Raw genomic sequence first — 61092 nt, forward strand, 5'->3', positions numbered from 1 at the left:
TACTGGCTCACTACACCTCCACCCTAGAAAAAACAAAAAACAAAAAACAAACTAGAAACAAACTAAAACCCATTCATAGAGATCAGTAATTTGCTAGTTAAAAAACCACTGGAAAAAGCCCTAATTTGTAGCTTTTGCATATTCCTATCACGTAAGTAATCCCACCTTGCCCAATCTCAAGCGGCCAGCCTAGTGTCACTGAACTCCAAACTGGGAAGAGATGTGAGCAATCAACTCAAGAAAGCTGAGGTCTCTAGCACAGCCGCACCTTGGATGAATTATCACAAAGCCACACCTATACTACTATGCAGCTATTAAAAATAACAAGATCATCCTATAGAGGTTTACTTGGTAGATTTCTAAGAGATATTGTTGAGGAAGAAAACCAAGGGAAAGAAAATTTTTCAAATGACATAATTAAATGTTTGTAAAACATCAATTGACAGACACAAAAAGACATGTATGTGTGTGTGTTCTAATATTAATATATGGTCATAAAAATATGGGGTTTCCCAGGTGGTGCTAGTGGTGAAGAACCTGCCTGCCAATGCAGGAGGCATAAGAGACTCAGATTCTATCGCTGAGTTGGGAAGATCCCCTGGAGGAGGGCATGGCAACCCACTCCAGTATTCTTGCCTGGAGAATCCCATGGACAGTAGAGCCTGGCGGGCTGCAGTCCATAGGGTTGGACACGACTGAATCAACTTAGCATGCACACATGCATGAGGCTATGAGAAGAGGGGGAGGGCAAAGACAAAGAAAAATTGTAAACGAAAAGGACACACTTATGCATTATATATCTGTATAAAAGGACTGCAAGGAGATCCAACCAGTCCATTCTGAAGGAGATCAGCCCTGGGATTTCTTTGGAAGGAATGATGCTAAAGCTGAAACTCCAGTACTTTGGCCACCTCATGCGAAGAGTTGACTCATTGGAAAAGACTCTGATGCTGGGAGGGATTAGGGGCAAGAGGAGAAGGGGATGACAGAGGATGAGATGGCTCGATGGCATACTGATTCGATGGACGTGAGTCTGGGTGAACTCTGGGAGTTGGTGATGGACAGGGAGGCCTGGTGTGCTGCGATTCATGGGGTCGCAAAGAGTCGGACACAACTGAGCAACTGATCTGATCTGATCTGATCTGATTTTTAATTCACAAAATGAATATATATATATATTGAGCCTCTGATACATGCTCAGTTCTATATAAGGCTCTTGATAAAATAGGAACACGTGAGACATGTTTTCATTCTAGCTAAGTGTATAAAAGCAAATAGTCACAGGGCAAGTTATTTCCTCCTATGAAGTGTGAAATAAGTGCCACAATAGAGGGATAAGTAAAATGGGGTAGAGGCAAGAAAATCCCACAGGGAAAGCCTTTTTTAAAAAAATTAAAGGCCTCCTTTGCACAAGCTTAATGTTAGGTCTGGGTTTTCTCCACCATCTTACAGTGGACCCAGGAGACCAGCAGGCTTTTGTCTCTTTGGGGTGGTACCTTTGCCAGCCTCCCCAGCTCCCCACATCCTTGCTGCCCCTAAAGACAAACCCACTTCATTTTAAAGCTTTTGCTGTTTTACTGCTACTGGTTTATAGCTCATCACCATAGAAACTGACATGGAAAAACATAAATACCACACTAGGGAAGTCACACAATAGTTAAGAATCATACAGGTGTTGGACTTCCCTGGTGGTTCGATGGTTAAGAATTCACCTTCCAGTACAGGGGATGTGGGTTCGATCTCTGGTCGCGGAACTAAGATCCCACCAAACCCCGGCAACTACTGAGCCTATGAGCTCCCGAGTTCGTACTCCAAAAGAAGAGAAGCCACCTCAACAAGAGACCCGCGCACTGCAGCTAGAGAAGGCCCATGCACCACAACAAAGACCGAGCACAGGCAGAATTTTTTTTTTTTTTTTAAATTAAAAGAAAGAATCATACAGGTGTCTCCAGGTTTGGTGTCTGGGCCTGGCTGTTGACTCCTTTCTAATACTGGAAGTGCTCACTGGCCTGCTTCTGTCCCCTTTCTTTCCTTCTCCAGTCTTTCTCAGAGCCTCTGTCTTTGTGTGGCTGGCTATCCATCAAGCAAGACCTACCTACTGTGACTTGCCATCTGCTTCACCTTGGAGAAGGACCCTTCCACCTCAAAGGAGTTCTACTCTCCCATCTCTTTTACTGGGTTTTGTTCTCTGTATGACACACCCAGAAATAGGCCAGACAGGTAATCTGTGTGTCTCCAAGCCCAGGATTAGCTAAAGCCCAGTAAATCCCAGGTGGCCGTAATAGCCTTTGTCTTCAGGAAGCTCAGACCCTGATGAATTCTCCACCCAGAGAAATCTCTCGTCTGTCAAAACCCCTCACCACCACTCAGTATCCTCACCTCCCCAAACTGTTCTCTCCTCACTGCCAACTAGCCACCTCTTGTCTTGCTCTTCTCTTGCAGTGGTTTATCCTTCATCCCTAGACTGTCAGGAAACTGGCAAGCATCCTCTGCCTGGTATCAACCATTTCACATTCAAGCGCAGCTTTAGGAACTTATTGTGCTCAATATCTTTAATGGATCACATCCACAATTTACATTCATCCAGCTTGCCTGAACATTTACATAAAGTTATGAATCATGCACAAAAATGGCCAGAAGGCCTATTTACCTAGGAAAAAGAAGTAAGGTTCCATTAGAAGGTCTGCAGTAATGTCAATCCCGGGGGATTGAGCCAAGCTGGAAAAGAGAAAAACAGATTGGGATTCTTAACAGTTAGATGAATTCCCACTGAGCCAAGCTAGACAGGGGGACAAGTAGAGTGTGGCCAGAGATCAGAGGTGGCAGCGGAAGGTCACAAAGATGTCACGGGAAACTGCAGTGCATAAGGGTGGGCTTTCAGGTTGTGCTTGTGGGAAAGATTCTGTGGCTGAACTTGGCGGCAATGTCTCCAGAGCTGAAACCGGGTAGTAAGACTACACAAGCACACAATTAATGAGTGATATTTCCAGACAAGCCCTAACTGCCTGCTGCCTAAAATGAATTTGTTTTATTTTGTTCTTTCAATTTTCATTATTTCCTGATTGCAAAAGAATTCCTACTCACTGTAAAAAATGTTAAAAGTTCCAGAAATCTGTAATGTGGAAATTAAAACTCTATCCTTCAGAGATAACCACTTTTAATTAGAGGTGTATTTAAGTGTATTTATCCAGATTGCTTTTTCTGCATAGATGAACATCTACTATATATGTAAATTTTTACAAAATCATATTATTAAATCATGGCCAGATTTATCAGTAGAACTTAGGCAACCCTAATCCTGAAAAGGGTTACTATGATGTCCCCTACCCCACCCACGTTTCATTCAAAATAAAAATACTAACCAGTAAAACAAGCATATGGAGATCAAAGCTGTTCTTTTCCCTTTAATGACTATTTCAGTACTTTAAATATATATTCTTTTGAAAATTTTTTTGCTTCCTTGGCACACCAGGCATACCCCTGGTTTCCACATTAGATCATCTAATACTACATATAATACACATTGTCTTATAACTGGTTTTTCTTTTTCACATAAGATATATCCTGGGCATCTGTCCATGTCAGTATCTAAAGTTTATTGTGACTGGCAGCTGTGGGCTTCTCTCCAGAGGAAAACAGGATCCTTCAACATGCCTGTCACCATGGGTTAGGATCTTGGAGGAATTTTATGGCTTTAATATATTAACATTACAACCAACGACAAGGAAAGTTCCTCCATATTCAGAATTGAGTTCAAGCAACTGAACCTCTTTCAAATTTTTATGGGACGAGATGAGATAGAAACAAATAAACTGACTTGTTCATTTAGTCACAGCATAGTTCAACTTAGGAGCAGTGAATATCATCATGATTAAGGGTGAGGGTAAAAACCAGAGAAAATTCATTAATAGAAGTTTTTCTTTTATGTTATCACTGTTAGAGAATTTAGAATGAGACTACATTTTGATTTGGTTATTTAACTATTGCTTAAATATGGTACTGTTGTAACTGATTTATAATTTTATTGCATTGTAGACAGCGAATGTTGTTTATATGCTATCATTTCCTTGGCATATTGTTGAATCCTGCTGTGACTTAGAACGTGGTCATAAATATTCCACATGTGCTTGAAAAGAATATATATTCAAACTGCAATTTGGGGACTTCCCTGGCAGGTCCAGTGGTTAAGATTCCACACTTCCAATGCAGGGGGTGTGGGTTTGATCATTGGTTGGGGAACTAAGATCCCACATGCCATGGGGCCACCAAAAAACAAACAAAAAAAACAACTGCAGCTTTGTCCACCATCCTGGGTGAAGGAACAAGAAATCAGGAAACTAAAGTCCACATTCCTATTTGAAATTAGAACTGAAGGACAGCTTTTCAAAAATTGTAAATCCTGAAATTATCCTGGCTGAAACCCTTAGAAGATTAAAAAAATTTTTTTTTAATTATAAATATTTTTTAAACTTTCAAACAGAATAAAAATTACAAAGTTGAAAGCAATAATTCCCCAATACCTCTCCTAAATTCTCAATCCCAGAGGTGGGAAGTGGCACAATTAACTTTTTAATTTCCTTCCAGACACTGTCTGTATACATACAAGAAAGTGCAGATACATATTATATGCCTCACCTTATAAGGAAACACCATATAGAAATGGGATTTTATGTATGTATACTGTTGCTGCTGGTAAGTCGCTTCAGTTGTGTCCGACTCTGTGTGACCCCATAGATGGCAGCCCACCAGACTCCCCCGTCCCTGGGATTCTCCAGGCAAGAACACTGGAGTGGGCTGCCATTTCCTTCTCCAATGCATGAAAGTGAAAAGTGAAAGTGAAGTCGCTTAGTCGTGTCCGACTCTTAGCGACCCCATAGTCTGCAGCGCACCAGGCTCCTCCGTCCATGGGATTTTCTAGGCAAGAGTAGTGGAGTTGGGTGCCATCTCCTTCTCCTATGTATACTGTTAGCGCTTTGCTTTTTTCACTTAACATATCTCAGGCATCTTTGTATATCAGCACGTTTGTCCTCTCCATTCTTTTTAATAGCTGAATCGTATTCCATGGTAAAGCTGCTCTATATTTAACAATCCCCTCTTGATGGACCCTTGGGTTATTTCCAGTTTTCTATTACAGACAGAGTTGCTATATGCAACTTTTGTTCACACATGAAATTGCTGCTGCTCAGCTCAGTTTTTTCTTGGGTGAAGTGTTCCCTCCCACCGTATGCGTGTGTAAGATCCCCTGGTGTAGGAAATGGCAAGCCATTCTAGTATTCTTGTCTGAAAATTCCATGGACAGAGGAGGCTAGCAGGTTACAGTCTGTGAGGTCACAAAGAGTTGGACATGACTGAGCAACTGAGCATGCTTGCACATTATCATACCAAGAGACAAACACAGAATAACCATAAGAACAGATGTGGAGTGGTACAAAGCTTATAAAGTTTTTACTTTAATAGTTTCTGGCTCTAGTTCCTGACTACCTTAAGACACAGTAAGTGGAATACCTGATTTACAAGGTTTACCAACCCTATATTTGATCCTCCAATTAGGGAAAGTCATATTGACTCTCTTTTTCCATCATATTCCTTCTTCCCCATCCTGCAGATGTCTTATTTCAAGACAACTCTTTAAGGCTCTGAGGACCCTAGATTGAGTTTCCAATTCAGCAAGTCTCTGTCCTGTGTGGTCACCCGTGAGCATTTGTTCCAACTATAGTTTTTAATTATTATGCAACCTCTGTAGGTAGGCTGCAACGTCCTCTGACTAATAAACAGCTTGAAAATGTCAGAACTTTGAGTCCTAAAGCCCGCTAATCCTGGGTGAGTCACACATAACCTCCTGGTACCTGTAACATAAGGCCAGCAGAATGCATAATTTCCAGAGCCCTGCAGAGGGTGATGGGGGTCAGACTGAGGGGGCAGATTTCAATGAGAGAATTCAATCTCAAGGCGAGCTTTGAGTATGAGTGCCTTGTGGGTCAGTACATCTGTGGACACCTGTTGTTTTGCCATTTGCTCTGCTGAATTGGAGCCACCCAGAATCCCCCAGGCTGAGTGCTTGACTTTTACACCTGTCTACATCTGAATTTTTCATTTGTGATCTAAGCCAGCAGCACTTCAAGGGCCTCTAGAAAATCAGGCTTCGCATTTCTAGGTTATGCTCTAAAAAAGAAAAACAAAGCTGCTTCAATCTACTCAGAAAAGTTTTGTTTCTGTTCTGGTCATAAGAACACAAAGTGAGAATTTTGTGCTTCAAAGAGTTCAGAGAAAGAACATTATGCTAAAGACTATTTGAGGCCCCAACATGGGAAACTGGATTTTGGAGGAATCTTGGAACGGATGCTTTGGGTTTACCACAGGTTAAGACCTCAGACTGAAGCTATTTCATGGGTGAAGAGAAGAGGGAAAGTATGGGTTTGGTGAGTGGCTTGGAGAGTACTAGAGCGGAATTAGCACAGGTTTTTAAAGTGCAAAGAATATTTTCAGATTCATTTAATGTGCTGTATTTTTCTAATGGGCTTCCCTGGTGGTTCAGTCAGTGAAGAATTCATCTGCAACACAGGAGACTTGGGTTCGATCCCTTGGTTGGGAAGATCCCCTGGAGGAGGGCATGACAACCCACTCCAGTATTCTTGCATGGAGAATCCCTATGGACAGAGGAGCCTGGTGGGCTGCAGCCCATGAAGTCACAAAGAGCTGGACACAACTGAGCAACTAAGCACAGCACAGCACATTTTTATAATGCCTCCAGTTATTTCTGGTATGGTAGCTAGACACGACTGAGTGACTTCATTTTCACTTTCATGCATTGGAGAAGGAAATGGCAACCCACTCCAGTGTTTTTGCCTAGAGAATCCTAGGGACGGGGGAGCCTAGTGGGCTGCCATCTATGGGGTCGCACAGAGTTGGACATGACTGAAGCTAACTTAGCAGCAGCAGCAGCAGCTAGGTGCCTGGGATAGATGAACTGGGAAAAGAAGGGAGGAAGCAGGGGTCACTACTGACCAAGACTCAAACCAGGATTAAGTACACAGTGGGTGTTACTCCTGAAATTTTAGTTGGGGGATACCCAAGTGTCACCTAGGCTAGCAAGGCTCCTACACCAAGTATATCCTCTTGCCCTAGAAATCTCCGTCTGAGAAACTGGCCTTGTGTCAGGAAATCAGAGGAAGTTAGGGTTGGACAGGAAACAGACGGGTAACTGACCCAGCTGCAGGAGCTAGCCCCACTTGAGGATACAATAGCTCAGGACAGTGAGAATAATGAATGATTATTAATAATGTGTTAACAAACGGAATCAGAATTAACCTTTACTGAGCCCCCACTATATACTGGACATCATTATAAGCACTTTTTTCATTTACTGTAACAAAGTATACATAACATAACATTTACCATTTTAATCTTCTTTTTTTTTTGGCTGTGAGGCATACAGGATCTTGGTTCATCAACCAAGGATCAAACTCAGACCCTCAGCAATGAAAGTATGGAGTCCTAACCACTACACCACCAAGAAATTCCCTAACCATTTTTAAGTGCACAGTTCTGTAGCATGAAGTATGTTCATCAGATCAGATCAGATCAGATCAGTCACTCAGTCGTGTCCACCTCTTTGCGACTCCATGAATCGCAGCACACCAGGCCTCCCTGTCCATCACCAACTCCCGGAGTTCACTCAAACTCACGTCCATCAAGTCAGTGATGCCATCCAACCATCTCATCCTCTGTCGTCCCCTTCTCCTCTTGCCCCCAATCCCTCCCAGCATCAGAGTCTTTTCCAATGAGTCAACTCTTCGCATGAGGTGGCCAAAGTACTGGAGTTTCAGCTTTAGCATCATTCCTTCCAAAGAAATCCCAGGGCTGATCTCCTTCAGAATGAAGTGGTTGGATCTCCTTGCAGTCCAAGGGACTCTCAGGAGTCTTCTCCAACACCACAGTTCAAAAGCATCAATTCTTCAGTGCTCAGCCTTCTTCACAGTCCAACTCTCACATCCATACATGACCACAGGAGTGCAATCGTCACCATCGTCCATCTCTAGACTTTTCATCTTCCCAAACTGAATCTATATCCATTAAACATGAACTCTTCATTCTCCCCTCTTGGTACCCCTTGGTAACCATCATTTTACTGTCTTTATGAATTTGACTATCACAGATACCTCATATAATTGGAATTATACAGTATTTGTTCTTTCATGACTGGTTTGTTTGAGCATAGTCTTCAAGGTTAATACAAGTTGTAGCACATGTCAGAAATTTCCTTCCTATTTAAGCCTGAAAAATATTCCATTGTATGTGTTTATATATATGTATATATATGTATATATGTATAAGTGTATGTGTATATATATATGTATATATATATATATATATATACATATATATATACACATTTTGTTTATTTATTTGGGTTTCCCTGGTGGCTCTGTGGTCAAGAATCTGCAATGCAGATACAGGAGACTCAGGTCAACACCTGACTTGCTTCCACCTTTTGGCTATTAATAAGTACTTTATTAACTGATTTAATGAAAGCAGATGAGATAGGTACTATTATTATCCCTACTTTACAAATGAGGAATCTGACACATGGAGAAGCTAAGCAATTTCCCAAACTGTAAAGAGCTAAGATTCAAACCCAGGCAGTTTAGCTTCAGAGCCCACACTCCTAACCACTCTGATACACTGCCTCTTGAGACCAAGAGACAGAGCCCTGTGCTATCAAAGCTTCCAGTCTAGAGAGAAGACATACATACAAAAATCATTTCAAAGTGAAGTCATAAAGAGGATTGTGGAGTTACTGTGACACGGAGCGCAGAGAAGCTGTGTTGAGCTGCTGAGAGTGAGATGCTGCTCGGTGCTTTGCTCTACACGCTCCCAGCTTACAGGTAAGTCTAAAGCAACTGGGGCCTGGAAAAAAATCACTCTTCTTTTGGGCTTCGGGTGGTGCTATTGGTAAGGAACCCACCTGCCCATGAGGAGATGTAAGAGACATGAGTTTGATCCCTGCATTGGGAAGGTCCCTGGAGGAGGGCACGGCAACCCACTCCAGTGTTCTTGCCTGGAGAATCCCATGGACAGAGGAGCCTGGGTCCCAAAGAGTTGGACATGACTGAAGCAAGGCAGCATGCATAGTGCACATAAGAGTTGAACAAAGAGCAACTAGGTCTTTTTAGGGATGTCAGAGAAGTTTTTTCTAGGGGGACAAGATTGCAGTACAGGTGGGTGCACAAAAGCCAAGAAGCATGAGTGAGGCTGATATGTTCAAAGAATGGCCAATTGTTCTGAATGGGTAAGATGTATGGGGAAGAACAGGGTGATGGCCTCTCACAGGTAGAGAGGAATCGGATCATGGAGTACCTATACAGTATACCAAAGAGTGTAAGCCTTTAAAATTGGTTTGTTTGGTGATTCTTTTGTGAATGGTGATGTTTTAGTTTTTGTTTCGTTTCCCCATCAGTAATGAATTTGGGAGTGACTTGCTCAGATGTGCTTGTTAGAAAGATGATTCAGGCTGCAGTGTGGAAGATGGAATGAAGAAGGGCAAATACAAGTCAGAAAGACCAATCTGGAAGCTGTTGCAACATACTTTGCAAAGGACAATTAGGGCCTGTATTGGGGTGCAGCAGGGGGGATAGAAAGGATTTTTTGAGTATTTAAAATATGTATTTTAAAATTTTATAAACAATAAGAAAAATAGATGAGTTTATAAAGTGGATGAAATATAGAAAAGGCAGCTAACAAAAGAATCTTAATGCCCCACTACCAGATTTATGAAGAGAAATCCAACCTAATAATTAAGAGAATGCAAAATAAAGCAGTGAGAAATCATTTTCACCCTTCAGATTAGCAAAAATAAAAAAGGGATGACAATATCAAATATTTGAGCAGACATGAGGAAAACAGTGCTTTCATATATTGCTAGTGGGACTGTAAATTAATTCAGCCATTTATGGAAAGCAATTTGGTAGCATACAATAAACTTGATAATGCAAATACCCTATGACCCAGCAATTTCCATTCTGATTATATAACCCATAGAAATTCTTGCATGTGGGTAAAAAGAAACATGTACAGAGATATCCATGAGACATTGTTTGTAATGGACAAATATGAACTGCAAACAAATAAAATGTACATATTTTTAAACATATACAAAAGAATCCTCTATATTTTTATGACTAGATATAAATACATGTATATCAATGACCTCAGATATGCAGATGATACCACCCTTATGGCAGAAAGTGAAGAAGAACTAAAGAGCCTCTTGATGAAAGTGAAAGAGGAGAGCGAAAAAGTAGGCTTAAAGCTCAACATTCCAAAAACTAAGATCATGGCATCCGGTCCCATCACTTCATGGGAAATAGAAGGGGAAACAGTGGCTGACTTTATTTATTTTTTTGGACTCCAAAATCACTGCAGATGGGGATTGCAGCCATGAAATTAAAAGACGCTTACTCCTTGGAAGGAAAGTTATGACCAACCTAGACAGTATATTAAAAAGCAGAGACGTTACTTTGCCAACAAAGGTCCATCTAGTCAAGGCTGTAGTTTTTCCAGTAGTCATGTATGGATGTGAGAGTTGAAGTATAAAGAAAGCTGAGCGCCAAAGAATTGATGCTTTTGAACTGTGGTGTTGGAGAAGACTCTTGAGAATCCCTTGGACTGCAAGGAGATCCAACCAGTCCATTCTAAAGGAGATCAGTCCTGGGTGTTCATTGGAAGGACTGATGTTGAAGCTGAAACTCCAGTATTTTGGCCACCTGATGCAAAGAGCTGACTCATTTGAAAAGACCCTGATCGGAGAAGGCAATGGCACCCCACTCCAGTACTCTTGCCTGGAAAATCCAATGGACGGAGGAGCCTGGTAGGCTGCAGTCCATGGGGTCCCTAAGAGTCGGACACAACTGAGCGACTTCACTTTCACTTTTCACTTTCACGTGTTGGAGAAGGAAATGGCAACCCACTCCAGTGTTCTTGCCTGGAGAATCCCAGGGACGGGGGAGCCTGGTGAGATGCCGTCTCTGGGGTCGCACAGAGTCGGACATGACTGAAGCGACTTAGCAGCAGCAGCATTTGCTTGGAAATCTGCCTTTCTTCAAGATTCATGTCAATCGATTTAAGGCCCAGGATGACTCACCTTGTGCCAATGTTATCTCAAGACACATGTTGTGGGTGACGGGCCTAGTGCCACTCTCTGAGAGTTGAGACATTTCCTTTGTCTAATTAGCAGGCTGCTAGTCGGTATGTAACTGCCTGCTAAAGACTAGCTGGGGCAGGGGGCGGGGGCAGTCTTTCTGCCCCCTTCTGATGTCTATGCCAGAATCTTTCTCTATCTCCTTTATACTTTAATAAAACTTGATTACATAAAAAAAAAAAGACCCTGATGTTGGGAAAGATTGAAGGCAGGAGGAGAAGGGGACGACAGAGGATGAGATGGTTAGATGGCATCACCAACTCAATGGACATGAGTCTGAGTAAACTCCGGGAGTTGGTGATGGACAGGGAGACCTGGCGTGCTGCGGTTCATGGGGTCGCAAAGAGTCGGACAAGACTCAACGACTGAACTGAACTGAACTGAACTGAAAACATGAGGAATATGAGGCTTGCAGACTTGAAAAGGAATAGGAGAGAAGAGAATTAAACTGGAGTCTCAATAAAAAAAGACTTACCTACTCCCATAAATAATGTTATATGTTTTTAAAACATACAATGTTTTATTATGAAATTAAAGAAAACCAGGAACTTGTTTGGCAGTCCAGTTGTCGGGACTCTCCACCTTCCAATCCAGGGAGTGTGGGTTCGATCACTGGTCGGGGAGCTAAGATCCCACATGACTTGTGGCCAAAAAGTCAGAACATACACAATGGAAGCAATGCGTAAGAAATTCAATAAAGACTTATAAAAAATAAAGGAAAACTAAGGAAAACCAGGAAAGAGAAGTAAAAGATTAAAATTGTTTAATAGTTGTGAGTTCAGAATGGTGAATATGTTGTAATATTATTCTTTGTATTTGCCTATATCTTTGTTCTAAAAAGAATCAGATATGTGTGTGGGGTGTGTGTGTGTGTGTGGTTATGGCGAAATTAATTTACAGTCCCACTAGCAATATATGAGAGCACTGTTTTCCTCATGTCTGCTCAAATATTTTACATTGTCATCCTTTTTATTTTTGCTAAGAAAGGACAAAGTGATATTTAGAGGGCAAAATCACTGATTTGATGACATAACAGGTGGCAGCTGAGGGTGACAGAGGGGAGAGATTAGTGGGACTCCCAGGTTTGTGGTTTCAGCGACAGGTGAGGGAAGATGATGAAACCATCCACTGAGATAAGAAATACAGGAGGAGAGAACCTTAAATCTGGAGGTCAGGGAGGGAAGATAATAGGTTCTACTGAAGACACCTTGAGTTTGAGAACCCAACCACAAATGTTTTTACTACCAAATCCCTGGTCAGAGAAGGTAACTTAATGGTCTCCACATTGCCCTCCAAAAGAGGCAGTAGGAACAAGGGTGTCAGTGGCAAGTGGAAGGGAAATGAAGGAGAAATGAACAGAAGCTAATAGAAATAGTGGAGGACATCTGGTGAAGTCTTCACGGAAAGCAATTAATGTAACAGTGTACCTTTTCATCCAAAACCATTGGTCCTTTTATTTTATGATAGATAGATGATAGATATAATAGATAAATAGATAGGCAGAGATAGGGATATGTGTTTCTTTGGGAAAGTAATATATACACTTGATAAAATAATTTTCACAAATAGGGGAAAACCTCTATCCAGAGGCAACTGCTGTTATGAGCTTCTTTACCTATGCTCAGGTTAGACACTCAAAAGTACCAATGACTGCTGTCTATCAAAATATAAAACATACATGTCCTTTGACCCAGCAATTCCCTTCCCAATGTATAGAGATATGCTTCTATGTTCACAAAGGTGAATAAAAGGTATAAAGGTATAAAGGTTCATTGCATCATGATCAGTAATATAAGGCTGTAAGGGAACTAACTTAACTAAGTTACCGGCCAGTGCATAGAGTAGAATACTATGTTGCATTAGGAAGTTACTTGGAAAGCACAGCATCCTTCCAGAGATAGTCTTGGCACATACATACAAATAACTCTTTTTATTTATACAAGCAATAGCACATGTATACACTGTAGCATACACTGTTCTGCAACTCAATTTTTCACTTAGGGTATCTTAGAGATTGTTCCATACTAGTTTATATTGTTAACAAGGGTTGAGTGCATGCATACTCAGTCCTGTCCAACTCTGCAACTCCAAGGACTATAGTCTACCAGGCTCCCAGTCCATGGGATTCTCCAGACAAGAATACTGGAGAGGGTTGCCATTCCTCCTCCAGGGGATCTTCTGGACCCAGGGATCAAACTCACGTCTCCAGTATCTCCTGCATTGGCATGCAGATTCTTTACCACTGAGCCACCTGGGAAGCCATCACAAGTGTTGAGAGTTCAGCTAAATTACTCCATTTTATTGCTACCTCAGCATCCATGTTGTGTGGCCAAGCAGGCTTTGGTGGCCTTGAACTGACCTGATTCATGTACCTATCTAAGCTCTGTAGACAGAAATATGAGACCCCTCTTTGTACTTCTTGGAGCCAGAAATCTAGAATTTTGTGTGAAATCTCTTGATTTTTCAATGTTGCCCCATACTTTTACAAAAGAACTCTTTGGAAGTTTAAAAAGAAGGTGATGAAAGATGGCTCCTTCAGGAGGCCATCTTGTCATGCCTGGCATAGAGGGTTCAGTACTTTGGTGCTGTGCAAGTTTACAGCTTAAGGAACAGTGGTGGCAGAATGCCTCTGAAGAGGCAAGTCATAACCCAGTAAAGAAAGGTCTTACAGGTCATCACAGGCGTGTTGAATTCTGGGAAGAGCATTGCAAAAGTATGAGATCAGATGTATTATCCTCAAAGAGACTCTCTTCTTTGCAGGGTGGTAGGGTTTCACATGAGAGATGAGTTGGACAAGGTATATAAGGTCCTTCTACCTCTTTTGTATCATTTTCCCTTTCCTCCTATTTCTTCCTCACAGTCTCAAGATTACTGAAGACAAGGAGGGATCTGATAGGGCCACTTGAGCCACTCCTCCCCATCTTGAAGTTCTTATAGCCTGGGAAGGGTAAAGGCACTCTCCTTTGAAAAGACAGTCTGCCTTCCTCTTCAAGCCTCCCCCACTCCTGGAAAATATGGTCTTAAAAGGGCATAAGGGGAGCCCGAGTTATGTCTCTCCACCCTCCCCACCAGCAGCAGTGACAAAAGAAAGCCTATCTTTTGCCCTCCAAGCAGCTTCTGCTGTTCTATTTCACTAATACACAGAAGTGTGAAATATGAATACAGATTATAGCAACAACTTTCACAAGTTTCCACTACTGCCCACAGTAGGGCCACAGAAATACCTTTTACATCATTGCCATATAAAATACATACGTGCAACTGAAATAAGTAAAAGTCTTGTGAAAAAACACATACTCATACACTGTATGCACTCTCTATTCCATTGTCTTTTTTCATGTGGCCTGTGACTCATTACATCAATTTCAAAACCCTCTAATGAGTGGCTCACCCAGTGTGAAAAATACCTGATTCAGGCTGGAGTTCCAAACCAATATTTACAGTCTCTTATTTTTCAGATAAGATGAATGATAACTATGCCTCCCAAACTAGTAAACAAGATGTCTCTAGATAAAACATAGAGACTTTTTTCTGGTTATTATTTATTAGTTTTTAGAATTAGCTTTCATTTGGAAAGTTAGTCCTAAGTTGGAGAATGATTTTTAAGTTTTCTTCTAAAATAAATGTTTACATTTAAAAAGTGATTTAGAAGTAATTCAAATTTAACTGGTTGTCCTGTGGATTTTTAAATTCCTGTGTTTTGTTGTTGTTAATTTTTTGGCCATGCCATGCAGCTTGTGGGATCTTAGCTCCCCAACCAAGGACTGAACCTGGGCCCTTGGCAATGAAAGTTCGGATTCCTAACCACTGAACTGCCAGGGAATTCCCTAATTTTTTTTTTAAATTGTGGAAAAACCATTTAACAGGAGTTTTAGCCTCTTAATAAAACTTTAAGTATAGCATACATTAAAAAAAAGTGATTTACAGAAAAAGTTAAATATTAATATAGGAAACATTCAGGTATGTCAAAAATTACAAATATGTTACTCATGTTCTAAAGCGTGGGAAATAGTATCTTGCACCATTCTGTAATGAAATAACAAGAAACTTTCCTTAACATTAGATCTGCTTCTGCAGTTTTTCTAATTAACTCTCTGGAAGTTTAAGTTTCAGGACATGACATGATATCATATTACATTTGATTTTTTCCCAGCAGCCCTTTAAAACCAAGCTAGTGGGTCAGGTAGATCCCCTGAAATAGGAAATGGCACCCCCACTTCAGTATTCTGGCCTGGAAAATCCCATGGACAGAGGAGCCTGGTGGGCTATAGTCCATGGGGCCACAAAGAGTCAGACACAACTGAGTGACTGAGCACAGTGCTTTTTCGAAGCACTTGTTGGGCAGTTTTGAGTTCAGCATCTATTTGCAGATCTTGAGAGGCTGGAGGTTGCCTTCCCTCCTTCAGATCATCACGTGGTCTTTTTCAGTCAGGCTTTCAAGTTAATTATTTCCTGTTTTTCAGAGTCTGCTCCTTATCCCCTTTCCCAGGTCACCCTCTACCCTCCCCTCCACACACACATTCTTGGCCACCAGCAGGCAGTTCTGCAGCAAACCCATCTTTGTCTCTCAGTCTACCCTGGAGCACCCTCCAATAAGAGCCTTGGGGTTTCTTCCAGAGTGTAGCAATGTTAGAGCAGAACTGTGTCATTACTGTAGAATCAAGAGTTCCCAGCTTGTTAGTAACGTTCTGTGTAACTTACTGACCTTTTGTTCTCAGAGTCCCTGCCTGCAAAGGTACTTCATGAGCCCATCTCCCTAAATTGTTTTCTCTTTTTGTGACTGTTTGTATCTCTGGCATCAGCTATACTGTCACTCCTTTCAGGATTCCCACTCTGGGCTTGACGCTCCCAGCAGATTTGATCTGTTTTGCACGTAACATTGTTTCTGTGACTGACTGACCCGTCCCTTCTCATCAAGGCCAAGGTCTGTGCTCCTCTATTGTCTTTAACAATACAGGGTGCTAAATTGTGCTGAGTACCCCATAGAACCCTCATGCCTAGAAGCCACTCCCTTCCTGTGGTCTTTGTTTCCTCATCCACAGAAATCTTAAACTAGTCTTTTAAGGTCATTGGCCTTCATTTCTTCATTTACTTTTCCAATCTTGGCTGAGGTTTTAAGTCTCTAATTCAGCCCTGTCTACTTTATTCATCATCCTCTCGCCCCAGCCATTTTTCTCTACCCTGGTCTCCTCACCGGCAACATCTTTCACTTAGTACAGCTTCCAGGCCATTTATGTACATAGAGATAGAGATATATACCCACACAAATTCAAAGTAAGAGAAGGGATTAAAAACACATAATAAGACTAACACTATTTACAGGAGTGGGGAAGAGCTTCAGAAGCTCCCAGATGTTCTGGTTGATATGTAGAGCATATTTCATCCTGCAACCTAAATCTGCATCATTCTCAAACACAGTTTAAACAAAGAAGAGCCTTGATGCTTATTGAGGATTTAGATAACTACTTCCCTGTTAAGAAGAGATTTTTAAAATTATGTTTTTATTATGACTCCATCTCCATTTATTGATCAAGGGATTTCTTGCCTCACTTAACTCCATAATCTGTTGCTCAGATTAAGAAAATTCGAAAACTATTGTTTGGTAGCGTAAGTACAGCCTTTAAAGCGATACCTTGGAAGCTGGATGATTCAAATACTATAATCCAAGAAAAGCAACTAATTGATCATGCAGAACATGCTTTTATGCATTACTCTTTTTTACGGACTGAGCATGCAATGAAACGAATCCGATTAAATGTTTTATAGATGTGCAGTTACAGAAATAGGAACTTGCTAGTGTCGTAACATTCAGAACACAGTTACACAACAGGTTGCAAATAATGTGTAAAAACCCTTAATAAATATATGTCACTAACCATCCAACACATTTTGAGCATCTATTATATTCTTTTTCATCTAAGAAACAATGCTAGGTATAGTAACTTCTCAGATACTGGGAGCAGAAAAATGCCCCTTATTTCAGTGTATCCATGTATATATACTTTGGGGATGAATGAGAGACCTACATCCCTACTACCTAGTATCCGTGTATATATACTTTGGGGATGAATGAGAGACCTGTATGTTCAGTTTACCTTCTACCCTCCACTTTGCCCTCCCTGTTGGCCACTTTATTCCTCATTAATTCTTTCTCCTGAGGGCTAAAACAGGTGAGGGAAGGAGGTGAACTTCAGGCCAGTTAGGCATGCTTAGCTACAGAAGCAGTTAAATCTCAGTACAATAAACTTGAAATACCTGTCTAAATTCTTCATTGTCATTTAAGATTTTGTTCCATCCAATTGATTGAACAGGCCTGACAGTTATGGCTTGAACATCATTAAGACTGATATTTTGGTTAATAGTTATAACAATATCAGACTCATCTCTGGAAGATTTTATAGTAAGTTAAAGTCTGTTTAAAGAACAATGGCAAGAGAACATTAATTCACACAGTACTTACTACATGAGAGTCTCTGAGCTGTGCACTTTGCCTGGCTTATCATTTTTATAAGCAATTGCCCAGAAAAGTAGAATGCCCATTTTATAGATGTGGAAACTGAAGCTCAGAGCCACTCAGACCAGCCTCTCAGTTTGTAGGGAAAACCCTAGCTAACAGCCTCCAAAGCACAAACCCCTTACAAAGGATGGGAGACTGCTGGCACTTTTCACTAATCTATGCAGTCCACACTTAACATGAGTAATTGAAAGCTGACCTTATGTTCCTTTCAAAAATCTCCACGGAATCTGGCTCCAGAGACTTTACGGATAACTCATCACAGCAACTGAGAAACAAAATGCGTTTGTGTAATAAAAAGTCTTTATTTCAATGAGGTTTTTTTCCTTCTTTTAAAAAAAGAGAGAGAGAGAGGAGCCACTCCAGCATTCAACAAGAACCCTCACACAATGAACAAGTCTTCACATTGGGTTGTGCCGACTACTGAGGAAATGGTGACAGCATCAGCACACTTCGGCCTAAGATGTTAAGAGAACGATGTAATGAACAGCTGGGGATTTCTGAGGCACAATTGTGTGACACAAGAAGCCCAACTATTGGCAATCTTCATTGGGGGAAGCTGCTGGGCTCGGGTTTGCTTCAGCAAATCTTGCCCCTCGCCTTCCTCAAGACGGGTATCGCCAGCTACCGCAGCGCCCTTGGCATCCCGCGCCTTCCGGCCCCCACATGCCCGCCAAAGCGGACGCGGCCCTACCGCCGAGGCGCCCCACCCCCCACCCCGTGCACGTGACGGGGGGGGGGCAGTGTTCCTCCCCTCCTCCCCACCCCCTCCCCCGAAACCCTGCCTTCTCTTGAGAAGCTACGGCTCTCTATTGCACCACTATTGGAATGACCCCCGTGCCGGCCAATAAGAACGCGTCGCTTCAAGTAAGACCCGCCCCCTGTGGGTCCTCAGGTTCCTTCCCGCTCACACCGGAGTCACTTCCGAAGAGAGAGAACCGCCATGAAGAGGGAAGGGGGTGCCGCCCACCTCTGCTCCGACAGCATCCCCGAGTCCCAGCAGCAAGACGGCAACCACGCATCCAACTTCTCCAGCTACAGCTCATGCCGCCGTCGCCAGCGGCGCCGACATGACAAGGCGCTGCATGCCCGCTAGGCCAGGTTTCCCCTCATCCCCAGCCCCGGGGTCGTCGCCCCCGCGCTGCCATCTGAGACCCGGTAGTACCGTCCCTGCTGCAGCGGGAAAGAAAACAGAGAGGCCTGGGGACAGGTACCGTGCAGAGGGCTTGAGAAGGGGCCGGGTCGCGGGGGCAAGGGTATGAGGGAGGTCTGCGGACGGTTGCTTTTCCAGTTCCCGCCATCCTCCGCGAGCTCAGGCCTCCGCGTCCGGGGCCTGGCAAACCCCTGCCCCGCCTCCACGCGGGGACTGCTGGGAGCTCGAGTCTCGTTTTCTGTAGTTGGGACGGTGTTCTCGGTCTAGTGACCACAACCTGGATGGCTTCGAACCAACCGCCTTAGGTAGAATGTAATTTTTGTCCTTTATTTTAGCTGGACTCTGGGCCCTAACTGCTAAATGCATACTTAAGTGGTTTTCTCTGCATTGTCGGTTCTCCTCATCCTAGTGGTTGAATGGTATAAGCATTTTCTATATTGTGGGTGAAATTATGTAAGATGTGATGACGGAAACAACTTTGATGAATTGCTTTAAAGTCTAGTACACGCGATAAATCTAAATTTAAAGAACATGCAGATTAGGAGTGTGTTGTGTTTTCTCTCCAAGAGGCCAGGTTTTCTTGTAAAGATTTTGTTGGAGCTATGTAAAAAGATGGAGAATTTCATCAAATGACATTCTCTGACAATAAAACATGTTTAAATTCTCTTCGAACTTGGGTACTGTCTTTTTTATTTTAAGTTTGAAAACTTGTAATATTAGTTTAACAGTAAATTTATCTTCTGATCTTGTGGTACAGGTCCACAATCCCTTATCTTAATTCTGAAAGCCAGAAAGTTACTAAAACCTAAAGTTTCTAGTAAGTTTGGCACCACATCTAACTTGGCAGCCAGACCTGACCAGAACTAGAGGAAGGCTATAGTTGGTCATCTCTTTAAGTGTGAGTCTAAGTTCTGCTGGAAAAACATTTACGTATTTCCTTACAGAGTGCAGTCTCAGACCCCACTGGGGGCTTTCCATAATGCATCCAAGTTACCGCCTTTCTAAAATACAATAAATTCAGAATTCTAAAACACATTGGTTCCCAAAAGTTTCAGATGAGGGTTTGTGTGCTGTTACACATGATTTTGTTTAACTAGTTATAAGTAAATAATGGACCTTTCTGTGCATTTGAATTTAGGGGATTGTTACTTCTTGAAAGTTACATTCATGGTTATTTTACAGGTTTCTTGTGTGTTATACCCAAAGCCATTTTTCTCCCAGGGGTAATGAACAAAAAGATGTAATACTTTAGGCAAGAGATACAGTGTTACTTTTAGTAATTTAAAAACATTCAGTATTACCTTGCTTTGAGTTAATTAGCTGCTTTTTAGTCCATTCTCACCTCCCTTTACTCAACCAATAGCAAGATATTATCCTTCTCCCCTTTGCAAAACCTGTAGTATTTCTTTACTCTGATGTAATTTATTTCGTGAGGGAAAAAATGCATAGATTCTCCCTTAGTGTGTCACTCATTCATTTCAGGGCTGCTTAGCTTTTCTATTAATATCTCAAACAAACATTGTAGACTCTCAGTACCCCCTTAAAGATGGGCATCGCTATTCTGATGTGGCCAGTAAAGAGTGCAAGATGTAAAAGCAGCATAAGCTTCAGGGACTTCCATTGTTCAAGTTTTCTCTGAGCAGTCCAATCTCATAGTGGATAAATGTTTAGGGGAACTTGTCTACCACTTATTTTCTTTCAGCTAAAACGAAGAAATTTTAGTAAAATTTGCCAGAAAGGTGACTTTTTTGTTCTACTTAGTAGTAACACCGCTCTGTGCAGTTGGAAACTAAATACATAAATCAGAATACAAATTCTAGTAATATGGTCCTACTTCACTGTGTTCATTGTAGAGTGCAGAAATCCTTAAAAATTAAAAAGTTTGATTTTTGTTATTCTTTACTCCTTAACGTCTTTTTCTCTGTTTTGTTCTTTTTCCTGGGCAACACATTGATTTTGTAAATATCTTAAGAATTCTTGGTAAATTAAGACTTTGAAACACTCCTCATTCCAATTTTTGCTATTAGATTAACATCCCACTGTAGTGTATAAAGAATGTAGTATAAGCTTAGATCTTTTTCTGCCTTCTGCTCAGCACACTCTTTAGCTGCCTCTCCAAACCAGCAAAATCAACCATGTTTGCCGTTCTACCATCTACTCTTCTTAAGAGTCTGCTCAAGTTTTAATGGGTTTTTATAATCTCCATTATTCATTCAGCAAACATCTCTAGAACAAATTTTGTACCTGTCACTGGAGATTTCAAGGAATAGGATCAGATCCCTTCAGGTTCTTTTATTCTCCCACATAGCAGCAAGCCTTTCAGTCCTAAAAAGCTGTCTACCGATTCCTTAGATCCACACTACAGTCTTATCATTTTTGTACTATGAAGTATATAAACTTCAGTTTTGCTTTTATAAATTTACTCCTACAGGAACTGGTGAACTATATTAAAAAAAAATTTTTTTTATAATCAGCTTAGTAAAGCAATATTGTCAGAACATGATTAAGCCAGATAGTGAAATTCAGCCTCTAGTCTGTAAATCTACTAGTATTCTCAACTTAATCTGAATTATTGAAGTTTTAATATTTGCCAATGTGATCCCATATTAGTTATGCTTTTATTTTCAGGAAACAGTCAATTATAGATTTCTTCAAACCAGCTTCAAAACAAGGTATGTATACTATTCATGCATTTTTTGTGGGATCTTTTGGGGAGGGAGATGGAGTTGATTTTTAAATCTACTCTTAACTTACTAATTTGATGAAATATGGTGTTCAAAATTGAAAATATAAAGAAGATACAGTGTTGTTTACAAAGATAAACAAGTTCTAAAATCATGAAGAAACTTTGCTGTTATGGTTTCTTACATTTAAAATATTCAAGTCAATAATGTTCATTAAGTATACTATTTTGATTCTGGATTAAAGTAACTTCATAAATAGAGCCATGGAGAACTTACATGATGCGGAAGAGAGTTTTATGAAAGTAAGGCTTTAAAATCATGTCTTGATTCTACCCCCCATAAAATGTGTATCATTATTTAAATATAAATTTGAAAACATTTGTGATAGCTTAATATTTTAAGTGTTAATTATAATATTTATACAAGTGTAATAGTTTGTGCTATTTTTAATAACATACAATGTGCATTTGTTTTAATTGGCTATTCAGATAGACGTATGTTGGATTCTCCACAAAAATCGAACATCAAATATGGAGAAAGTGGATTGTCCATCAGTGGGACAGAGCAGTTTGAAAGGAAACTATCCTCACCAAAAAGTTCTAAACCCAAAAGAGTGCCATCAGAAAAGAGCCCTGTCTTAGAGGCATTCATAAAAGGTGTTAAAGAGCACCATAGAGACCGTGGTGTACATGAGTCACGTCAGCCTTGTGTGTCACTGGACACCAAATATTCAAAGGCAGTTACAAAATACGTTCCTCCTTCATATCTCTTGTCAAAAGAGACCAAGAAAAAACATCAGTCTCCAGAGGGAAGGAAGTCACATTTCATTCATGAAAATAGCAGGGAGAAGAATGATGGCAATCGAGGCAGGATCAGTGCAGATTCTAAGAAGCAGGCCACGGTGACAGAAGCTGACATCTTCAAGAACAGCTCCCGAAGTCTTAGCAGCAGGAGCAGCCTATCCAGGCACCACCCAGGAGAAAGCCCACTGGGAGCTAAGTTCCAGTTATCTCTAGCTTCTTACTGCAGAGAAAGAGAACTAAAGAGATTGAGAAGGGAGCAAATGGAGCAGAGAATCAACTCAGAAAATTCTTTCTCAGAAGCAAGCAATCTTTCTTTAAAATCTTCTAGTATAGAAAGGAAATGCAAACCAAGGCAGGAACTGAGTAAACAGAATGATGTCACAGCTGGAAACAGTAATCTTTCAAACCTGGTATGTGCAATAAATGCTAAATTAGCTTGCTACTGTTTTATCATATTTAGAATACTAAATATAAAAATGTTTGATAACAATACAGTGCCTTTTGTTAGGGAAATACTGATACAGAAGCTAGTTTCATTAAGTTTCCTCTAACTGTCCATCAAAACATTTCTGATGGCTGATGTAAAGCAATGTTTTCTGCCCTTAATTTTTTCAGACCAGGAACAAAGATGTTCCTTAATCAGGAAAATAAGCATTTTTTTTTCTAAGGTAAGTACAGTCATTTTTAAATTAGGCTGCCCTGAAGTTTGAGAATCACTGGTTTATGTTATGTATGTCTTAAATAATTAAGTACGGGCCCTGGAAAACCTACAAAATGATGACGTCTTAGAAAACTATTCAAATATGTCTTAAGCTCATCAGATGTCTCTTTTGAGAATAGACCAAACTTAGATTACCGTAAAAACTGTCCCTCTCCACTGGAAAGTCAAGTTGTTAAGTATACCTGTTTGAAAGAGCTTCTGTACATATTGAACAACTAAAGGAAGATGAGATAACAAAGTGCTATGTTAATATAAGATGCTGTGGTTTTAAAACCAGATGGACAAAAATAAACCAAACTATGACATTCTAAGAGTGAATAGCTGGAAATGTATTTGTAAACTCACGGGTTTACTTACAAGGACTTTGGTGCCTTTACCAGTGAGGTTTGCTAATGATCAATAGATGTAGTAATGTTTGGTTCATTTTCATAAGATTTCAATGTTTGGTGGTGCATTAGTACCTAAACAGAAGTATTGAAGAGGGAGTTGTACCCATTTGATTGGCAAATATTAGGCTATGTCTTTATTAAAATAAATAGTACAGTGCTCTAGTATTAATTTTGAGCTATTAATAAAAATTTCTAAATTTACATTGTGAAAATTGACATTTTTACATATAATACAGAGGTACTTCAGTTTTCAGGAAAGACTTGAGTTTAAAATACTTTGCTGTAGAAGTTTGGATTTACCTCCAAATTTGATGCTTGCTTTAGTCAGTCTAGAAGTCTTTGTTTAAATATAATGAAAGAAAGTTCACATTCCTGACTGCTCTCAACTCCTAATTAATTTTTTCTCATTTTGCTAATAGGAAAATGGACATCTCTCAAGAAAAAGATCTTCTTCTGATTCATGGGGACCTACTTCAGGTAGAATCAAAATAAATTTAAGAATTCTAAATAAATTTGCCTATTAATGGCACTGGTTTTTACTTTGTTTAAATGTACAGTTTCCTTGCTAGAGGTAAATTGGGTGTCTCAGGTTAAAGTTTGGGAAAGTTATATTCAGAAGGAACAGTTCTTGAATTCAGTATGTGTGAACAGTAGTTGTCTTGACTTTTCTCTGCCTTCTTCAACAGTTCCTTATAATGTGTTTCTCATATTGGAATTCAGTGTTCTACTTCTGAATCTTTGGCTACATTAAGAACCATAATCTTATATTCTTGAATTATGGACTGAGGTCTTGATATTGCAGATGCTTTGTTTAAGTGTGAAACTTATGGTTCAAGACAATGTTTCTTAATATTTCAAATATAAAGATCCCTTTTATTATCAAATTCAAGGATACCTATATGATATTGGTTTATACTTTCAGTATCTGTTGATAAAATACATAACAAACAGCTACTGTTAATTCAGTAATTCTTAAAGTATTCTTTTTAACTAGAAGATAAAACCCTGTGAAATTCAACCACCACAAAAGTTTATATAACATAGAAAAAGGCCACCAAAAATGCCCGCTGTTAATAATAATCTGGTATATCTCGTTTTTCCTGCTGTGACTGCAGACTTTGAAAAGTGGGCTTTACAGATTTCCACAATCAGTAAGATACATTGGACGTACTGATAATAGCCAACATTTACTGAGCACTTACTGTGTGCTTTGTGAATTATCATTTGATTCATGTCCTTGCTTTTAGAGATGAAAAAACAGGTACAAAGAGACAGTTTTGACTCCTTCTTCTGGTTTCATGTAAAACTCTGTTTTCTGTACGTTCTAGAGGTGTATTGCATTTTGACCAAGTGATCTGTGTTGTTTGTTTGTTTTAATTTTTACATTTTTGGTTTTAGTGATCACATTTTAGTGGATTTTGACATTACAGTAAAAGAACAATAAGTTCTCAGCCATGAGATTGCTCATGTACTCACTGTGTAACATATTTGTTGAAGGGAAAAACAAGATATCTTTACACTAGCTCTGCTAGTATAAGGGGCCACTGGTAATGGTGTTGCCAACAAGCTGTTCAGCATTTTTTTCTCTGATAATGACTAAGATAGCAGTTCTCTTCAGTTCATGGGTTTGCAGATTTCACTAGTGGTGACTGAAGTGGTTTCCTTTTATATAATCCCATATACTGCACTTCTTGAAAACCACTTGAAAAAGGTTCTTTCTATTTTCAGAGGCAGGTTTAAGATGATTGGTTTCACTTATATTTTTATTTCCATAATCCCCATTAATAATTATGGTATAATAATCTTAATATACATTTATACTTCAATTGAATATCAATAGACCCACTCCAGTGTTCTTGCCTGGAGAATCCCAGGCCTGCTGGGCTGCCGTCTATGGGCTCGCACAGAGTCGCACACGACTGAAGTGACTTAGCAGCAGCAGCAGACTATAAAGAGCATAAGGAGATTTTTTTTTTTCTAGACAACGTGAAGCATGTTTATCTGATAGTGAATTTGTGGTTGTTCAGCCACTAAGTCATGTCCAGTTCTTTCCAACTCCATGGACTGCAGCACACCAGGCTTCCTTGTTCTTCACTATCTCCCAGAGTTTGCTTAAACTCCTGTCCGTTGAGTTAATGATGCCATGCAACCATCCCATCCTGTGTAGCCCCCTTCTCCTCCTGCTCTCAGTCTTTCCCAGCATCAGGGTCTTTTCCAATGAGTTGGTTCTTCACATCACATGTGGGTATTCCCTAAAATGTGAATAGATATTAATCCAGATGTTACGCTATATTTATATTATTGTTATACTCAACAGTTGTGATGATACACATAATCCCATCCTCTATAGCCCCCTTCTCCTCCTGCTCTCAGTCTTTCCCAGCATCAGGGCCTTTTCCAATGAGTTGGTTCTTCACATATTCCCTAAAATGTGAATAGATATTAATCCAGATGTTATGCTATATTTATATTATTGTTACTACACTTAACAGTTGTGATGATACACATAATCACACATTCATTAATCACATACAAGTTCAGGGACTTCAGCAATATTAGTAGGATAGACATTTAGCTTATTGATCTTCCAGAGTCCTGTCCTGTGGTTGAATTCTGAGAATCAACTTAATCCCTCCCTAATTTATTCTATTATATTATTTAGTAATAGCCAATCTTCTATTGAGCATTTGGATTTTTCCTTTTTTTCTTTTTACAAACTCAGTCCTTGTCTTATCTGAATATTTTCTATATTAATAGGTATTTGAAATGTTGTAAAGCATCAACCTACAGATTGTACAGGAGACACACAAAGAATCATGAAGACTTGTCTTCTCCAAGTCTTCTCTTTTCTTGGTTATTTGATTTGTCATCCTGCCCTATAAAGGATCCCTGTCATTTTAAGACATTTAACCCCAGAAAACTGAGAGCATAGAATGATTTATCAGCTAATAGAAAATATCTGTAGAAGAATGCAGACAAGAGCTCTTGGGGATTGAGTTTATTTTTGTTTTAATTTCTTAGCTGTACTGGGTCTGAGTTGTAGGATGTGGGATCTAGTTCCTTGACCAGGGATTGAACCCAGGCCACCTGCATTGGGAGCACAGTCTTAGCCACTGGACTACCAGGGAAGTTCCCCTGGGTTTGTTTGTTTGTTTGTTTTATATAAATTGTATATTTATGGCTGCACTGGGTCTTCATTGCTATGCACAGGCTTTTCTCTAGTTGGCAGCGAGTGAGGAGTACTCTTCAATTGTAGTGCTTGGGCTTCTCATTGCAGTGGTTTCTTTTGTGGAACACAGGCTTTATGGCACAGGGGCAGTAGGTGTGGCAGCTGGGCTCAGTAGTTGTAACACACAGACTTAGTTACTCCACAGCACATGGAATCTTCCCAGAACAGGGATCAAACGCACGTCCCCTGCATTGGCAGGCAGATTATTAACCACTTGGACCGCCAAGGAAGTCCTGGAACATTTGATTATTAATTAATTTTTAATTCTTACATATTGATTTTCCAGACTGTGTATTGATAAGCTTATCCAAATAATTGCTTAACTCTTGAGTTTTTTTGTTTTTTAAATCCAACTTGAGATGTGGGGATATCTGTCCATGTGTAGAAACTTGGTTTAAGGAAATTTGATTTTGAGAGTACTAATTATATAAATAGTGAATTTTTCAGAGTGAATTAATGAAACATCACATTTTTAAACACGGAAATTTAAAAAAAAAACTGATTAATTCATGTATATGTGGTGTTTAAAATTAAAGTGCTTCTGGATGGAGTTCCTAACATGGAGTCAAGTTGTATTAGTTTTCTAGAGCTACCATACAAAGTATCTAAAACTAGATGGCTTAAAACAACAAAAATTTATTGTCTCATGATTCTGGAAGCTAGAATTCCCCAACTAAGGTTATCAGCAGGGCCATGCTCTCAATAACTCTAGGAGAAGAATCCTTCCTTCCTTCTTCCAGCTTCTTGTGTTTATCTACAGTTCTTGGCATTCCTTGATTTGCAGGTGCATCACTCCGGTCACATGGCATCTTCTTTGTATGTGTCTTCATATTATCTTCCCTCTGCATGTCTTTCTCCATGTCCAAATTGCCCCTTTTTATAAGGACACCTGTTATATCGGATTAGGACTCACCCTAATGACCTCATTTTAATTTGATTGCCCCTATAAAAACCCTGTTTCTAATTTAGGTCATAGTCTGAGGTTCTGGGAGTTAACACTCCAGCATATTATTTTGGGAGCTACACAGCTGAGGCTTAGAGGGATAAATGGGGAAGAATAAACAATTTAATTGTAGGGGAAAATACTTACAGGAAGTTTTTTTAATTGAGAAGTTACCTTTCCTTGATACAGATACACAGCTTTTTAGTGTTTTGGCAAGTAACACCTTTAATTCTGTTTATTTATTTTTTAATTCTATTTAGATAATAAACTTTTAATAGCTTTTGAGTGAAAATGAGCATTTGTCATTCGCTTTGGACTAAATTTCTTTGACATGAGTATGTCAAAGAAATATTATTAACTTTTTCCTCATTCCATATGTGATAATCTCAGCCTAAGCTTTTAGAATTTAAATACTTTGTCAGGGTGTTCTAGACACTCTGAATAAACTTTAATAAGATAGAAAAGTATATTTTCACTAATCTGGCAAAAATTAAATTTTAGCAGGCTCTAAGCAGAATAAATTCCCTGACAAAAGAAAAAGGAACTCTGTGGACTCAGATCTGAAAAGCACAAGAGAGTCTATAATGCCAAAAGCAAAAGAGTCCTTCCTTGAGAAGCGTCCCGATGGACCACATCAGAAAGAAAAATTTATAAAACATATTGCACTGAAGACACCTGGTGATGTATTGCGCTTGGAAGATATATCCAAGGACCCAAGTGAAGAAGCTGATTGCTCCTCTGCAGGCTTGACACCTACAAATTCTGGGCACCAGATCCGTGGTAGTGACCAAAACCGTGTGGCAAGTACCAAAGAGACTAAGATACCGAAACCCCACTTATCTTTACCTCAGGAAAAGTCTGCAGTTAAAAAAGCTAGCAACCTTCAGAAAAATAAAACTGCTAGCTCTGTGGCATCACAGGAGACAAAACTTCTACCTTTGCTTTCCCATGTTCCAAGTGCTGGTTCCTCTCGGGTTCCATTAAATGCTAAAAATTGCACTCTTCCAGTTCCTAAAAAAGATAAAGAGCGTTCTTCACCTAAAGAGTGTTCTGGGCATTCTACAGAGTCCTCCAAACACAAGGAACACAAAGCAAAGACTAATAAGGCTGATTCTAACATATCTTCAGGGAAAATTTCTGAGGGATCTTTACGTTCAGAATATGGCACTCCTACAAAGTCCCCCCCAGCTGCTTTGGAAGTTGTGCCATGTATTCCAAGCCCATCAGCACCTTCAGATAAAGCCCCTTCAGATAAAGAGAGTTCAGGAAATTCTAATGCAGGTAGCAGTGCACTGAAAAGGAAACTAAGGGGTGATTTTGATAGTGATGAAGAAAGTTTAGGTTATAACCTAGAGAGTGATGAGGAAGAGGAAACATTAAAATCACTGGAAGAAATAATGGCTTTGAACTTCAATCAGACTCCTACAGCTACAGGAAAGCCTCCGGCTCTTTCTAAAGGGCTTAGATCTCAGTCATCAGACTATACAGTAAGTAGTTCTACGACATCTATCTTTACTTGAAGAGAGAAAAATGGATTGACTAGTGAAAGAGCGATAGATCTATTAGAACTTACTTTAAGATTCAGTGTTTGGTACAACTCAGACTGAAAGCAGTATAGTTCTTTTTTGGTGAATGGGTTTCCCACATTTTTAGCTTTATAACTGTAAATCAGTGGTCTCCAAACTTCTTTGATCAGACACACTTTTATTAGTAAAACAAATTTAGAGCATGTAGCCCAATATATATGTATACTTATAGATTATATACATGTACTACTATACTACTGTGTACTTTCTAAAGATATTAAAAAAACAATATGAAAGGAAGAAGAAAAAGTATTTTTCTATAGAAGTTATATAGAAGTTAATATAGAGTAAGTTCTACTGGAGTTTCTATAGAAGTTCCATATAAATAGAAGTTCTATTATTTTCTTCCTGCACCCCAATGGATCACCTTGCACACCCCCTGCTTTGGAGACCACTGCTGTAAATGAAGGTAGAGTGTAGAAATGTTGTTAATTGTGGTGTGCAATTTTATTTATGAAGTGCTTCATGCTATCTTGGGAATAAGCGGAATTAAATTTTCATATGTGTGTAAAATTTGGTGGGGAAGGTGTTACTGTTTCATAGTAACACCTAAAAATTAGTAGTTTAATTCCAGTAAAATAGAATTTAAAAATAAAGACAGGGTAGCCATGGAGCCCTTGGGTGTTGGCAGTCAGTTCCTAAGACTAGCAGGGTTTTTATAAGTAGTGCCCTTTCCTAATAGATGGTAAAATCAAATTGACTGCACTACAAAATTCTCAATTTAAAGCATGATGGTGAAAATTATTTTAAAAAAATATATATCCTCCTGGCCCAGGTTATTGAAAAAGAAATTGTTTTTTAGTTTCTGAGTAACTTAAAACATCCCAATTTTTCTGCTAAGATATGTTATGAAGTATTCCTAAATTTTCTTTTTATTTTAGGAACATGCTCATAGTGGGACTTATACAAATACTTTAGAGCGTCTAGTGAAGGAGATGGAAGACACACACAGGTAGGTTAGCATCATGACTGTCTTGCTAAATTTAACGTACTGTTCGTATGACTGGCTTTTAATTTACCTTAAAAAAAAAAATAGAGAAATTAGCAGGTATTTTGTGCTAGTGCCATTATAGTTTCACTGTCATTTGTGTTAAAAATAAGGTGTTCTTATTTACAGGCTAAATTGGAAGATACTGGTTTTTATTGTATACTGTATCAATTAGTAGTATGAATTCCTTTCTGCTTACCGCAGCTAGTATCTGGTAGCTAAAATTCTTGATCCAAAGCATGGGTAGAAAAGATTTTTTGTTTTTTGTGTGTGTGTGTGACCAAAAATATATCACATAAAACTGACCATTTCAATTATTTTTAAATACTTCACAGGCATTACCTAGCACTCATTTGCATTGTTGTACAACCGTCACCACCATGCATCTCCAGAACTTTTCTTTTTTTCATTTTCCCTAACTGAAATTGTATACCCATTAAACAGTAACTCTCTATTCTCTCCTTGCCTCTAGCTCCTGGCAGCCATATCTCTTTCTTTTACTATGAAATTGACTGTTCTAGGTACCTCATGTAAATGGGATCATACAGTATTTGTCCTTTAATGACTGGCTTGTTGTATTTGGTGTAAGGTCTTCAAGGTTTATCCATGTTGTAGCATGTGTCAGAATTTCCTTCCTTTTTAAAGCTGAATAATACTCCATTGTATGTATATACTTCATTTTGTTTATCCATTTATCTGTTGATTGACACACTTGGGATGCTTCTTTTTTTTTGACTACTGTAAATTTTTCTGCTATCAGCATGGGTGTACAAATTCTCTCGTCAAGTCCCCACTTTAAGTTCTTTTGCATATGTATCTAGAAGTGGAATTTCTGGATCACTGGTAATTCTATGAATAATTTTTTGAGGAATTGGTATACTGTCATCCATAGTGGCTATACCATTGTGTATTCCTGCAAGTGCACATAGGTTTCCGTTTTCCCCACGTACTCACTAACACTTGGTTTTTCTGATTTTTTTAATGATAGCCATCCAAACAAGTATGAAGCAGCACCTTCATACTTGTTAAATGTTTGTATGCCCACCTAGTCCAAGTTTTGAAACCAGTATAACTAGACAGGGCGTTTTCACATCAAGTTACTCTTTTGAGGAAGAAGTTTAGAATTATGACTGATATCCCATCACCACCCACACATACACAGAAATCAAAAAGTTTGAAAATTATAATAATCCTAGTGAAATTTATGTAACTAGTTGCAAACTGCTTTTGCTTATTAGAGGGAAAAAATAATATTCCTTATTAATTCAAAGACTGTCCTTAAAACTAACTCAGAGAACTTCACTAAAACCTCAACTGGCCTGAAGTTGGTATATATGTGTCTCCAAGTAGCTAAGTATAGGAATTACAGACAATTAGTAAGTAAGAGATATTCCCCTTTCTGAATTTAACAGAGAAATAAATTTGTCTCTACTGTAAAAGTCTTTCGATGAGGGAGTGGTGCACATTGCACAGCATGTAGGATCTTAGTTCCCCAACCAGAGGTCGAATTGGTGCCTCCTACAGTGGAAGCATGGATTTGTAGTCACTGGACCGCCGGGGAATTCCTGTCTACTGTAAAATTCTTTTGACGTTTCATGATTTCTGAGGTCAAATCTGAAGTTTCTTATTTAAAACTGAACATTCACAGACCAAGGGGAGAGATTCTGGTTTGATCTAATGACTCCTGTAGTGATAAAGCAGTGTGTTTACTCATGTACTGTGGGGCTGGAGCTAGGAATAAGGACCTTGGTTAAAATAACTTAATCTTGGCAAGCAATCTGTGCAAGGACTCCAGAACTAGACTCTCTAGTTGGATCCCAGCTCCTTTATATTGTGAGCTTGAGCAAGTTAGCTTTTCTATATCTGTTTCCTTGTTGTATAAAATGGATAATAATAAACTATCTCCTGGGGTTGTTGTGAGGGTTAAGAGTTAATAAAGTCCTTAGGACAGTGTCATAGTAGCTGCTTAGTAAGTGTTGAGTGTTGTGATCATGACAGTGACAATGGTAAAGACTACAGCTTCCTGAAAGCCTAGTTAACTGGAAGTCAGAGGAGCATTAAAGATTAGAAGGGGTAATCAAGTCAGTAGTTTTCATTCTTTGTGATTTTTTTTCTTCCCCTTTCTTTAAATGGGTTTGGACATCATTCTTGAAATTCTGTGTGGGTGTGCCATTTCCTCCTTCAATGCATGAAAGTGAAAATTGAAAGTGAAGTCACCCAGTCGTGTCCGACCCTCAGCGACGTGTGCTTAGTTGTGTCCAACTCTTTTTGACCCCATGCACTGTAGCCCATCAGGCTCCTTGTCCATGGAATTTCCCAGGCGAGAATACTGGACTACCCAGGTTGCCATTTCCTTCTACAGGGAATCTTCCTGACCCAGGATTGAACTCTCATCTGTTGTGTCTCCCGCATTGGCAAGCGGATTCTTTACCCGCTGAGCCATCCAGGAAGCCCTCTTGAAGTCCTAGCCATAAAGAAATAGTCAAGTCTTTTAATGAGTTTTTGTAGGTACTGCTTTTAGACATAAACTAAAGATTTTTTATTTTTAGGTTAAGCCATTTATTATAACATTCTTTTGATTCTCAGGCTAGATGAACTGCAAAAGCAACTACAGGAAGACATCAGGCAGGGCCGAGGGATTAAATCCCCAATCAGAATTGGTGATCACGACAGTACTGATGATGAAGATGGCCTCTTAGAAGAGCACAAGTATGTGGGGAATTAGTAAATAGCTGTAAATGGTGGTACATCATAACTAGACTTGTCATGGTGATCATTTTGAAATGTATAGAAGTACAAAGTCACTATGTTGTGTTAACAGGAACTAACAGTGTTGTAGGTCAGTTTTACTTCAAAACAAACCACAGAAAAAGATCAGATTTGTGGTTACCAGAGGCAGAGGGTTCAGAGGAAGGATGGATTGGATGAAGGTGATCACAAGGTACAAACTTCCAATTATAAGATAAATAAGTACTAGGGTTGTAATGTACAACGTGAGAAATAAAGTTAACACTGTTGTATGTTGTAGTGAAAGTTGAAAGAAGAGTAAATCCTAAGAGTTCTTATCACAAGAAAAAATTTTTTTCCCTATTTCTTTAATTTTATACCAGTATAAGATGGTGGATGTTCACTAAACTTGTGATCATCATTTCCAGATATATGTAAGTCACATCTTTATGCTGTATATTTTAAACTTATACCATGCTGTATGTCTATTATACCTCAATAAAACTAGATAAATAAACAAATCATTCGGAGGAAAAAAAGAGCACTCTGTTTTTCATAAATACACTCTATTAAAAATACATTTAAAAATTCTGTTTTTCATAAAATAAATGGAACATTGGTGGTGGTTTACTTTATGAATAATATATGGTGGGTTCTTAATCCATCTGGGGTGGACTTGAAAGGCAAATGTTAAGGCCAAGTTACATTTCTTTGTCTTTCCTAGTTTTTCTTTTTGCACAGACACGTTTAGTGGCTTTGCAGTATTAACTACTAGCAAAAAGTGGGAGGAGCAGAACATGTGTTCTCATGTTCGCCTTCTAATCTAGGGTTAATAGTGGTCCTAAGATAAGGGTTTTTTGCACTCAGTCTTTAAATACAAAACTATATGCAGTATAACTGTTCAGTATTCAATAACTTCTTTTTTTTCTTTTTTCCCAGAGAATTTCTAAAGAAATTTTCAATTACAATTGATGCTATTCCTGATCATCACCCAGGCGAAGAAATATTTAATTTCCTTAATTCTGGAAAAATTTTCAGTCAGTATACTTTGGATTTAAGAGACTCTGGTTTTATCGGACAAAGTGCTGTAGAAAAGCTTATTCTTAAGTAAGTAGGAAAATAGACATTTTACTTTTTCCTGTATAAGAATTAAAAGATTACTGACTTGATGCAATTCTTCTGAAAGGTTAATTTCTATTATGACTTGTCCTGTTTCTTAGTCCTCTTATTACTATTGCTCTTTGTGTTTATTATTATAGGAAGCAGTGTAAGATAGTCGTTTGGCATATCTCATGCCTCTACTAGTTAGGATTAAGATCAATATCTAATAACAATGACTGTCAAAATAACAAGAGCTTACTCAAGAAATATAGTCTTTCTTCTTCACCATCTTTAGCACTTGGTTGCTTCAGGTGCTACTGGAGGTCCAGCCTTTACATTTAAGTTCCCAGAAGCCCCACATAACACTTCAACTTAGGGATAGTTGGGTAGAACTTAGTCAGCATGGCCACACCTAGCTTTGCAAGGAAGCCTGGGAGTGATTTTTATTTCAGGCAGCCAGTGTGCCCAGCTAAAAACCCCAGAGTTCATTTACCAAGAGGAAAGACATGAATAGATGGCAGAATAGGCAACTAACAGTCTCTACCACAATACCCAGACTAGTCTAATTTCTCTCGGTGTGTGATAGTTCAGACCCAGAGAGAGAGAGCACTAATTCTGGTGCTGAGCTTTTTAGAAGTACAAACCCAGGCTGGCAAAAGTGGACAGTGTTCTGAGACTTGATAGGCTCTTTAACACTGCCAGCTAATGTAGATTCATCCACCAGATAAATCTGGAGCCAGGCCACCAGGTTGGTTCAGCTTGAGGCCATTGATTGAATTTTTTTAATGAGTAACCTATCCACATTAGGGCAGAGTCCACCTCCACGGACTGCAATGGTTTGCTTGTTCATTTCCCTGATTATATCAGATGTGGTACACGTTTCTTGCCATGAATGTAGCAGTCATATTGATTTCACTGTGTTTTTTCAGATCAGGAAAAACAGATCAAATTTTTTTGACAACACAAGGCTTCCTTACCTCGGCTTATCACTATGTCCAGTGTCCTGTACCTGTGTTGAAGTGGTTATTTCGGGTAAGAGAAATGTTTTTGAGATACTGTCTCTCTCTATACTTTTCAGTCAAAAGTAAACTTTTAAAATGTAATCTTATTTGCATATTGCTAAAGAAAAAAAATCTAGCATATCAAACCCATGATTTTAGTGGGTTAAAAACTGGCATAAAGAGGTTACCAGCACTTCCCGGGTGGTACAGTCGATAAGAATCCACCTGCCAATGCAGGGAACACGGGTTCTGATCCCTGGTCTGGGAAGATTGCACATGCTGCAGAGCAGCTAAACCCATGTGCCACAACTGCTGAAGCCCATATGCCCTAGAGCCTGCACGCCTCAGCTACTGAGCCCAGGTGTGGTGCAAATACTGAAGCCCAAGTTCCTAGAGCCTGTGCTCTGCAACAAGAGAAGCCAACGAAATCCAAGCACCACAACAAAGAGTAGCCCTTGCTTGCCACAACTAGAGAAAGTCTGCATGCAGCAATGAAGACCCAGTGCAGCCAATAAATACAAATTTAAGGAAAATGTTTGCCAGAGAAATGCCAATGTAGACAGTGTGCAGGATAGGCAGTATGCTAGTTGTGCCTAAGACATTTCATCACACTGGTAAATCACTATTGTAGTTTGCTTTAGAAAAGGTCTTCTAATGCTTATGTACCTGGAGTTTTTCTCCTACCTATTCCCCCTATTTTTGTGCCAGCAGCTCCATACATTGTTAGGATTTGAATTGTATGTTAATATTCCCCCATTCGTATTTGGGGAGGTGCAAATCCACCCGAGTATTCTCATCCCTGTTCATATTGAACTTTTAAATTTATTTTATTTTTGGCTGCACTAGTTCTTTGTTGCTGTGCAGGCTTTCTCTAGTTGTGGTGAATGGGGGCTACTCTTCGTTGGAGTACGAGGGCTTCTCATTGCTGTGGCTTCTCTTTTTGAGGGGCACAGGCTCTAGGGTGCACAGGCTTCAGTATTTGTGAGTCCCAGGGTCTGGAACACAGGCTCAGTAGTTGTGGTGCACAGGCTTAGTTGCTCCATGGTGTGTGGAATCTTGCTGGACTAGGGATCGGACCCTTGTCTCCTGCATTGGTAGGCAGATTCTTATCCACTACTTCCCTGGTAGCTCAGACGGTAAAGCGTCTGCCTACTATACGGGAGACCCGGGTTCGATCCCTGGGTCAGGAACATCCCCTGGAGAAGGAAATGGCAACCCACTCTAGTACTCTTGCCGGGAGAATCCCATGGACGAAGGAGCCTGGTGGGCTACAGTCCATGGGGTTGCAAAGAATGGGACATGACTGAGCAACTTCACTCATACCACCAGGGAAGTTCCATATTTAACTTTTAAATCCACTTAAATAATTACCTTAATTTTGTGGTATCTACATGGTAATTTTATAAGTATCAGTGGTATCAGAGAACTACTAAATGTATGAAGCGAGAAGTAGGGGAAACATGCAGTTTCTATTTTGGACTTCTAAGATTGCATTTCAAAAAATCTCATATTTGGCAAGAACTAGATACTCCAGTATAGTTTCTCATTCATTTTTCATATAGCTGGCATATTTGAGTGCCAACTGTGCCAGGTACTGGAGAGAACAGTAATAAAAAAACTGTTTCTGATTTCTTGAAACCCATGTTCTAGTATAGAGGAGACAGACCATAAATGTGTGTGTGTACATTTATATTAATAGATATGTCAAATGATAAATGAGAGGAGAGAAGAGCATTCTAGGCAGAGAGAATAACAGGTGGGACAGACTACGGAGCAGGAACATTTGCTTCCTGTGCTTAGTTGCTCACTTCTTGGATTCCAGTAATTTTTTTTTCTTAACAATCCTAATTAAATCAAAATTTGCCTCCAAATAATTTTTATCTAGTAATACTAATTATCTTTTCTATAGCTCCCCACAATATACCTCATCTAACAGTCCTTCAGTTATTTAAACAACTGTCATGACTCATCACTTCCCACACTAAATATTCTCAAGTCCCTTTACCGGTCACCCTCCTGAATGACCTTTAGCTTGTTACTTTCACTCCTAAATTGTTAATTTGTTCTCCCCAATGAATGAACAAGGGCTCCATATAAGATCTTTATTGTCAGCAGTTTCCAGCAAGACTCTACCCATCAACCCCTGCCCCCAGATATTTATAACAATTCAGAACCTCATTTGTTGTCATGCCAGGACTCCATTATTCTCTGTGTAATATATTTTTTCTTAAACTTACAAGTACGACTTTGCATTCATCTGTGTTTTCATCATGTTGATGTGGGTCCATCATTATAGCCTTTAAAACCCTAATAATGACATACAAACATACCTTCATGTAAGCAGTTTTTTATACTCTTCATATTTATTCTTTGAAAAGCAAACTAATAACCATTTGTTAAGTGCTTTTTTCCATGTAAGACACTTTGTCTCATTTCTTTTTAATTCCAAGTCCGTTTTTCATGATGGAGAGACTTACCAACTTACATATATGTATTTTTTTTCCCCCAGAAAATGAGTCAGAATTCACTTTAATCCTATAATCCTAATAGTTTGAAATTGAATTGTTAATTGAAATGTTTGCCTCTTCATGATTTTATCATGTGTCTAAATGTAGTTGTCCAGAAAATGTGAACAGAATATGAGCTGTTTTATAACTTTTTTTTCTTCAGATAACTATAAATTATTGATTTATTTTCATCTTGATATAGACATGTTATCATTCTTCTTAATCACTTTATAAGTATTCCTTTGTAGTGCTATATCATGATTGATTTATTTAACCCAATCTTAATTGACAGACATTAGATTGTTTTATGTATATATATCTCTACTTATTTATCTCCAAGTTCTGTATTGCCGCCAGGCTTTCCTGGTGGCTCATGTGGGAGACCTGGGTTAAGAAGATCCTCTGGAGAAGGGAATGGCTACCCACTCCTGTATTCTGGCCTGGAGAATTCCAAGGGGTTGCAGAGTCAGACACAACTGAGAGCTTTCACTTTCACTGTATTGCCCACCTTTAAGTTCATCACCCCCTACAAAAAGGTTGTTTATCTAGAACTTGTCCTGTAGCCAGGCCTTTGAATGATTCTGCCCCTGCTGGCAGAGTGTAATGATGACTCAAACATCATAGCAGAGACTTTTTTTTTTCACATAGGTTGATTTTGAAATGACACATGTTATATGCCTGACTGAAACCAGAGTTTAGGCTATTCATCCTTACATAGATTTAAATTTATTCATTATTATAATCTATGGTTCCAAAACAAAAGAAATAGAAGCACGATATGTTTTCCTCTACAAAACCATTTTAAAATAACTTGATATGTTATGATTTTTTTAATGTCTGTTAAACTTGAGATTTTATTCCCAAAAGTTGTCTTGTAGAAATTACACTAATGATATGCTTCCGTATGTTAATTTTTGTACATAAAAAAGCCTGAGTAGATCAAAGTATAAGGACAATGACTTTGCATAAACATTGCCAAATAGACTTTACAGTTTTTACCAAATCACACTCACATTGGGCATACTACCTCTTTCCTTAGTAGTCTTGTGAACACTATTATCACAACTCCTGATTTTTACCAATCCTGAAGTCAACTAATGATATCTTTTTTTTTTTGGCGTTTATTTGATTATTAGTGATATTGAGTAGCTTTTAAAAATTCACATTGACATATTAATTTGTATATTTGTAAAATATTTTTTATTAGTTCGTGATTTGATTTTTGCCCGTGATGTGACAAACAGCTTAGTAGCCTTCTCCTTTATGGTCTTTTGGTTTCATGGTATGATATGAACTAGAAATGTACTTTTGATCATTTTAAATATGATATTTATCTAATTATAAATGAAAGTTGTAAAAAAAGAAAAAGCGTGTTAGAATGGAAAGGGCTCTGACTTATGAATCAGCTCTGTATTTAAATTCCAACTCATATTTTATGTTGGGTGGAGTATGTTAATCTCTCTGACCCTCTTTGCTCTTTCTTCTCTCTCAATACTCTTTACTACTTTTAACAGATGATGTCAGTTCATACAGACTGTATTGTATCTATGCAGATTCTAAGTACATTAATGGAAATAACAATAAGAAATGGTGAGTATACAAATTTACTGTGATTAGTAGCATGAATTTTTGGTTGCTTTTGCATGATCTCTTTCATATTACTAAACATTAGGATATTTGGAAATATAGAATAAAAATTATTTTTTTAATATAAAGTCTTTAATAATAAAATGAAACTAATAAGAGAGTGCATTTTTCTAGTTGCATTGAGAAAAGGGATATAAGATCTTACAAGTGGCAGCCCTTACATAATTTTTACCAAGTCATGGCGTGCTGTGCTGGGTAAAGAGAAATTGTTTAATTAGCCAATTGACTTGGATGGCTTTTTGGTGAGCAACAGTATTGTACTGATTATGCCTGAAAAGATTGAAAGTATCCACCATAAGAGTATAACAGTTGCATTCTAACCTTTGGGATCCCTTTTAATGAAACAAGCATTATGATTTACCTGTAAGACTTGGGACTACATAGACAGTGTACATGATAAAATCTTTGTGTTAGCAGTATTTGGTTTTTTTAACTGTTCTTACTGTTGTTGTTTTCCAGTCTTCTCAAAATGTTCCTCCCATGTTACACCTTTTTATCATCCATCACTCACAGATATTTTGTTCATAAATGTCATTTCCTTCATATTTAATTGAAAATCTATAATTCCTATATGATTATTCTAGATGACTATATACTTAATTTATTACCAGCTACCATTTCTATGAAATCATGGTAATAATCCATGTTTCACATGCAAACTATCATCTTACAACTGAGGGTTTGTGAACCCAAGATTTGGGATAAAATATTTTCTTCTGTTAAATAGATACCTTCAGTGATTCACCAATTTGGCCCTGGATTCCATCATTGTCTGATATAGCTGCTGTGTTTTTCAATATGGGAATTGATTTTAGATCTTTATTTCCTCTGGAGAATCTTCAGCCAGACTTTAATGAAGACAATCTAGTGTAAGTGTTCTTTTCACTATTAACTCCAAAATTATCTTTTAAATGATTTATATAACAATAGTTAATATTCATTTGATAAATTCAGTATTCATTCTTGGTTTTTTAAAAATCTCTCAAAGTTGAAATGGATCTTGAATGAGAGACATTGTTAACATCTAAATCTAAATGCCATCATCATATTTAACAGGGAAAAAATGGAAACATTTTTAAATTAAAAAAAAATTTTTTTTTTTTAATGAGACTGCCCGTTGTTATTTACAACTATTTGGGGATTACTGGCCAAAACAATTAGGCCATGAGCAGCTACTGCCGCCTCAGTCATCTCAGTTCCTTCAGGCTTGGTCACCTCTGGCTCACCCCCAGTCCTCACCCCCAGCCCCACCCTAGCCGCCGTCCTGTGGGCCGGCCTGAAGGCACACCCTCGGCTGCAGGACAGGGCTGCCTACGAGAGAAGCTCTTCACGTGGTTCCATCTACTGGATCATTTTTGTATCTGACCTCATCAAGTAAAATATACGGAGAGGCCCAGGACTTGGAGAGTCTGAAGGGAAGATATGGTGGGAGCTGAAGGAGCTGCAAGCCTAGCTGCTTGCCCATGCCAGCAAGGCTCTTCCGTGTAGTGGAGTCCATGGTCTATAAGAAGAAAAGGAACTTTCTCCATCAGCTCCCCTTGGAAAAATTCTGAACTACCGAATCTTCATACAAACACTTTCTCTATTCTCCATGAAAAAAATTGTTTAATTCAGGGGAAGGACAAGATGGCGGAGGAGTAGGTGGGCATGGAGTACATCTCTCTGCACAATACATCAGGAATACACCTTCAGACACTGAAGTGCATGCCAAACACCAATTGAGAGCAGACAGCAGTACCTGACCAGTGGAAAAGAATATATAGGCCCCCACGCAAAACTCTAGATCAAGCCCTGAGGCTTCGGAGTGGGAGCACTGACTCCAAGACCCTAGACTACCAGAGAACTAACCCTAGGAGGTATCAAATAGTGAGAACTCACACAAAGGGAACCATTGGAATACAAGACCCGGCATCACCCTACCACCAATAGCACCAATAGATGTGCAGGACACCTCATCTAAACAACAAACAAAACAAATATACAAACCAAATCATCAGCAGACAGGATTACCCCCTCACTCAGCCTTGCCCATCAGAGGAGAAACAAAACAAACCAAAACTCAGCAAGATCTCACCCTCTAAGAAGCTTACACAAACCTCTGGACCAACCTTAGAGGGCAGAAACCAAAAGAAAGAAAGAATTCAGCCTTGAAGCCTGGGAAGAGGAAAGCTCAAACACAATAAGTCAAAATAATTAGATAAGAAAAAAAAGATACAAAGATTGGAAATGGTGAAAGATTCATTGTTTGCAGAAAAGGTGATTTAATGTATATATAGAAACCTAAGAGTCTATTGAAAAGCAATGAAACTAAAAGATACACTTAATTTACAATAGTAAGAAAAATATGCTAAATACCCAGGAATAAGCTTAAATAGAAGTTGTGTATGTGTATGTAAAATTACTAAAGAAGAAAAAAGAATAGTAGGAAAATTCATCATAAATACGTTAGAGCTCCCCCTAAGGTACACTGAACTTGATGAGATCCTAAATAAAAATTAAAACTTAAACAACCCTGTAAATCAACTATACTCCAGCAAAATTAAAGAAATGCCAATCAGGTTTTTGTGGGGACAAGGGGAATTGGGACTCTACAAGTGATTCTAAAGTCATATAGAAAAAATAATACCCAGGAAAGTTTTGAGAAGTTATGAGGCAGGATTGACCTTAGCAGATAATAACATGGGACAGGTATAGAGATTCAAAGCTCCATCAGTGGAAGAAAATAAGCCCGGAAAAGAAACAAATACTTGGTAAATGCTAAAGGTAGTGTTTCAAAAAATGAGGAAAGAGTGAGCTATTCAGTATCTGTATTACCCATTATTTGGGAATGAGGTGGATTTCTAGGAAAAGAAATCTTTCCATACTTCAAACTGATAAAGATTTAAATGTGTATAATGAAATCACAGAGTAATAGAAGAACTTTTTTTAATAATCCTAGAAGAAGGGAAGATGATTTTGTTTGAATATGCAAAATCCATAAAAGGAGATATTTAACATATTTGACCACTTTTTTAAAGAAAAATCTCTATGACAGTAATCACCATAAACAAAAGTCAAAATTGAGGGGTGGAGGGGAGAATATGTATATCATAATAGTACTATATTACTTACTATTTTTAAAAACCCACTTTTAAGTAGACCTGCGCATTTCAGACCAGGTTGTTGAAGAGTCTGCAGTACTATACAATCATCAGTTGATTGAATCTGCAGATATATACAGGGCCAGTTATACCTAATACAAGGATTTTAGACTTTGTGGCGGGTGGGTGCTCCAACCCCTGCATTGTGTGATCATCAACTATGAATGGAATTCTGGTCATGAATAAAGGCTTAATTTCAAATTAATAAGAAAAAGTTCAATAAGTATTAGAAAAATGGACAAAGGAAGTAAATAAAAAAGGAAAAACAGTTCTTAAACTTTATGAAAATGCACTCACCTTTACTTTTTTTAAAAATACAAATTTTGTTATTTGATATATCTAGAACCAAAATCTTCATCCCTCCATCTCTTTCCACCACATACAGGATTCCTCCTTGTTGCTTAGATGTAACCTGTATCTGAAAATACGTTAGATAGCAAATTTTCACATCAAGACTGTATTCTATCACTTTAAATAGGAAACATAATGCTTTCTCAGAGCATTCAAAAGCTCCAATATTTCCTCCCCAAAAAGACCAAAATACTCAAATACCTATATTTAGAAAGTTAATACTATTTTATTATTTAACATTTAATGAACTGAGTAGTATGTGGTGATTTTGTATGTATGCAACAGATTTGAATTTTTTCTCTTCACTGTAGTGAACAGGTACTATAGTGGAAATAGTGAAGTAAAGATATAATGATTTCATTAAGACATAATAAATGCCAGTAATAGTTTTTCTGATTGATTATTTACCAACTGACGAGTTGCCTCAGTCAGGTTTGGTGACTGCAGCCAGGAGGTGGTGGCTGTAAGTTACTGTTGCTGTATAGTGGTAGGCAAAGATGAACACAGATGAGCAAGAGTGAGCTGGTGAAGGAATGAGTGAAGCATAATGAAATACCTGTTTAAACAGCATGGAGTACAAGACTAAATCCTATTGAGATATGACCACAACTCACTCTTCTTTACTAGGACTCATGTGCAACCTATCTATTTTTGCTGTTATGTGTATGCATACTCACAAATATGCATCCAAATAGTAGATTTGAAGGTTGTTAGAGTAAATATTCAGATAGGAGAGTAAGACATTAAAGGATTCAAGTAACAGTTCTTTAGCATTAGTCTGCAGGATATACAGACTTAGTTCTAACCTCTTTCTATTCTACATTCCATCGCTGTGTTACATCTCTGTGTTCTCTTCCTGCACCTGTACCTATCTCACAGCTATTCTTTCCTTTTCATTCCTAGCATCAGCCTTATTCAGATCCTCCTCTCATGTCTAGCGTGGCAAAAATCTTCCTCCTGGAAGCTTCCCACCTCCAATATACTTCTTCTTTTCACTGTTAGAGGATTCCTTTTATGAAAATTTTCTTCTCCACTTTTAAACCTTTATACCTGTATTTAAGACTCTACAATTGACTCTGACCTGTTTTCTATTTTGTTCACCCTTTTGTTCTAACCAAATTGATTCTCTTGCTCTTTCTTCATATTAGCCATTGTTGCATTGGATCTTCCTCATGCAAGTCCCTCACCTCCATCCTCAGTGTCTGCTTACCAAGATCTTATCTGTCTCACTTCCTGAAGCACTGTTCATTTGAGTGGAGCTACCAATACTTACATATTTTTACTGTGTGCCAGACATGGTTCTGGGGGCTTAATATATAGTACTTCATCTGATAGTCACTACAGCTACTCAGACATTTTAAGAAATAAGGTTCTGCACATGTAGTTATAGGAGTATCTCCAAGATACAAGTATTAAAGCACTGGGGAGAGGTGCATTCATATTTACTCTTGTATGTATATAAAACACCTACGGGAGGAAGGGCTGAAGCTCATAGTGATTGTCCACGGGAAGGGGAATGAGCCGCTGAGGCCCTAGACTGCAAGGACCATTCTCTTCAGCACACTGTGCCTTCATATCTCTCAGCCTTTTTTTAACCATATGAAAGGGTTATTTATTCAAAAAAATTAAATAAAATATTACCTGTATTTTGAAGGCTAGGTTCATTTCTCTCTCTACCATGAACCTTCACTGATTTCTTCAACCAAAATTGAAATGCTTAGAATTGTTTATATTGCTGTGGCAGTTTTATTGGGCCACTGGCATTTTGAGTTCTTTGTAGTCAGAGCCACCTTCTACATAGCTCTCAGACACCAAGAGCAACAGGGAGATTGCTTTATAAAAAGCAGCTGTTTGAGGGAAAACTAATGTGTAGAGACGGAAATCAAATATACCTGGAGTAGGAGATAGCTGATTAACTCAGATCTGACAAGGACTCTGGGAAGTAATAGAAATGTTCTATTTCTTGGTTGGGATGGTGGTTACACTAGTATATACATATTCATCAAAGTTTTAAATGTGTATATTTATTTTATCGTATGTAATTATACCTCAATAAAATTTTTGTTGTTCAGTGCTTCTCAGAATTTTATTCCTAATTTCTCACTTCTTTATTCACTTTTCTATAGTTCTGAAACACAGATGACATTGGGGGTGAAAGAAAATGAAGATTCATCTTACAAGCCAATTTTTTCTTCTCTCCCTGAAACCAACATTTTAAATGTGGTTAAGGTAGGAAAAAAACTGTTTTGTATGTCTTTAGCACAGAGCTGGAACCATTTAGTTTTTTGCTTAGCGATTTTCAAACAAAATCACTAGTGTTTTACCATGGCATTTCTAGTGTCTGAAATTCCTTAGCAATATTCTTTGTATTAAAACTTGATTTTGCTGTTTTTATTTTTGTTTTAATATTACGAGCAAAAGGGAACTTTAAATCAGCATTATGTGATTAAATTAGTTCTAGGAATACCTTTACCAAGAAGCTTTTTGAAACTAGTATTTTTGAAAATAATAATTTTCTAGAATTAGAATATACAAAGAAAAATTGTTATTTACAGTATACCTTAGTGACCAAGAATTAATAAGTGTTAAAAATCTTTAGTGACTGAATCGAATCATTCGTGATATTGAACTGTTAAAATCTTGAAAATTAAAAATGGAGAAGAAAATACTTAGCAATTCAACTATTAACATTAATGTTTTTTGCCTTTTCCTAGACAGCTGATGTTTTGGTTTCTGTGTAGTTCCCATTTGCATTTTTTGTCAAAAAGTTTTTATACTGTAAACTCTTCAAGCAGAATATATTTCCTTAAGTTGTTTTGTCTCTGATCTGTGTCAAAGTTTCTAGGCTTGTGTACATCAATACATCCAGAAGGTTACCAGGATCGTGAAATAATGTTACTGATCTTAATGTTGTTTAAAATGAGTTTGGAAAAAGAATTGAAACAGATTCCTCTAGTGGACTTTCAGAGCCTCTTAATAAACCTGATGAAAAACATCAGAGATTGGAACACAAAGGTAACATTACTTAAAACTTTAGTATTGTTTTTTGTATAGCGTCACAGTTTGACTTTCATAGTGTATGCAGAATTGACAGTTTCTAACCTAAGTTGAGATCTTCAGCAGATGAAAACTGAGGAAAGGACTGTCTTTGCTGGAACTATATTTAATTCATGAAACTGAATCTTAATAAAACTGAAGCCATTAATTCAACAAAAAATGTGTTATGTTTATTGGGGATTAACTGTGAGCCAAGTATTATTAATACAGGTGCTAGAGACAAAGCTGTGTGAAGATAAAACCCTTGCTCTCCCCACACTTTTTAGTCAAAGGGCTAGGTTATAAACAGTGTAAATGTAGATTATAATATCATATTAAGTTATAGTAAATGCTACAAATTACAATAAAGCAGGACAAGGCAGGGATCCTCTGCTATTTGGTATGAGGCAGTTAGAGAAGGCCTTTCTGAAGTAACCTTTGAACAGAGCCCTAAATGAAGTGGTAGAGTGAATCATGCATACAAAATTTGAGTTAAATTTCTGTGGCCATTGAGGGTAAACATGTATAATTTTTGTTAGGTTTTTTAAAATTATGTTTTTCAACCTTTTTTTGGTAGAAAATGTCAAACGTGCTAAAGTAGGGGAAACAGTTTAATGAACCCCTAAGTACTTATCACCCAGCTTCAGCAATTATCAAAATGTAATCAATTTTCAGCTTCCTAGGTGGCACTAGTGATAAAGAACCTGCCTGCCAATGCAGGAGACATAAGAGACATAGGTTTGATCCCTGGGTTGGGAAGAGCCCCTGGAGGAGGCCATGGCAACCCACTCCAGTATCTTGCCTGGAGAATCCCATGGACACAGGAACCTGGTGGGCTATAGTCCATTGGGTTGCACAGAGTTGGACATGACTGCAGCGACTTAGCACAGCACACAATCAGTCTTATCTCTTACCCTATCCTATATTTCCTTTCCTTTTTTTTTTTTTAAATTCGGTTGGCCAGTCGTGTCTAGCTCTTTGGAACCCCATTCACTGTAGCCCACCAGGTTCTTCTCTCCATGGGATTTCCCAGGCAAAAATACTGGAGTGGGTTGCCATTTCCTTCTCCAGGGGATCTTCCCAACTCTTGCTAAGGGATTATTTTGAATACTGAAATAGTATTTAAACTTGAGGATTCCTAAATTCAAAAAATTCCTGTTCAGGAACATGTATTGTGCAACTCTTATTATATACCTTTGGAAACTGGTGTTTGTATTTAGATTTTTTTTTTTTTCTTTTAACTTTACGACATGGAAGCATCCTAGATGTCCATCAGCAGATGAATGGATAAGAAAGCTGTGGTACATATACACAATGGTGTATTTAGATTATTCTTTGAAGGACTTAAAATCAGTGTAGATATGATGTAGCACAAAACACAAAAGTTAAATAAAGTTCTGATAAATGTATTGATTCAGTTTACTCTAGAGTTTAAGATAAAACTGAATCTGTGTGCTCTTTTTGTAATCTTAAGTCAAGAAGGGACATTGATGATCTGTTAGATACTTGATTCCACTAACTTAGGTGAAAAATTGTGCTCACGGTTTGTTTTCAGGTGCCTGAACTCTCTCTGGCCATAAACGAACTCTCCACTCATCCCCACAACCTTCTCTGGTTGGTACAGCTGGTCCCTAATTGGACATCACGTGGAAGGTATTGAAAAGTGAGAATGAAACATTAGAATGATATATGTTTACATTAATGAAATGCTTTTAGGTCCTTTATTTCCTTTCATCATTTCTTGAATGTTAGATCAGAGTCTTTTATTTGATATTATAAGAAAAGGCATTGACAGCCTGATTCTGATTTTCAGCTCAGATCACTTTGTAATAGTCTTGATTGTTAATTTTAGCTTTAGCTTATCTGATAACTTAATATAGATGGCATATACCACAAAAATGAATCAATTCGCTTTTTTTTTTTTTTTTTTTTGCTTTAATAAAAAGGAATTCCAGCAATAAAATAGATTTTCTAACAGTAAATCGTCAGGGTCAAAAATAAAGGCTCTCAATGGTTTTCCTGCACTTCAGACAACTTTAACTTTGTGTACAAATATTTTACATGGAAATGTTACTATTCTAATAAAGTTTATATATTCTTATATAGCCTTCTCTTGAAACATTAGCTGTGTTGCAAATTAGAAGAACTTCTTTTGGCTCATTCATTTGCTTCTTAAACAATATTGATTAAATGCATCCTAAAAATTCTAATTTCAGGCAACTGAGACAGTGCCTCAGCCTAGTGATTATTTCAAAGCTTTTGGATGAAAAACGTGAAGATATCCCTAATGTGAATAATCTGCAGGTATAAATAGCACTTTTATTTTCTTTTAATAAATGGGAGAGACGTATAGAAAAAAATGATGGATCCTATGTCAAAAGTCCTGCAGTTAGGGCTTAACTCTTAGGCCAAATACTGTTCATGTAATCTTTTGCATGGTATTTAACCAATAAGACCCAGTTTCTTTATCTGTGAAATGGAGACAGTATCACACCATCTACCACATAGGATGGTTGTGGACAATTAGATGAATTAATTTATAAAAAGTGCTGGGAAAATAAAAATATGCTATATAAATGTGAATTATTTATTTCACCTTGTCAACGTTAGCAATTTTATCACGAGATTAGAAATTACTAAACTATTAAATGTTAATTATATCCTGTGTTTATATTTTTAAATTATAGCTCTTTAAATTATAGAGCTTAAATGTGGTTGCCGTTTAAGTACTTGGTTCAGTAGTGAATATATTATGTGTATATGTGCATATATAAACATGTCCTATAGAAAACCCATTCTGAGAAGTCCTGAAGGCTTTTTACAAACATCAGTAGCACTAGTGAGGCTATTTGTAGTTGAATTTGAAACATAGAATCCGATCTAGATGTAGTGTTCTTGTTTGAATTGCAGTGCAGTATAAGATAATCTGTCACGTCCTACAGAGTAAAAATAAATAAAGTGGAGATAAAGATTCTGGCCTTGAAAACAAACTGTAGTGGTTGAAACAGTTAAGCAACCATTGTGGTACAGTGTAGTAAGAGCAGTGACAGAAGTATGCTCAGGGTGCTGTGGGACAGAGAGATTGAAGAGGACAGCTGTTTCTATATTAGTAGAGTTGAAGTAGATTTGATTCTAGATTTATGGGGGGACCACACCTGAGCCACCAAGGTAATTAGAAATAGCTCTCAGTCCTTTCAGTGATATTACTGCCATCAAAAGAGAATTCTTTCCAAAAATCAGTGACTTCTACTCACAAGGATGAAGATTCAACTTTGCTGACTTTTGAATAATTTTTCATAAAAAGTATTCCCTTTGACCTCTTTGGTAATGCAATTTGGTCTCCTCCTTAAGTTTTCATCTTCAATTAAAAGTACTAAATCTTAAATTTAATATCCCTTTTAGGGAATTTCCTGGTGGTTCAGTGGTTAGCACTTGGCACTTTCACTGCCAGGGCCTGGGTTCAATCCCTGATTGGGGAACTAAGATCCTACAAGCCTCAAAGTACAACCAAAAAAATTAAGATCCCTTTTAAGCAGTTGACTCTTTTTCCCCCTCTCATTTTATTACAATGAAGTTTAACAGTATATAAAAGACACATAAACCTTGGTGGGTCAGTTGGAGACTTGGTTTTTTTGGTTGTACCACGTGGCATGCAGAATCTTCCCTGACTAGGGATCAAACCTGTGCCCCCTACATTGGTAGTGTGTAGTTTTTAACCACTGACTGCCAAGGAAGTCCCTCGGTTGGGAACTTTTAAGTAAAGAATAAATGAATATCACTGAACTTTAAGAAACTAAATTAGAAAAGACAAAATGAACAGAGGACACTGAAAACATGCCTAAGAAAGAGTAAGTGTATTGCCTAATATGTTTCATTGTCTCCTCTTTCCTTTGATAGATATCAGTCTTACATCGCTATCTTGTGCAAATGAAGCCTTCAGATTTGTTGAAGAAAATGGTCTTGAAGAAAAGAGCTGAACAACCAAACAGCACTATTGATGATAGTCTTCATTTGGAACTTGAAAAGCAGGTATCCAGGGCTAGATCATCTCAAAAGAGTACATTTGAGCACGACCTGTGATAGCTTCCTAACCATAGACATTTCTGAATTTAGAGACTAGATACATTGTAGCATAGTTATATGGTGAATGATATTTTTGTTTATTGCTGTCATAAAAATCCTTCAGTTAACTTGAAGATTGAAATAAAAGGATTGTTGGTAATTTAATACTGTGAGTATTTTTCATAGCCCTTTACTAGGGCAGTCATGAGGTGGTAAAAGGAATGAACTTGAATTAGAAATCAGAAACCTGGGATAAATGCTTGACTTTTGCTTACTTACCAGTCCAGTTAACTTTAGCAAATCCAGTCCTTCCTGGGCAACTTCCCTAATGTTTGTTTAAACTGGGATGACATGTACTCTAGCTAATTTCATCCATGGGTGTTGACTTTATTCATTTCTCTACCAGGCATATTACCTGACCTACATTCTTCTTCATTTAATCGGTGAGGTTAGTTGTTCTCACTCCTTTTCTTCTGGACAACGGGTAGGTATTTTTTCATCCTTTTTATTTTTAATAAATGTCACTATTGATGGAATAATGATCATTTTTTATATAGGAGAAAATATAATAACTTATCAAATTCACTTTGGATTCACTGTCGAAATAACTGTACACTGGAAAGGGAGAAGTGATGGTAACCTTGCAGCCTTCTTTTGTTGTTGTCTGCACTGAGTCTTCATTGCTGTGCAGGCTTTCTCCAGTTGCAGCAAGCAGGAGCTACTCTCTCATTGGAGTGTGTGGGCTTCTCATTGCGGTGACTTCTCTTGTTATGGGGCACAGGCCCTAGGGTATGTGGGCTTCATAGTTGCAACTTGCAGGCTCCATAGTTAGGGCACACAGTCTCTCTAGAATGTGTGGGCTTTAGTAGTTGTGGTTCACAGGCTGAGTTGCCCCATGGCATGTGGAATGTTCCTGGGCCAACCTGCGTCCCCAGTATTGGCAGGCGGATTCTTAACTGCTGGACCACCAGGGAAGTCCAAACTCAACATTTTTTTTTTCTTGCCTTGCTATACGACTTGCCGAATCTTAGTTCCTCAACCAGGGATTCTAGCCATATTGTTGACAATTATTTGTCTAGAGATGTTTGTTCTGTTTATTGGAGTGGAACTTAACCGTGATAACTTGGCAGTAGTGTAATACATTAATATCAAAATCACCAAATACTAAATGAGCTAGCTCTTAGCTCTATTCTTCCCATCTCTGCTCCCACTCCATTTCCTTTTTTCTTTAAAAATAATGTTTGCCTTCAAAATTAAACTGATGGTAAGTCAGGCTACTCGAGATCTACATTCCTAAATTATCTCCTCATGTTAAGATTTTCATTTTGAATTAGTTTATTCTTCCAGTACTATCATGTTCCTTATTTGTGGGGAAAATTCTTGTTTAATACTCCCATGTTTCACACTTTAGGTAATCCAACCCCTGTTTAAAATTTTGTATCTCCTTAGACATGATCAAAAAGGACACAAGACTGCTTCCTGTGTTTTTATAAACACTGTTGTGCATAGAACTGTGTTTGCTTTCCTGATTGGAACCTAATATAATCATCTGTGGGGCTTCCCTAGTGGCCCTAGTGGTAAAGAACGTGCCTGCCAATGCAGGAGACAGAAGAGACATGGGTTCCATCCCAGGATCAGGAATATCCCCTGGAGGAGGGCAGAGCAACCCACTCCAGTATCTTGCCTGGAGAATCCCATGAACAGACGAGCCTGGCAAGCTACAGTCCATAGGATCGCAAAGAGTTGGACGCAACTGAAGCAGCTTAGCATGCATGCAGTCATCTATCTGTTCTTATATATGGTCTTTAAATTTTTTAATTATTTTTTCTGATTAGAAAACAATTATTACGTTAAAACTCAATTACTATAAAACCATGTAAGGTAGAAAGTGAAAGACTTTATAATCCAGTGCCCTCCTGTAAATTTCTCCATAATTTATGGATATCCTAACATAATTACTTTTTTAAAAATGCTGTCATGCTATTCACATTATTTGCAAATTGTCTTTTCTCCTCCACTGTAAATTACTTAGCACTTCTGTGTAATTAAACTATAGTATTCCAAAATCTTTACTGATGAACATTCCTGTTTCTGTGATTACACACAATACTAACATGAACCTTTGGAAGCATTTCTATAGGGTAAATTCCTAGAAGTAGAAATGCTGAATCAAAATTTATAAAGTTTTCAAATTTTAATTATTGTAAAATGATTATTATCATATTTCCCTCCTCAAAAATGTCCATTTACATTCTCACCTTAGTATGTATACGAGTGTGACTCTTTGGAAGTGTATACTTCTAAAACTTAGGCCACTTAATTTTTCAAAGAACTATTAGTAAACATTGTTTTGTTCATAGAGAAAATAGGTCAGCTGTTACTTGAATATTTCATTAGAGATCGTGTTAACAGAAGGACTTACATTTCTGGGCACTACATCATAGTCTGAACTCTGGGGCTAGTTTTCATTAATGTGTCTTAATGCAAAAAGCTAGCAATAAGCTGTAACTGATTATTGCAGCAGTCACTACATTTTACTCATATGACTGCTTCTGTGTTGGACAGTTAGTATCAGAAATTGCTAAGGTAGATTTTTTTTTAAATGATTGTCAGTTCTAGCTACATAATCTCTTCTTTGCTCATTTGTAATGCTTTAAAATTGTTTTCATCCTTTGTATTTGTTTTACACAGAAACATTTTGTGCACCTCTGTGGGGCTTTGGAAAAGCACGTTAAGTGTGATATTAGGGAAGATGCAAGACTGTTTTATAGAACCAAGGTAAGTATGCCTTTTTCCTAATAGTTTCATTGTTTGTTTATCCTTGGCTTTGTTAATATTTGAGTAAGAGAAGCCTATAAGCCTCTTTTTTAAGAACATATAGCATTAGAAATAAGACTTTCTCGTTTAATAACAAATTAGGTTCGTCTAAGTACTTCTAGCTAGATTGAAAGTGAAAGGGAAAAATCTCAAAGCAAAACATTTAAGACAAGAAGCTGAAAAGAAAAGCTGAATATAAGAATATGGAGTTAGGAAAGCAACTTTAGTATTAATAAAACAATTTGACAATTTTTCCTGAAACATAAACACCACTATTTTTAAAACATTTTCTTCTAAGGATTTTTTTTTTTATTCTTAATCATCCTTTAGCTTTTGCAGTGTAGGGGTGATTCTTTCTTGCCATTTGTTTAGATAGTCTTAAGTGAGATTTCAGGTTTGTAATTAGCTATAAAGTCATTTCAACAATGCCTATGTAGATTTAGTATCTGTATTTGTTTAATAGATGTAAGTTAAATACCAAAAGGAGCAACTAACAAAATTGTATTAGATTGTGGATTTTCAAATGCAGGTAGGAGATAGCTCTTTGGCTTAGAGTGAAAACCAGTTTCAGAAACACATTCTTTTGAACATCGACTAGTTACTGGCCCGTAGAACTTGGTGGTGGTGGCTACTGCTGACAGACATGCTACAGGGGACCACCCCCAAGTTGTTTGTTTCTTAAAGTCAAGAGGCTGGGTGTAGACTGGTGCCAGGGCTCCTCTTACTTAGAGTGGAGAGTGACATGGAGATCTATGGAAATTGCTTCGGGGGCGGTCCTGCTGAAGTGAATGAATTGCATGCCTCTCCACAAGCCTCTAGTAGAAAAGGTGCTGATTGTTTTGGAGAAACTGAATCTGCCAAACTGTAAATGGAGAAAAAAGCAGACCTTACAGTTTACTTTATAAACTTAAAGCAACTCTAAAATTCCTCACCCTTTTAAAATATTTTGCTGGGACTTCCCTGGCAGTCCAGTGGTTAAGACTCCACACTTCCACTTCAGGGGGCACGAGGTCAATCCCTTGTCAGAAAACTGAGATCCCACATACTGCATGGCACAGCCCAAAATAGACATACATAAATATATACAAATATTTTGTCAGGCTGTTATGTCCAAGAACTAATTGAGAATCCTCTAGTGTGGTAGGAAAGTTTGAGTTTCATACAAAGACTTACTAGAGCTCCAAATGTAGGAATGCATCAGGTATTTATATGTAAAGAGGATTCTTTGTGCAGTCTACCTTCAGCCACAGATTCTTTCCAAACTATCTCAGCTTCCTGCTCTTGAGTGAGTCATTATTTATCACTTTCTTTGTTTTTGAGGCAGAGATAGCAGTAGGATTTTCTCTGGTGCAGGGACTTGGCACCGCTAACCCCCCCACATTGTTTACGAGTCATCTATACTTTGCAGAATCCTAGAGAGACTTAACACTCAATTGAAAAGGAACAAATAACAACCCTCTTTTGTGACCTTGAATCAAATAGAACTTGAAAGGCAAGGAACAACCAAAGCCTTGGGTCCTGTAAGAGTGGAAAGCCTACTCTTCAGCTTTCCTGTTGGGTGTTCAGAAGCCAGCGAGTTGAAAATAGGTGTCTTAAAGGCAGAAAATTTGTTTTTTTGGATGATCTTTAGTTAACTAATGTGAAAATGGAGTCCTAAGCATTCAGTATCTTAGACATAATGATGAAGAACGGTCTTAGTTAATCACTGTGACTTGAAAACCCCTCTAGAAGTTGAGGAGTTTCTTCTTTCTTGATAGATACTACATTGAGTTGTTGGGGGTGGGTCTGTCACAATTATCAGGTCTTTTGTGTCAAGTCTTAAATTGTTTTGATCTGATCTCTTTTCCCCTTCTTTGTATTTTTAAGGTAAAAGACTTGGTTGCCAGGATACATGGAAAATGGCAGGAAATAATACAGAACTGTCGGCCTACTCAGGTGTCATTTTATTAAACAGTTTTATTTGTTCTCAGTTTGTTGTTGTTCAGTCAGTCGTTTCTGACTCTTTGCAACCCCATGGAGTGCAGCACACCAGGCTTCCGTGTCCATCACCATTTCCCAGAGTTTGCTCAAACTTAATGTCCATTTAGTCGGTGATGCCATCCAACCATCTCATCCTCTGTTGTCCCCTTCTCCTCCTGCCTTCAATCTTTCCCAGCATCTGGTTCTTTTCCATGAGTTGGCTCTTTGCATCAAGTGGCCAAAGTATTGGAGCTTCAGCTTCAGCATCAGTCCTTCCAGTGAATATTCAGAATTGATTTCCTTTGGGATTGACTGGTTTGATGATGTTATTTCTTCATACTCTTCTAAAAAGACATGACAAATACTTACTTCTAGATATGTTAAGATAAACTGAAAATTCCAATATACTCCTTTATGTATGTTTTTAAAATTTTTGTTTGTTCTTATATTCATTAATTTATTTTCAAAGGTGGTTGACCCAATTTTAAAATGTTACATTGCATCCAATGGTGTTTATTTCATGTGGAGTATTTCTTAATATCTTTATTGAGATAAAATTCACATGTCATACATTTCACCCAATTAAAGTATACAGTGTTTTTTTTAGTATATGCACAGTTCAATCATCACCACAGTTTAGTACATCTATCAGTCCAAAAAGTGACACTCATACCCATTAGCAGTCACTCCTCATTCCCCAAGCACCTGCACTCCCATCCCCACTCCCTGCAAGCCCTAGGCTACCACTAATCCACTTTCTGTCTAAGTAGGTTTGCCTATTCTTTATATTTCATACAAATGGAATCATATATGATGTAGTCTTTTATGACTGGCTTCTTTTACATAACATAATGTTAAGTTAATGCATGTTTGGCATGTTGTATATCCTTTGTATTGCCAAATAATATTCCACTATATGCATATATCATATTTTATATATCTACTTAGTAGATTTATATATTTACTTTTATATATCTGCTTATTATGAATTGTTTCCACTTCCTGGCTGTTGTGAATACTGCTTCCGTGAACATTTGTGTATAGGTAAAGTGGCTGCACTGTTTTACATTCCCACCAGAAGGTTTGAGGTTTCCAGTTTTTTCACATTCTCGCCAACATTTGTTATTATCTGTTTTTCAGATATAGACATAGGGACAAGGAATGTCATTGTGATTTTAATTTGCATTTCCCCGATGCTGAGCATCTTTTTATGTGTTTGTTGGCCATTCATACATTTTCTTTGAAGAAGTCTCTATTCAAATCCTTTGTCCATTTTTTAACTGTGAGAATTCTCCATATGTTCTAAATATAAATTCCCCCATGAGGTACATAATTTGCCAATATTTTCTTCCATTCTCTGTGTTGTCTTTCATTGTTTTGATGATGTTATTCAAAGAAGTTTTTCATTATGATGAAGTCCAGTTTTGTTTTTTTTTTTCTTTTGTCACTTAGGGTTTTGGTATTATATCTAAGGATACTTTCCATAAGAAGGGCATTGTTTAAACACTTGCTATTAAGTTTACCATCCTGTTAATTTACAGACCAACTACAGTAATAAATGGATTGTATCAAAGTAACAGGAACACAGAAGTCTTCGAGAAATATTATGTTAATGTTTTGTTGTTCTTGTTTTAGTTACTAATCTCCATAGACTTCTTTTAGGCCAGCCTTTTTTGCTGATGTAGCATTAAAACAAAAAAATTTAATACCAAAACTGTTAATCAGCTTAACGTTTTCATTAATCTTTCTAAATACATCCCTCCACCTGTGTGTGTTGCTGAGGAAAACATCTTGTACTAATTTATACTTAGTTTAAATTGTTAGACTATAAAATGTGAAACTTGAATCTGATTACGATAAATTATCAGAGAAATGTACTATGTCAACATTTTATTAATTTCATTATCAAAGCCCATTGTCTGGTGATTAGTGGTTTTATATGGATTAATTCATAATCTGATTTTCCTTTATCCTGTTTTTTTCCTTCCCTTTCCTTTTCTAGGGGCAACTTCATGACTTTTGGGTACCAGATTCTTAACAGGAGTTGCAGCAAAAAAATTATGAACTAAGAGAAATTCAATAAGAGCCTTTCCTAAAGGAATACTACAGAATCCAATGGAAAGCTAAGAACATGTGCAGCAGACGTGCTACTTGAGTATCTAGAATGAAGCTGGTAATGAAGAAATTGCCATTTCTGAAGCAGATATGAAATATAATCTGATTAATTACAGCAACTGGCCTTTTAAAAGAGAAGAATTCCTTGAGAGGGGAGAGGTAGAAGCAGCTGACAGTTGCATATCTAACCTTCCCCTGTTTACTCTTGTTAAATTGTAAGCCTGTTATCTTTTTTTTTTTTTTGGATTATATTTGCAGCACTTGGATAATCACAGGAAGTATGTAAGAAAGGGCTTGGACCAACTTGAAAAGCTGGACCTGGAAACCAAGATCAAGTTCCAGTTTGATTTAATTTTCCTTTTTAGTTATTTTATGACTCAAAGGGGAAAGCTTAAAACTGAGTTTAATAATTGAAAGGATAAATCTTTTCTGTTACTCTTGTAAAACCACTGGGGTGTTTTAATCCATGCATTTTTCTTCACTATTCAAGATTATAAATCTGTTGGGTTTTTAAAATACATTTAAACAAACAGTTGAGAAACAGAAGTTTGGTACCTTGTCAGATCCCCTTAAGGGGAAGAGTTTAAGCTATAAAATAGTGGCTTTGTTTTTATTCCAAAACATACATCTGCTGTTTGTTTTGGATTTATTTTACATGCGTTTATATATTTTTTAATACTGGTTAAATCTTAGCATCTTGGCTAAATCTTAGAATTCTGGCCCTTCGTAGCCATATTACAGAAGTCTGTATTGTAAAAGCTAAAGGTCTGAACAGGTTTCCAAAAACTTTTACTTTCATGAGGATATAACCTTAGCAGAGACCTGAATAACATTTATTCTTTGGTACGCTATGCACGCGTGTGTATGTATGTATGTATGTGCGTGCTTGTATTTTAAATTTGTTGCACTTGAAAACCACAGCTGCTCTAAATTCTTAAACACTGGAAAGCCATCCTTTGGTTTCAATGGTGGAGGGTTAGGAGAAATGCACATGCTAGTCTTAGCCCAGGGCCCTTTTGAAGCCTTCGGTAGTAATAGACTCTTACTAGCTAACTGAAGAATTCTTTTGTTGACTGAGTGTCCCTTTAGGAGGGTTGGTTTCCTGAAAGATGATGCCAGCTTTGTGTTTCTTTCTTTCAATATTGACTTGGATGACACTGCTCTCCTGAGCACTCTGTTGCCTCCAGTTGTGGGAGAAGGATGAAGGGGAAGGGATTTGGACTTGATGTTTATAGTTTGAGAGAGGAGAAAATAAATTTTGAAAAATAGCTTTCTACCTCTAATTGAGGCTTAGCAGTAAAAAGCATTTTATCTTAAATTTTCATTTAAAATAGTAACTTTTGAGCCCATGTCAAACATTGAGCAGTTAGAGATTTTATAGGGAAGACTAAGTTAATCTAGTCCCTAAGAACCCTGACTGAATGAGGCTTCAAGAGTCAGACCAACAAAAGTTTTATTCTGTGTTGCGTTTACTGGTAAGAATATTATTATCTTGATACTACCTCTCAAGGGTATTGTTAGAAAATGCCACTTATGGTTAATGAGATAGATACAAAGAGTTATATTGACAGAAGCTTGAAACTCTGGCATCTATCTGCCCAACAGTGGGGGCTTTCACTCTCTGTAATTTAATATTTTGTAGATATACATTATTTGTGTGTAATTTTATAAGTGTTCATATTTTTCTCATTTTGCATTGTGTAAAGTGTACAATATCTCAAAGTATAAAATACTGCTTATATTGCTTGTAATTACAGTGTGTAAATATTTTCTAATCGTGTACATTGAAAGGGGGAACGAGTGGGTTATTCAGGTGTTTTTTTTTTAAAGTGACCCTTTTGTATTGCAGTTTCAGCAGATAACTGCTCATCAAATTTAAAACCACTTTGATACGTTTTATTTAGGAGTTCCAATAAGAAAAGTCTCTATTTTTAATTGTCTCTCTCCATTGGAAAAAAAGTTCATCTGTCCCTTTAAAATAAATGGCCAAACATCAATTTGAACCGTTATATTTATGGCTTGGTAGATATCCTTAGTCTCCAGGTCATATTCCAACAGTATTTTCATTGGGGCTCTCAGAAATTTTTGTGAGTCTTTAGCACAAGTAGCCCATGGTTTTTCTCCGAAATCAAGTATTATCCTTCACCCTCTGAGTCCCCATGCTTTGTCTCCCTCCTGCTGCTGTTGTCCTGTGAATGGGATGGTAGTGGGGGGGGAATATGTTTGTTGCACAGAGAATGTCAGGTCACTTTTTGGACTTGGCAAACAAAGCTTGCACTGAGTGGTGGTGTGTTTGGCAATATTACTGTGTCAAAAATCACCTTGTCTAATTTTCTGGATCTGTATGTCAAACTTATTGCCCTTATTGCAAGCTGAAAATTAAGGTACTTGCAAGTGTTTATGCTTTTGTGTGTAACTGTTTGCCTTATCTAAACTGCTTTTCTTGTTATCCTAAAGTATAATTCTGTTGGTTATATCATGTTAAGTGAAGAGGCTTTCCATGCACAAAATGCATCTATGTAGCAGTAAAGTCATATTTGTACATTTTCTGTTTCTCTCCTGATGGCAGTGGTGCCTTTGTCACCTTTTAGAAGGTTGGCATTTTGTTTTTGTTTTTAAATACAAGTAACAGCTTGCTTTTGACTTCACAAAAATCTCCCCGGACGTAGAAGAAAATGGTGCGTTGTCATCCTGGCTCAGTTGGAGTATTTGCATTTTTATTTCTGTCAAAATAAGTATAGTTGGTGGGGATGGGCCAGTAATAATGTGTGGAGTCTTTAAACCAAGAGTAATTTTGAAATTAAAAATTGAAGAGGTGACCCATTAGCAAGTGACTGAGTTGGAGAATTAGAGGAGGACCGTTCTGGCTTGTCTCTTTAGAAGGCACGTTGGAGTACAGGTGGCTTGGGCGTGTAGCGTGTGATCTGCGGCTATTTCTTACTCATCAACAGTGTCGGTGCACCTCATTATGTGTGCATTTGTTTTCCCTGGGCAGTCCTGTGAGCCAGGTAATCCACCAGCTTTTAGGAAGTTTACAGGTAAATGCAGATTTCCTTTTTCTTCCCTTTTTTTTTTTTAAACAGATTTTATACTACGTCTTGTTTAAAGTCCTATGAATGTATGTGTCTGCTATTAAAATGGCTTTTTCTCAGTTTGAACACGTGTTTGGTTAAATTTGTTTGGGAGTGGGGATGGTTAAGTATCTGGGACGTCCTGTTTCTTCCCTTGCCCCACCTAGTTTTTAAACCTATTTTTTCCTCTTGGATTGGATTCTTCAGTCAGTTTTTTAGTTTGATATTTCCTCTTTCTGGAAAGGAACCATGTTGAGCCCATAGTTGTACACAGTTCACTGTTACATACCCAGTTAATAATTTGCTGTATACTCTGCCATTGGAAATGTGATCACCTCTTTCTTACATCACCTCATTCAGTACAAGCATTCAACAGCTGTATTACTACTGCATGTCAGGCACTGTTTTTAAGATTCAGTGGTGAACAACACAAAGATCTCTCATGAAACTTACCTTCTGAAATCCAGGTGAAGGTATTTTCTTTTATTAGGCAAATAGGACTGGAAAAGAATACCTTTGGCCTGGCTTCCTTTTTCTGGAGCTCAGGGCAAAAAAAGGGGAAGCCATGCAGAGTAGAGGCAGAACTTAGGACCACCTCCAACCTGCCAGGCAGATATATAGCTCTGGATATGCCAGCTGAGGGCTTCCCTTGTGGCTCAGCTGGTAAAGAATCCACCTGCAGTACAGGAGACCTAGGTTTGATCCCTGGGTTAGGAAGATCTCCTGGAGAAGGGAAAGGCTACCCACTCCAGTATTCTGGCCATGGGGTCGCAAAGAATCAGACACGACTGAGCAACTTTCACTTTAACTTTTTTCGTGCCAGCCGAAGGGAGACATAGGCTGAGCCGACCTCACAGGAGAAACTGTTCTCCCAAGCTCACAGAAGGACTAGGCATGATTGCCAGAGGCCTCGGGTTCCAGAACCATGCCAGTATTTCCTTCTCTCTTCTGATGGGCTGATTAAGAGGAAACTGACCACCTGTCAAACCAGTTGATCCTAAAGAAAATCAGTCCTGAATATTCATTGGAAAGACTGAGGCTGAAGCTGAAACTCCCAATACTTTGGCCACCTGATGCGAAGAACTGACTCATTGGAAAAGACACGGATGCTGGGAAAGATTGAAGGTGAAAGGAGAAGGGGACAACAGAGGATGAGATTGTTGGATAGCATCACCAACTCATTGGACATGAGTTTGAGTAAGCTTTGGGAGTTAGTGATGGACAGGGAAGCCTGGTATGCTGCAGTCCATGGGGTCGCAAAGAGTTGGATACGACTGAACTGAACTGACCATCTGTGAGCACTTTTCTCCAGCTGGGGTGGGGAGCCACAGCCTAGGCAAAAACAGAGACA

General features: G+C 38.1%; 1 protein-coding gene across 5 annotated transcripts; it reads left to right on the top strand.

Moving 5' to 3' along the window:
* The first annotated feature begins 5445 nt into the window (after window positions 1–5445).
* Window positions 5446–59828, top strand: SLF2 (SMC5-SMC6 complex localization factor 2). Of its 5 annotated transcripts, none has more exons than XM_059881931.1 (20): window positions 5446–5492; window positions 21493–21536; window positions 22037–22761; window positions 23881–23938; window positions 28135–29120; window positions 30101–30171; window positions 32794–32916; window positions 33874–34041; window positions 34965–35067; window positions 39058–39133; window positions 39918–40059; window positions 44808–44910; window positions 45520–45696; window positions 47273–47370; window positions 47934–48021; window positions 49615–49746; window positions 50186–50263; window positions 52471–52557; window positions 54463–54531; window positions 56558–59828. In XM_059881931.1, the coding sequence occupies exons 3-20, from the start codon at window positions 22045–22047 to the stop codon at window positions 56591–56593; spliced, it is 3312 nt and encodes a 1103-aa protein (XP_059737914.1). In that variant the 5' UTR covers window positions 5446–5492; window positions 21493–21536; window positions 22037–22044; the 3' UTR covers window positions 56594–59828. The 5 variants fall into 5 exon arrangements, with proteins under 5 accessions (XP_059737914.1, XP_005225664.1, NP_001095729.2 ...); XM_005225607.5 differs by lacking the exon at window positions 5446–5492 and adding an exon at window positions 18632–18921; NM_001102259.2 differs by lacking the exon at window positions 5446–5492 and adding an exon at window positions 18632–18921 and having other exon boundaries at window positions 28138–29120.
* The last annotated feature ends 1264 nt before the right edge of the window (window positions 59829–61092 follow it).

Source organism: Bos taurus, chromosome 26 (assembly GCF_002263795.3).
Source record: "Bos taurus isolate L1 Dominette 01449 registration number 42190680 breed Hereford chromosome 26, ARS-UCD2.0, whole genome shotgun sequence".
NCBI lineage: Eukaryota > Metazoa > Chordata > Mammalia > Artiodactyla > Bovidae > Bos > Bos taurus.

Bases quoted from the DNA above. Each gene is read 5' to 3' on its own strand.
- SLF2 (XM_005225607.5), top strand. From the start codon at position 18,782: ATGACAAGGCGCTGCATGCCCGCTAGGCCAGGTTTCCCCTCATCCCCA. The intron at 22,762-23,880 runs GTATGTGCAATA...TTTTGCTAATAG, and splicing joins ACAGTAATCTTTCAAACCTG to GAAAATGGACATCTCTCAAG. The intron at 34,042-34,964 runs GTAAGTAGGAAA...GTGTTTTTTCAG, and splicing joins GTAGAAAAGCTTATTCTTAA to ATCAGGAAAAACAGATCAAA.